Source organism: Copidosoma floridanum, unplaced genomic scaffold (assembly GCF_036245765.1).
Source record: "Copidosoma floridanum isolate Cflo_tuat_1 unplaced genomic scaffold, Cflo_Japanese_pri ptg000019l, whole genome shotgun sequence".
Classification (NCBI taxonomy): domain Eukaryota; kingdom Metazoa; phylum Arthropoda; class Insecta; order Hymenoptera; family Encyrtidae; genus Copidosoma; species Copidosoma floridanum.
Window position 1 is genome coordinate 8768134 of NW_028321896.1, and position 72089 is coordinate 8840222.

Below are 72089 nucleotides of genomic sequence, written 5' to 3' on the forward strand. Positions count from 1 at the left end.
CATGTATAGTTATTTTTTCATTTTATAGCTTCATCATGAGTTGCGGCTGGTTTATAATTGACTAAATGGCTCTAAACGCTAAAGCTCTGGTTGAAAAGTTTAGGGGCACTTTTTAGTTCAGAAATCCGCAACGCTAGATGGCGCTGATCCAAATAATTAATACTATTTACAGTAGAGCCATGTTATCACATATAAACTAGCCGCAACTAATTCAATTTATATCAAATAAAAAGTTGACGTTTTCTGTGCTATCTGCGGCAAGTTTACAATTTATCTTTTACCTATAAAGCTACCTCTAAAAGTATAAATATTCGACTTATCTTATATGGCTTATAAAATCGACCACATATTTACAAAATGACAACACTTTAGACCTTTTACCATTAACTCATGGAAGCACAGCCCTTTAACTTTATGGTTCCAATAAACAGTTAACTTATATAATATGCATATAGCAAAATTTGTGTTACGGAAATCTCGAGTAACGATCAAATATAGACGTAAATTAATCAGTCTAAAAAAGACAACCGAAGAAAAAAGGCTTAAAAAAGAAGCATGCAGTCACCCGAAGAGTCTCCTAAGCACATGGAGAGCGTACCGCGTAACTATTTGAGCCCATGAGAGTGAGAGAGAGGTAAAGTACGCGAACCTCTCTCTCACTCTCATCGGCTCAAATGGTTACGCGGTATATAGGTACGCGTTACGCTCTCCATGTGCCCGCGGCCTAAGATAAAGAATGGAGCATCGAATATCGAATCTCACTCAATCAGAAAAGGTTGGGTTCTTAGAACCGTAGTATTTGAAATATGTTCTTGTGCGTGCTTATGCGTTTTTATGCAGATGTCGTCACCGGGCTTCCGTACGTTTACGTTCGGTACGTAGGTACTTACTTAAAATTGTTGTTGTTAACTTTAGCTGCAAGTACATACTTAAGGTAACGTGCATTAGAATCGGCGTTATTCTCATTGAAAAGTAAAACATTGTTCGTAAGTATTTTGTTTGTCCGCGAGTGGTTAGGTATATGTTGTACAAGTAGGCTCGTAACCTCCATTCGTCCGTTGGCTGTTTTTTTATCAACGTTTAGGAAATTAGGAGTAAAAAAGCGTAAGTATAGATAAGAATCTTGTATGATGGCGTATCTAAAGTGTGTTAATCGTAACAGCATGCTCGTTTTTTTATGTATCCAGCCAGCATTTGATGAGGTATACTTTGTGTTCAGAAGTGAGCTGTCGATTTTAACCAACTTTGTTGCTGCTGAAATCACAATCTTTGGCTGCAAACAAAAGGTCAGTTAAATCGCATACGTTTTTTACGAATATCTTTGCTATTTTTGATTACCATCTATAAATCTGTACGAAAGTTAACAAGGTGACAATAAGAAAGGTTATATATGTTTATATTTAACGTAAATGGTTTTATTTTACAAAAACTTATATACATTCTCAAAAGTTACTAAACAAAAATATAAAGCCACCTCATGTCGCTTACATCTCGAACCTACGAAATAAGAAAATCATAGAAAGGAAATAAACAACGCACACTACGAAAAACTGGCTTGTTTGTAAAAATAATTGTCGTAGTCAAGTTCTGAATATTCATACATAAAAAGTAATGTAATTTTTATCATCAATCTGCTTTTTGGTCATTGGTTTTTCTTTACATTACATGTTTCTATGGGTAAACATCTTAGATTATATGCATATTGCAATAACTATACACTTGGTACATAAGGAATTTGAGCTCAAGATATCTCATGTGTACAATAACAATATATTTATTCATCTTGCTTTTTTATGACTTAACAGTTTACTGTACTTCAACATGTATCTCAGAAAAATATATTATTTTCTTTGTGCTGCATTTACAATCACTTTTTGGTACATATACACTTGTACCTTCTTTAATTTTAATAAAGATTTCTTAGAATAACTGAACTTGGTCCTGTTTAGTAATAGATAATCATTAATATTGCTACTTTTAATTCTGGCTTAAACTACACTTTGAGATTTTTATGCTGTACAGAAAATTGCTTAAATGATTAAGGTTTTTATTAATGCAAATTATCAATTTTTCAACATTCAATATTAACATATTTTAATTGGGTACACACTACAGTCCTCATATTGAAAAAAAAAAAAAAAAAAAAAAATCCTATCTTCAAATCAGAGCTGTATCTACAATAACTCTTAAGACTACTACGTACAGTTAGTGGCACATTTAAATACATCAAATGCCCCCAACATTTAAATCTGTCACACATTCCATCACTACTGTATTACGTGTTGTATATTGTTGATGTCCCTTGTAATTATTCTCATTGTAACATAGCATTAGCATGTCTCTAGGCAATATTAACATTCTACAGATAATAACAATTGAAAACTCGTTTTCTACGTATACTTTTCTGTGATACTATTGTTTCGCCTGCAAATTTCGCAAATAACATCAAACGCTCAAACACACTTGTTTGGTAAGTAAGTAAGGCTCATAACTAAAGCCAAACGAAATGCAATGTTTATTTTTTTTCAAAGCTCGTACATTTGGTGCTTTCTACTCACATTTTCCCGCCAGTTTACAAGAATTGCGCCAACCCACGCATCGTTCCACCATTTCTTTTACAATAATTTCCGGTTCGGTTTCATTTCAACGCTCATCATCATCGCTCATTACCCTGCACTTGGGAATTAACAGTATTATCGCCAAAAGATATCTCGTCGTTCTGGAATTCACATAACTCTTAGATAATTTTGTATCTGCAGGAATATGACGCAACGGACTCGACGACGACGATGAACTTTGCCAGCGTTCCTGCTCAGGTTGTCAAACAATTGGTACTCAAGCATGAGCTTCGCTGCTGGGACTGGTTCTGGCGGAGGTAGTCCTGCACGTTGAAGCGCGCATCGTCCTGGTCATCGTCCTCCTTTTTCGCTCTAGCCTTGAGCTCCCTGGAAATGTTTTTTTTTTTGTCACAGCATTGTGACCTTTTGAGAAAATCTCATTGATCTTCAAGATCTTGAGCATATAATCAGTGAATATTTAAAGTATCAAAGTTTCTGAGATAGTTTTCATAAAAATCAACACTTGGTAGTTAAGAGAATGCACAGATAGAAAGGTTGACTCGGTGGTTAATGAATCATTCATCAACAACTAACCAATAAAAGTTAACAAATGCAGTATTTTCATACGTAGTTGTATGTTGCTGTTTATGATTGGGTATTTGCTCAAATTTAAATTTAAACTCAGTAACAGTTACTTAAAAAGCTGGACTTGAATAATTAAGAAAAGTAAGGATTCTTCCTATCAGTGTGTAGTTAGAGACTTTTAGAAAGCTGAAATCAACCGGTATGTTTCCAACTTGTTTCTCTGGTCATATGTGAATGAAAAGTAAAAATGAATTATTGAAAATCGTTGATTTTCTCAGTCTTTGTCAATCCCCTGTACTGTACTGTGCGATAAGCCAAGTTAACAAGCTCTCATAATCTAATCTCGAGCCGAGGCACGCTCACTCACCTGGCAACCGCGTGAAAAGCCAAATCGACGTTGAGTCCCGTCTTGGCGGAGGTTTCCATAAAGGGCACCTTGTACTCGTTCGCCAATCGCTGTCCGTCCTCTTTTTTCACGATCCTATCCGAGCTGCAGTCGCACTTGTTTCCTGCAATTAACATCGCCTTTCAGCCCAACTATACTTACTCTCTCTGTATAACGATTGCGTTTTTTCTGATAAACGCTTTTTGTGTCCACTGTCGCGCATCGAGTCCTGCAGCTCGATGGCCTCTAATGTATAATTCATTGGGGTTTCCGTGAAAACTCATTCTTCGCGACTCGTCTGATTGCCCTCGATGTTTTTTTTTTTTTTTTTTCAACTATAGCTCAGCGTTGGACTTTTTTTTATTGCGTCGGTGATCCCCCCCTAATTAGTCATCGCGAATACACCTTACCAGCAGGTCTTTGTTCTTATCGATTCACTTGGAAAAAATACACAACGATTCAGAGAGCTGACCCGAAGTTTTGCCGTCTTTCAAAAGGGTGCCTTTTCGTACGGCCAACCGAAATTTTCTACAAGTTTTCAAACAAAAGCACCAGACACATAGATAAATGTTTTGCATTCCCCCCCCCCCTTTTTTCACTCAACATGGCTTTTCGTAAATTTCATTACCACCCAGTCTCTTTCCGATGACTCCCAAAACGAAAAAAGTATGTTTGAAACACAGACTCCACGAGTTCGCCCAGTAAACAATCGGTGTCCCCTGTACTATTGGTATGACCCTCCCCCATAAGTGCACCAAACGTCAAGCACTACCAAAATGTGTCCTCTCTCCACCACCTAATTCCCGTATATAAATATGTTCTGCTGTACAACGGGTAATGTACTCGCGCCGATGATCCAGGTGTGTGTGTGTGTATTTTTAACGCCTCGGCTCTCCGATGGCTTACCCAGCAGCATGATGACTACGTCGTCTTGAGCGTATTCTCGGATCTCCCCGAGCCAGGCCCTGATGTTATCGAAGCTCTGCTTGTTCGTCACGTCGTACAACAGCAGCAGCGCTGCAAAGAAGAGAAAAAAAAACAAACAAACACACGCACAATTGAAACATCATTTTCTCTTTCATTCCTTCTTCTTCGTACCTCGCGTACTTACTCTCGACAAACTCATTGATTATGCGAGGGATTTTTTTTTTTCTTCTTCTCGCTGTGGTACATACGTTCATAAGTAGTGCCACGCGCGTGTGCGTGTACCTATATACTCGCATTTGCATGAAAAAAGAGCGTGAGCGAGGCGTCAATGCGACGGTGTCGTGTGTATACTTATTATTATGATTTAGAGATGTTTTCACGCTCGGTTTTCTCTCCGTCCCTCTTTCTTCGCGGTCGATCGGTATACATATACGCACATCATGTGGAACGAAGCCAAGGATATTTTACACGTCGGTGTGCCTGTGTGTATCCGTGTGGATTCAATCAGTATAGTGGCGCGGATAGCTGTGCATCTTTGGTTCTCGAATTGGACCGATGGGTGCGTAATGCTGCCTGGGATGAGTCAGGCCGAGTTACGATTTGAGCTAGGCTGACTATCGTACGAGGCACGATCACGAGTTATTTTGTTTGGTTTACGAAAATAATACATATATATATATATTCATCGATGATCTTTGACGTGCTTACGGAGGAAAAATTGTGCCCACAGTATGTTTAATTTTATTTTATTTATTTATTTTTTTTTTTTTTTTTTGTTAAAACTGATATCCACTGAAAAAAGTTACCCACCCATTTTTGGCGACGGCAAATATGTCATTGTCATTGCTCACGAGAAGAGTAAAGAAACGCTGCATGTGAGGGTTAGTTGTCGATTCATCCATTATTATTCGAAAGGTTTTTTTTTTTTTTTCAACCAAGTCAAAGTGACCCAAATATTTTGTAACGATTGTACGGTATAAAGTGGGTATTTCCAAATTGAGAATTTATTGAGGAGATACTTGCTATGTATATGCTAGTCGATGCAGAGAGAGAGAGAGAGAGAGAGAAAATAGAAAATAATATCTGCGCTATTGCCATAAGTTTGCAGTTTCCCCTTTTTTTGTTGTAATCTACCTCGTGAATGGTTTTTTGATCCATAGCAAAAGTCCTCCCACGCGTTACAAAGAGTATGAATTTACGAAAACAAATCAGAAAAATAATTTTCTCTCGTAAAACAGCGACAAAATGTGATCAGCCCAGAGCCGCGTGTCGGGAAAGAACCGCTCGTCCCTCGAAGCTGTTGGCAGAAAAACCGGGCAAATTGTTTTACCACCAAAGCAGCGACGCGTGCTCAACTCCGAGTTCGCAATCTCGTCGAGTCATCTCTCGCTCGAGGTCAATCACGAGGCGCCGGAGTAACGTCTAACGGAGTAAAAGCATCAACGGCAGCAGTGCCTCGTTAGAGTTTTTCCTCGGAAACATTGTCGTTGTTCGAGCTTCGCTGAACTTTGGATAGTAAAATAGGATCGCGAGACGGATGGATCGTTTGGCGCGTCGGCTATGACATTCTTGCCTCCTACAAGGATTCCAAGAGATGCTCTGCAAAGTGGGTGTGTGTATATGTGTGTGTACAAGTACAACTGCGAAATGAGCGACGCTCCGCTTTGCAAAGTTATAATCTGCCGAGTGTTGCTGGGAAAATTGAGAGTTTCTACCATCGCTTATATCTCATCTTCAGCTCTTCTTTTTTTGTGCGAATTTATTAAGCTTTGCTATTTCCTCGCCAGTGATAAATAAAATCTCCCACTCGATACAATGTTTCTAAATGGATTTTTTAATACTACAAAGTTAATTTTTTATTCCTACAATTTAATGTATTATTTTGAAAAAGTATTATCTCAAGTCCGCAATCACTGTTTTTTTTTATTTTTAATGAACGATTAGTGGTGAAATAGCGATTGAGGATCCCTTACCGTTTGCATCGCGGTAGTAGGCGTGCGTTACGCTCCGGAATCTTTCCTGGCCGGCGGTGTCCCATATTTGGAGCTTGACCTGAGAGTCGTCGACAGTGATTATTTTGTTCTGAAAAAAAAATTAATTCGTACATTAAGTAATCGTGCTAGCATTCATCTATATATTTTTTTGTGATCTTGTTTTCTGTTTCGTGTAGTTGCTGAGTCTGATGAATGTTTGTGTACCTCAATTGTCAATAAAATCATTTTAACACTAGTGTAAACGTGTATAACAACAATTAATTCGGAAAAATCACCCTAAAATCGATGCCAACAGTCGTAATATGATTCCCTGAGAGAAACTGACCATCGCGAAACTTTGTGAGGATGCAGGTTTTTCCTACTCCACTGTCTCCTAACAGCATCACCTGGATATTTCAAAAAATGTTGTTTTAGCTCCAATGATGTATTTCATTATAGTTTATTTCATGTGCATCGATCATCTTTGTGGTGGATGGGACATTTGTTTTAGCTTGTAGAATTTTTCCCGTATGAGGAAATAAGTTTAAATATTTTGGTCATGATTCACCCTCAATATACAACTAACAAGTGAAAACTATAAGTACTCGCCAAAGCTAAAGTAGAAAAATTAATAAATTTTTTGTTTTGTTTGTGTTAATGAAATTGTTTCCCTGTGAAAATGTGCTAAAAGGATTGATAAAACCTCGACTGCTACTGAACGCAAAATGTATTGAGAAAAGCGAAGATAAAAATTTTAAATTTAAAATTTCACATAAACTTTGAGAAAATTTTTGTTTAAATTATTAAAATTTAATTTAATTAATTTTTGTTTTACTTTTTGATAATAATATTAATTAGAAAATATTTCACGGAAACAAAAATCAATCAACTATATTTAAAATCTTCAATGAATATTCTGCATTTCCTACCATAAATATGTAAAGACCGATTCATATCCGCGCATCCATTCAAAATTTTTCAATATTCATGCTGCAAATATACGCGCACGTATCCAATATCCGACCTCTACTGCGTTTCTACTATTTATCAAAGAGCTAAGTAAATACTGGAATGAGCGTACGCTCGTAAAACAAATCTTTGTGATTTTTTGTCCTGACTAATAAAATTGCGAAAATTTATTTGCAAAATAGAAAAATCGTATCTTTTTTTTTAAAACTTGTTAACAATTATTGACTTTGAAAGAGCGCTGGACACAGTACAAAGGCAGGCTATACAAACGAGCATTACTCCACTTACTGCACCCACTGTACAGTATACAGTGCTGTACTTACACCAAAGTGAGCCACGCTACCACCTGGTAATTTTGCAACAAAAAACCAAAGAAAAAACAGTAATTTGTTAAACAAATAAATAAACCGCACTGGTCATTTTAATGTTCAGCGCTCTGTCTCCAATATAGCTTCTTTTGGTCGGAAAAAAAAAATAATAATAAAATAAATCAATGAAATATAAAATAAAAAAATAAACACAAATATCCTTAAACGTATCCCCGCTTGCAATAAGCGCCAACCATGTATAGGTGCGCGCACACGTATCCACACTCACCGATGGCGAGCCGCAAAAAATGCCGATCTAGGCGCTCGACAACAAAAGTCTAGCCGCCACAAAGAGGATCGTTGAAAGGCAGTCTTAGTAAAAGGTATCCGGCCGGCAGCATAAGGCGCAGCTGCCACAGGTAAGCGCTCCGTGGTTCTCGACAAAAGGAACACAGCAAGAGACGGTATATACACTCGAAGGGGAAAGGGAGGATCGTGAGGAGGTAGACCAAACGAGCCACGGTATACAGGTATACATACGCAACGCCAACGAGGAGGTGGAGGAGGAGGAGGCCGACAGGTAGAACAGAGGGGGAGGGGGGCATGGGTATAATTCGAGCACACCTTGCAGCTGAGGTCGTAGTGCTCGGGTGTGGCCTGCGAGGAGCAGGCGCTGTCGTTCGAGGACTGTCGACGCGCCGGCTGGTGTTGCTGGTGGGGAGTGCTCGTTGGGCCCCGGCTGCTCGAGGTGGGGGCCCAATCGCCGGTGCTGCTCTTGCGCTGGCTGTTACTGGGCCCCGGCTGGGCTCTCGAGTGCCGAGACTCCTGCGAACTCATGCTTCCCTGCTCCCGAGAGCACCAATTTGCTCTTCTTCTTCTCGGCCACTCCTCGCGGATTTCTCTTTCTCTCTCTCTCTTCCTCTTTCTCTCTTCAGGCGCGCGCCTCTATGTGTGTTTCGGTGATGCTGCGAGCGCAGGTCGTGGTCTTTGGCTGTATACGTTGTTGGCGAACAAAGTTCAGTCAACCTCGCGTTGCGCGATCGAGGCAGGGAAAGGCCGCGAAGCGCTCACTCGCGAGTAGACCTCCTTGCTCGGGCGATATACCCCAGGGCCGTAATGACGATGCAGCCGGTGCCCCACAGTCGCGCGATAAATGTACCAGTTGTTTCCTCGTTGTCACCTCTTTTGTTGTTACATTTCTATTATCTGCTTTCCTTTACAATTGTCATTATGGATACTGTTTATTTCTACAGTTTGTGCTGTTGGTGTCTACGAAATTAAACATTGTTCAGGCTCAGACGAAGATAAATGCAACTTAAAGATACTTGAGCTTCAATGAGTGGCTGGCTGCGAAATGCAATGGAAAAAAAATTTGCTCATACGACTCTTTGAGAGCATTCCAAATGACGCGACAGTGTCATGCAGTCCTATTTAAAAACCAATACTAATGTGTCGCGTCATTTGGAATACGTCCTTTGAGTCTAACTTGAATTAATACGATTCACTGTAATCTGATTGAAGCTCGTGGGGGTCGTGAAATTTTGGAATAATCGGTTTAATTATTTATAGTTACGTCGAGATTTTCACAAAAAAATCTGACATACTTGGGGCTGATAGGAATCATTAGGAGAAAAAGCTGTTTAAAAATAAATATTTTAACATAGCCTCTAGTAACAATATTTCAATAATTATAAAAAAAAAAAAAATCATGAAAAAATGTAAGGCACATCATTTATCAAAAAATGTGATGGTCAATATACACAAACTATTGCTTAATGTCGATAAAGATCTGTCTGATGTAGATTTATCATTTCTCACATAGCAACGCATTTCCACGGCCATCACACTAGAATTTTTTTACCAAGTAAAGTTTGGAAATCAAATATTATGTGCACTCTCGACGTACGAAACAAAAAGTACCAAAATTTTCAGTTCTATATTAAACTTTCTCACATTTTTGCAACAGCGCCACGAGGCGTCTTATTTTTCTTTAGACTTTAAGAGCCGTACGTTAGTTTTCATTGAAGCGCATTAAACTGCACTTGCCTTTGCCAGAACACGAGAACTTAATATATTTTTCGTAAAAGCTTATGGAACTATGACTATCTTCGTAGGTAGTGAAATGGTTGTATTGGTTCAACTTTCTTTTGATCGTATTTAGAAATTGGTTGATTTTAATTTGAGTTTTTGCAACTTTTTGCTACATTAAAGCACCATTTTTTTATACATCTCAAATAACAGATATTTTTTAGGGTATTGCTATCATTTATTTTGTGTATTGTATCATTCTGTATGAGATGTCAAAGACAAAAATTGAATTTTATTGCAAAAATTTTACTTTTTTTTTAATCAAGAGAAAGTTTAGGAATATTTTTTATCTACCAACTAAAATTTGTTATGCATTTATTCATTTACGAATTTGTTATTTTTGTATTCATTTATTATCATACACGCATGTTCAGTTCCTTATATTTACATTAATTATTGAGAGCTAAAAATATAATTATGTTAGCGAGGATTTATAGTTGATTGAATTCCAAAAAAGTAAAATAATAGATCTGTAATATTAAACTTATACAGTTATGGATTTGGAATTAAATTTATCTATTCATCATTTAATGATTGTGAACTATTGTTTTTTGTTTCATGTATTTATTTTTTTATTAAAAAAATTTTTCACTATTTATTTTATTAAAATCAAGCTATCTGTATTTCAATTTCAGTTAGCTAATATCAGACGATGTAAGATCATAATTCCATTCTCGGCCAATTAACCACATATAAAATTAATACTATCTTGGAAGCGAAGGGAATCAGTTTAAAATTTTGATTTTACAATTTTCTGATTAAATAAGTTTTATTATTTGGCTCAACAAGTTGTAAAAAACGGTAGAAATAAACTAAATTTAGTTAGTCAACATGACATTTTTTACCGTTAAAACTCTTTTCTTATACACTAATAAAATTTACAAATAAATACAAAAAAATGTTAATAGCATGGAAATACTTTTTTTATTGTAGTAAATATTTTTGAATTGGTTTGTTGAGAAAAGGCAAGCCAAATAAAACTTATCATGTTAAGTATAAAAAAATTACATTACTTTTATCAAGGATAGCTAAGTCATCCCAATAATGTACCTCTGAAACAACGATTATGCTATTTGACAAACGTCTCACAAATAATAATATTTGTTTTTAAGTGAGTTTTTTATTCACGAAACGATCGGTCATTAATGTCATGCTTCAAATGCAATGAATTTCTGGCATCGATAATAATTGACTTTTGATGCATTTCAAAGCTTATTACGGCCAAATATTGAAAATTGAATGAATAATGTTTATTAAATTTTATACATTTATTTGAGAACACATTTACAACCGATGCAGCGTTGCATAAGCATCTTTTTTCATCGGCGATAATTATGCGCGAAAATTATTAGTTCGTCATACTCATCTTGTTTGTAGGAAAAAAAAACCAGCCTATGATGTAAATTTTTTGTTATAATTTATTAAATGATTTTACAGTAACTAGTTATTTATTCTCAAACCTGTTTGGAATATTGAAATGAGCATAAAAATAAAGTACTCGCTCTAGTTGTATCGACTAGAAATTAATTCCAAAAAACTACGGTTAGAATGAAATTTTAGGTGGATGGACGATTTTAATTTTAAAACTGGAGTATTAATAAATTCGATCTTGCACCCGTAATAAAATAAAGTAGGGGTTCAGTACGTATCCTCCGTAATAAATGCAACGTTTATGCATGAGTTTTGCTCGTTCCATCAGGATGTGCAGTGGAACTTTGAAATTAAGTGCAAATATTATTTCCTCCCGAGGTCGTAAATAAAATTTACATTTGAATACTAATTAAGCGCTGCAGTCCCGTTTGGTTAACCGAAATGAACCCATTACTCAGTAGCGTTTTAACTGGAGATAAGTTGACCTATCTTACTTTTATTTTACGCGATTCTCGTGAATTTATTGTACTTTTGAAATATTTGTCTATTGTGGATCTAGAAAAATGATCAAATTCAGTATAACAATAGTACTTTGGATCAAGAAACGATTGATTAACGAATACTGTATTATTAATGCTTTATTTCGATAAATATACTTTGGATCTAAAGTTTCTCGTACGAATAATGGAAGATTGGGACAAAATATGATGTTTTTAATAATAGAAATAATCTATTTATAAATAATACCTGCTATCAAAAATGTAATAATTAAAGTTCAAAACAATGCAGTTATGTACTTTTTGAACAATACTGAATAATTGTACCTCAGTTTCATAAGATACCGCGAAATTCATCTAGAACTATTGCGGCTATGGATAACTTGTAACCCCTGATACTTTCAAACAAGTAAATTGTATAATTATCTAGATAATCCCAGTTCATGAATTATAAATCAACATAACTTTTTTTTTTTTTTTAGTTAAAGACCTATATACCCTTGAGTATGCATAAACAGAAATGGAAACCAACTATAGAAGACAAAAAATGTTTATTGTGACCATCGGACGCCATTTCGTACAGTGTTGAGTTTCAAGTTGAACCCTCGTCTAGTTGAGAAACCAAAAAATAACAAAGGCCAAGCGATTTGAAAGGATAATCGGCCAAGCTTCGCGGAACCAATGTGACTCGCTTCCTCTGCCTCGTGCGTACCTGTTAGCCGAACTCCCGATTTTTTTGGTCTCTCATCGCCCCGGGCGAGTAAGTTAAATGGTCCCTCCGACTCGCGGAGGCTGGAGTCGAAAAGAGAGAAAGAGGACGCAGCTTGCCCTCTCTCTCTCTCTTCTGCCTCGAGCCCACCCACGTTTCGGCCGAGATGAAAAGACGCGTGTGGATCTTCCTCTTTTCTCGCTTCCAGAAAAAAAAAGAAAACAAATAATAAACGAAAAAGATCTCCGAAAAAAGACCGAAGAGGGCGTAGAGGGGGGTCGAGACAGCACCCGACTAGTGGCGCCCCCGCTCGATAATCCGCCACAAGCCTGCACATGCTCCAGTTGCTCGGGTGTACCCACACATACATACTCGCGCTCCGTCTCTTTTTTTTCCTTCTTTCTCTCTCTTACTCGCTACACGTACTTATATATAAGCATTAAACTATACGTGCTTGCTGCCGGCTCGTTCTTTGTGCCGGGGCACTGACACCATCTTGTCACGTGACTCACGACCGACTCGCTTTGGACTGGCTGCCTACACGTATACTCTCTCCCTCGTTCGTTGTGTCCGTGGGTACATGCATTCGACTTTTATATATACCCACGTAAGAATAGTCCTATACCTGGGTACGATCATTCCCTATGCGAGTACCTATAACTTTTGTCTTTTTTTTTTTTTTAATGACAAAGGCGAGGACAAAGGTTACAATACACACGTACTATAAATGAAGGTATTGTGTAGGTTTTTTTTTTTTTCATTCGTGCATAAATAAATATGCTGTTGACATGAAATTATCAACCGTGTATAGCACGTCAACGACTCTTCGTATCCATATTATATTCCAGAAGACACACAAAAACGACGTACGAATGATCAAAGTAACCGCAGGCATTTCTTGATCTCCTCGTGCGTGTATTTTCACAAGCAAAGTAGAAAAAACGCTCCAATTGATGTATCTATTTCCCCGAAGGCATAAGTAATCAAACGATTCCGCGACTCCCTCCTTTTGGTGGTATTCATTTTTAACACTTCCCATAACAGAGCTCCTTCAGACCCGCGACCCGCATCTTTCCTTTAGGATTTTTCTGCAAAACAGAGAGCCAAGGAAAGATGCATCTCGCGCGCGGCTACGAACGTGAAAGGAAGAGAAACAACGCTTCGAAATATACTATACACCTATACCGTATGCGCTCTCGTGTCTACGTATATAATTATATTGTATGCACTTGCACTCACGCGCAACAGTAGCAGCAGCAGTCGTTAAAAAGCGTTATACAGCTCTCGAGCTTGACTTTACTACGTGTATGTATATATATATGCCTACCGCTCTAAGTGTGCACCGCGAGTCGGCGAAGCAAGTTGAACGTCCTGTCTAACGCGACTCGTCGTCGTCGCTGCTACTATATGGCTTTTTGTCCTCCTTACATAAAGGCACGATATACCCGGCTGTGCGTCGTTTCACGCGTTTGCAGTAGCGACAGTTGTAACTAAATCGCCTCTGGTTACCAGTACAGAAAAAAGAAAGTTTGTGTAACGAGAGAGAGAGAAAAAGAGTTGGACTGAAAATTCGCGTCCCGCGAGAGCGATCAGGAAAATCTTATACGGGCAACTTTCTAATCGGAAGCTGTTCTCGGGGCTGGGCTGTCTCGCGGTTTCATTGAAATCGAGATCAAGATGTGCTTCTCTGCCGGCGTTCTCCGGTAGGGCTTTTGTTTTATTTTTTGTCGCTTGAAAAAAGGTTCAATCATGTTCGACCGGGCGATGATTTTGTTGGGTGACTCGAAATCGGTAGAGAAAAATACAAAGTCAGTCGGTCGATAATTTTTTTTCCTCATTGTTCAATACATTCGCGGCTCAGAATAACAAGGAAAACTCGTACAACAGAATATTATGTCATAATTTATTTTCTCATTATAAGATAGCGAGCTAATTTGTTTTATTCACGTGTTTCGTTAATGTCTTCGTTACTAATTATTGGATAGAAATGTGCACTACACTAATAAAAAGGAATCATATTTTTCTAGTTAATACCTTAAAACTAAGTTAAATAGCGTATCTTTTGTTATTTTCATCTCTAATTTTGAAATCTAAGTTATCGCCTTGCAATTAATAAGGGGGGTACTCAACTTAGTGATGTGAGGGAAAACCACTTGGATAGGTAGTTATAAGAAGGGACAGTTCGTTAAGGCGAGAGAGGAAAGAGATGGTAAAAAAACTAATTCGATGTCTTTTGATAAAACAAAACGACTCAGCTCTACTATCTCCGATTAGACTAATGAATGGATTAAATTATCAGTTCTCGGAAATGTTGAGGAATTTCAAGATGATAAAAAAATTGATGATGTAATTTTTGTTGTGGAAGATTATTTTAATAGACGTATTGAGAACTCATTGATGAGAAATTTATTTGCCATGAATAACCAAAGTATTAAGAATTTCAATGAACCAACTGAATTTATTAATGAATTAAATTATTTTGAACATCTTAATCACTGAGAAGCCGACAAAATCGCTGTTGAATTTCGATTGAAAACTCATTAGTTAAAAAATTACTGAATAAAGTAATTAGATAGTTAGGAACCTTACGTGCTTTGATTTTCAAGTGAACGACACCTTGGTAACGTCTTAGTTGTTTAAATGCGCCTAGGGAACTCATCTTACTGCCAAAAGTTTGTTATATACACGTATACGATCGCAAGTTTGGTGAAGCTGTTTAGGCATCTTCAAGTAAACAATAATCATATCCTGTACGCGGCCACAGTTTTAGAAAGTGGAGGTTGAGGAACGACTGATGTATCATATACTCTCCCGCAACACGTACCATTCGATCCACTAATTAAGTTTTAATTACCGATTTCCCCGTCAACGCATCATCACCATTTTGTCGCTGCACGTATATGTTTCTCTGTCTTTCTTGATACTGGGCTCGTTGTAATTGTGCTTGAATTCGGGTGGTTTTTAATAACTGTGGTCAGGTTTAATTCAAGTAATATATTAACTACAAGTTGATCAATGGATTACACACTTTTGTCTCATCATTCGCCAGTGCGTATCATCGTTGCAAGCATCAAGAGACTCCTCAGTTGGAAACAAAAATTCACTATAAAATCTGATGAGTAAAAAAGTTGTCGCGCTCAGAGTAACTATGACAATCCTCATGGAAGGACATGCCAAACCGGAGGTTCGACAATCCGATACATCTCAGATCTGCGATTATGTTTTCATCATCGCGCGACCCTCGAGAAGAACCGAGCGATCAAAGAAACTATCCGACAAAGCCGATCCATCAATAATCATTTGTACGAAAATTTTTCGTCACCGAGACGTCTTGAACCCTCTCCCCACGGATCACCAGGCTGATACTCTAACCGCTCGACCGTCCCTGTCTCCGTACGGGGGTCTGTCCGCAACTGATGTATCTCAGTGCAGGAAAACTTAGTGCGACTGGCTCCATTTTTAAAGTAGGCCGAAGCCACTAAAATCTCATTGCATCGAGCATCGCACTTTTGTTCGCTCGGGTAAAACCGAGGGTAAAACGCCCCTAAAACAATTTACTACGGACTCGATGAAAATTCATCACTGCCCTCCGTGCCCCGCCCACCTTTTTTGTTTCGGAACGGTCGACCGCGAAGGGAAATAATTGCGTTTGTTATCAACAATTTAGCCGTCACCTCTCGACAAAGAGAAAAACCTTTGAAAGAGACACGTGCTCGCTCAACAGAGCGAAAGCAAAAAAAAAAAAAAAAAAAAAAAAAACTAACGCCGGCTACTCGCGCTGGTCAGCTTCGTTAATTCACTAGTTGTAAGTGACGTATACACACTGCAGTGCTGCTGTCCTCACGTCGGACAAAAACAGGTTGTTTTTATTAAATCGCGCAAAGGCAATTTAGCAGCTTGGGTAGGGGGAGAGAAAAAAAAAAGCTCTCATCACCAGCTGTGTGTTGGTGAAACATAGTTTGTGCACTTACGTATCGGGGAATGGACTTTGAAAGGTCGCAGAGAGCAGACCGTACAAAGGGCTGTCGCGTCCCGCTGCGAATTACTCACCCTGTGCCCTCAATGCGCGTCACTTTTTTTTTTCTTTTTCTTTTTTAATTAAAATCCCGTGAAGCTCAACAGAGACGACGAGCTTAGGAATTTCATCTCTCTTTTTGCCCCCGTGAAAGCAACATAACGGTGAAAATTTGTCAAATCCCATTAAGCGATTTTTACTCTTGCGAAATTAGTATCAAAGAGCTCCGATTCAAGGCTTTAAGGTGGTTCTTCACGATGGTGCCGTATCAAAGCGACACGGGACCCTGTGATTTTCTAATTTTCGATTAGCGTATTATTTGCAACATAAAATATGTTGTACTGGCACTTGACTATAATATCATTGCATTTACATACAAATAAACAAGCTAATAAAGTCAGAGTAAGAGTTGTAAAAAAATTTTTTTTTGACGCAAGGTTCTGAAAATGGCATGTACGCTCCTACTCAAGCAGACGTTGCCGCAGTTTACAAGGCAGACATTTCGTTTACGATTAATTATCGTATACTATTTCCCTGATTAGCCCAAATTTTTGTTATATTATTAGAAAGCTGAAAAGTTCTTCTTTCATTACAAACTTTTTCTATTACGATCTTAAGTCTACTTTACGAGATATTACATGATATCGTAGTATGGAAAAGTAACCTACATAAGAACACATGTTAAAAGTGCATTTTTTGACTGACTTGTTTTCAAAAATTTGCCTGATAAAGGGACTTGAAATTTTAAAGAAAGATGCCTTATAACTTTAATAACAATCCCTCCAAATTTCCCTGTAAGTTTAAGTAAATGGGTTAGGTGAAGAACCACCTTAATTAAAATTTGCGCTTGTATGTTTTTTATGCTGTTGAATTATCATATTCACGTGTACGTTCAACCGTACGGTCATTTTAAGAAGAAAATTTGTGTAATGTACCTACGTAGGAGGTATAAGTAATCCGGTAGTTACAAGTCAATCGCACACTAGCGACACGTCAATATAATCCACAGCTGGCGGCTTTGAACGTATATTATATGCCGTGCGGCTCATATCAAGGCATTGTCGATACGCATAATGTAAGGTACACGTGTTCCGGCTCGATTATGTATTTTGTACGTGCAAGCACCGCGTTCTCTTCTTTCGAGTGGATAATCGATCAATCCTTTGGTATAAGCTTTCTCCGTCTCCCCCTTTCCCTGTGTGTATACATGTTGCCTGCGACGAGCCTTGGGCTTCCTCTTATTATGTCAATAGGATGGGGAGTAAAAGCCGATATTTTTTCGCGAAAACGAGCGTGGTGACGCAGTGCGATAGCGATAAAACGCCTCGAGACGAAAAAAAAGACGGATATGCCACTGAGCGGGTTATTCTCGCTTTTGCTGTGTCCGCGCTTGTGTGTGTATATAGCAAAAATTGAGTTTTGCCATTCGAGAAATGATGTAGCATACGCCATACTTGACAATCTATAGGATTTTGGTCGCTGTGACTTTTTGCGTATACGTATAAAATTTTCCACTACACTGAAAGAAAAATACAATAAAAATTACTGTGCTGGAATAGTAATCTGGTATTATTTCGGCGTCTAGGGACGTTTTACTTTGGCCAATCTAATTTTTACCATTCCGAACAGTAATTTCTATTGTACAAACAGTAAAAATCACTATTCTTACAACAAAAATTACACTTCTAAGCACTAAAAATTCTAGACGACCGAACAGTACCAGATTACCATTCCAGCCCAGTAATTTTTATTATATTTTTCTCTCAGTGTAGCACATTCACGATTTGCGCATGGTTTGTTCTGATTACAGACATGAGCAATCGTCTGTTTTGTCCACATTTCAAGGAAGAAGATTTGCTTTTGACACGTACTATTTCTCTTTACCTCAACCTTATAATTCTAAAGACATTTTAATATAATTTTTCGTTTGTACCGCACCCGAGGAAAGACATTTCTTTCAAGACGTCTTTCACATCTCGTGACGTTTGTTAACTCATGTAGAATATTATCGTTATTGACTGTCATCTTACCTGATGTTACTCGATAGTTTACGTATAACATTCCGCGCTTTTTATGCATCTCTGTTTATATACACCTTTTTTTCAGTTTTTTCATACACTACTGCCCAATTTTCCAGATCACCGTTCCGTATTTGCTCCAGGGTTATACCCATGAAGCAAGAATAATACCCAGCGTGAAAAATTCTGATGGGTGGACCACAAAACGCTTTTATTATTTAATAAATCGCTGTATCGAAATGCTTTCGTTTACGTAGCGGCTCGACATTATTTTTAATGGATTAAAAATACCATCGGTGTGTACACGTGCACGTGGAGCTCCGACATACGCGAGTATTTTAAAATCGATTCGCCTCGCACGAGCGCGTTTATGTACACACGGTGTGCGTATATGTTGTATACAAGGACTGTCACTACTCCCCCGCTGCTGCTATTGTTTCCGTTCACGTCGAATCACGTTGAATAATACAGCATTAATAATCTTCACGTTCTGATTCCCTCTCTACTATGGAGTGCGTTGTATGCTTTTGGATTTAATTGTCGATCCTCCGAAAACAATTACTATCATATTCATGATGGGTCATTTTATTATGAAAACTGGCATTTTTCGAAGGCAATAATGGGGGTTTTTTATTTTGAAATTTTCGGGCTTGGTTGGATTGGCACCAATGAAAATTTTTACGGGTTCCGAGTTTTTATTTTGGAGAGATTGACTAGACAGTGCTTGTAACACCAAATTATGGGTACCACTTGAACACCTTAAATCGATGAAATTGATGACTTTGAGATATTATGGCGCAAAAAAAAAATTGAAAAATCGTATTTTACTTCCAAGGGCCGTAAAAGGAAAAATTTGCATTATTTATGAAAGGTTTTTTAAACCAAATCTCTATAATTGACTGGACATGGAAAACTCCGTTTCTCTGTAAAAATGGTAGCTGAGTTTGTTATTTTCCAACACCTTTTTTTTTCACAGTCCTCGTCGAAAAACTCAATTAAAACTCATCCCGTCGATTCGCGATAAATTCAATTTTCCAAACTTTCCCAATATACCGCTCCATCACCCTTGAGATCATATTTATACACAGTGTTGCCTGTGAATACCAAACTACAGGACAAACGAGTATTATCCTTGAGCAACTGTAAACGAGCTTCTCGCGATCCGTCTTCTTCCTTTGCTCCTCAATAAATATTAAATTCTCAGCTCCCGCTTCTTCACCGACTGTATATAATATACCCAGTTAGGTGTCGTCGAGGTGATGAAATTAAAGCTCGTAGTAGCGAAATTCTTCACCACAGCTCTCCGGGCCACGCGAATACCGACTACAATCATCGCGCCTGCGTTTCCGGAGAAGCGCCGAGAGAGAACAGCAGCTGTTATCTTTCGTCGCGTCGCATAACAAGTGGCCGCTAATTGCGTCGTAACGCTCGTGTACCGTTGGCGTTTCCTCTCTCTCTCTCTCTCTCTCTCTCTCTCTCTCTATGCGAGTGCGCGATAAAATTTTCTTTCGCTCGTTGGCTGGACGGATTAAATTTTGACAAACGGCGCTTCGTCTCTCACGCTTGAGAGACGCGTTATGATATATATTTGTGCTGGTAAACCTGCGCATACATTTAAACTACACACACGTACTTGGGGTTGTAATGTACATATTTGGTAATGTTTTACCATGATTGAAGCACGATCGGAATATTATATCGAGGTGTGTAATCGGTAATCGATACGTAAATCACACACGTAGCTGCGGTTGTTGTTGTTTCCTATAAAATTATGACGGAACGTATGAATCACGCCGTGTGCATTTCTACGCCCAATAGTGTACTTACGTGGGATTACATGTGGTCGTTTGATGTTACATCGAAAGTAACTAATGAAAAGCAAAACAGATATCGACAAATGTACCTATAAAAAAAATTCGTCGTTGAAATTCCCCAACGTGTCCAGTATCAACGGTACGTACAAGTACTAAATTACAATAGTGAAGGATTGTAAATTTTGTCTTTCATTGAAAAGTACAATAAAAAATAATGGAGCAACGATATTTATTGAAAATGTAATTTTTTGAAATCTTTGAGAATTTTAATCCTGGAACTGAGAGGTTTGCGAAAACCTTACAAGATATCGTTTTTACTTTGAGTTCGTGAACAAGATAGTTATTAAAAATCGGTTGGCACCAATAGTAGTATAGTGTAAAAACGAACATTGTTCACTGTGTCCGGGAAGTTGAATGATAATAAAAAAAAAAAAAAAAAATAATAAAAACCGCCAATTATTTATTCCTTCTGCCTTCTGCGTTTTCCGCTCCAAGTGCACCTCTTCTAATCCACCTGCCAAGCTCTTTTCGCAACAACGCAACGGTATTTTTAATGCAACCGATCGTTCGCGCGTCCGTAAGTCTCTTGCGCCCGGCTAATGTAATTGCCCAAGCCATGATGTTTCTTTGTTGGTGTTTCTACGTAGGTACACGTATATAGGCCACAGTTGGCGAGCTGAATCTTTGATCAATGCGCTCCAGCTGCCGTACTGCGGGGCTGCGAAGTGAGGCTCATTAATTTTTCTCGAGGACGCGGATGATGGGGTGGTGATGATACGCCCCCCCCCCCTCGGAAAGCGTAATGAATGCATTCGGGAGTGGTATTTTCTTTTCCTTTAATTTTTCTCAACCAAGTTTTCATTTTTACTCGTGTATACGAAAACTCCTTTTAATCACAATAAAATATTCACGTCAGAGCTCGGTTTTATTACATGACCGGTAAAGCGTTAGTCGACGATATTGTGCGCTGGTTTGTCAAAAAAAAAAAATATAGTCAAGAGTTTGAAAAATAATTACCCAAATTACAAAGTCAAATCATAAAACGTACGCAACTTCGTATGTAATCTCATGTGGTTACCCATAAATATTCATATTTCCGACGCTGATTTCGGAGCTTTTAAAAATTTCGCAAACTCTATATTGTGCTAGTAAATTTAACTTCTTTCCTCTGTTGCACCCCTTACTTTTGTAAACCCTTTTTTCTGATTTTTTTCTGTCATCGTTTCGAAACAACAAATCACGATTAAATCACAATCACATCACTTTTTAATCACTTTTTAATCACACTTGACTTATGATGGTAACTTTTCAAAAGACAAATGATATTTCTAATAAAACCCTTTATGCAGCTTCTTCTGCCTAATAACGTTACGCAATCTTTATTTAATGAGCACACGTTGTCATAAGATGCTGCTAAGTAATGAAGGGCCTATATGAAGAGGCATCTAGACAGTGATAAATACTACACACGAGAGGCATGGTTTCATTTGTAATTTTATTTAAATACTAAAGTGTTTTTTTTTCAACTGGTGCCCGACTCTACGTAAAAAAATGTATAAAGTAAGTTATAAATAAAGTGTTAATATAATATAAAAATTGGTAAAAAGTCGAAATACAGTTACAAATATTTAAAAAACGAACCTTGGTTAAAGCAATTGGTTAAATCACAGTGAAGAAAAAAAATTTCTTCTTCTCCCAAAATAAAAAAATAAAAATAAAAATAATTTTATTGAATGTGATTTAAACGATTGTAAGCTGTAGAAAAATAGGACTCTGCATTGTATTTATAATGAATTATCACATATCAATATCGGTTGCATTACATCACATTTGAATCACATTCAAACATATAAACCACATATTTTTTGATTGCGTGTTATAAAGCGTGATTTTACTTAGATAATATATGTATTACGCTGATATTGACATTTAGTTGTGACACATGTATAAGAGATTTGACTTCTATTATGTCAAATAAAATTTATGAGTGTCGTGGTAGTTCCATACAAAATATTTTGTGTCCCAGGAAATATATATATATATATATTACACTCTTGCATCGCTAATAAGCTCTTGCCATTAAGATTTTACGTTCGAGTGCCCTAAATAAATACGTATATACCTGTTGCGGGATTTGCTCCTATATGTACCATTCGAGTAGGTGTGCATGCGTCCAATTAAATAGGCATTACTGCCGCAGATCGATATATTAGCTGATGCTCCGATGATCCTCGCTTTAAATTCATGTCGATTCCCAATCGGATCGTCGTATTTTCGTGGGGATCGGAGATGTTTCATTTGGATTTGGAGGAGCTTTGAGTATTTAGTGGTTTGACCCACCATAATATAGAGGTGCATTTTTACCAAACCGGACTATTATTGACTAAAGGCCTCCTAAGTGACATCGACAATTATAGCAGTTAAAAAGAAGTGGGTGTTTAATCAAATGTGCCCACTGTGCGTTGTACTCGCGATTGCCTCTGGCAATGATATATTTACTAACGTCAGGACTGTCCTGGTATGCGAGCTGGTATGGGATGCTTATCGCAACCTTGAGCTCCCTGGCTCTGGCTCCTTATCTGCAAGAGGCAAACTTGCGACGGCCAAGTAATTAACAAGTTACCGCTCTCTTACTTCCTCTCATTTTCGACTTTATGTCTCTTCAGATTAGAATGTACCTTTTTTTATGTTCGCTACAATTTTTTATGCCTCGTTTCCATCATCCTCGCTGATTTGGTTTTGTGTCACGGTAATTTATGTCTCTTACATGTATATATTACACTTACACACAATTTATCGTTTTTTTTGCTCAAGTGCGGTTGATTGGGTTTTTCCCTCCGTTTGTCATCGAAGATATATTGAGTGGATGATAACACAAGGGTTATTTTTGTTGTAAATTAGTAACACAGGTTGAAGGGGTTATAAAAAAATTTTTTTTTTCTCTTCTCGAAATCCTTAAAAACAATCCCAAGTACTAAGTATACATATTAAGGTTTTGTTCCACATTTTTCGATAAATTAGATTTCAAAGTTTTCCTGGCGTATATAGAGGCTTTTATGGAATGGTGGTCACAAAGCTGTTGTTGCTACCACGTTTTTACTTCAACTCTGTACATTTCCTACAGAATCGATCGCTAAAAGGACATTCGAGAGATAACTGTAATTAAACTTTGGCCAGTGTAATTTTATTGTTCTGAAGATGGTAAACTACATGAAAATGATTGCTCCTTGTTACTCGTATGGACATCTATATGTATAAAAATACAGGGACAGCGCAATGTTTTTTTTTTTTTTTTTTTTTTTTTTTTAGCGAAGAATAGTCAGAAACAAGTATTTTACAAATCGAAACAAAATAACCCATTAAAAAAATTACATTTAACCCAATAGTTTTGAGAATGGAACAATATACTGTAATAATCCTGATCGAGCATCGAAATAGAATATCGATTGCGTGGATGTGAAAAGCAAGGGGGAGGTAAAAAAGGAGTGAGTTCTTAATCAAAGTCCACGGAAAGGTGGTGGTACGGAGAAGACAAAGGAAACGAGGAACGAGCCGACCGCGACATGAGCACCGATGCATAATGTATCCTCGCCGTGGTGAGCCATCGGAGCTGGAGCGAGAGAGAAAAAAGTAGGGGCTCGTAAGGGAGACACAATACAGATGGGGTCGTCCGAGTGTTGCGGGTAGGGAGGAAGAAAAAGTAGGAGGTGTCGGAGGTGATTTACACGCACACGAGTGGACGGCGGCGTGTCGGAAAAAGCGTCGATCGCTCTCCTGGACCATCGAAGCCCGGATACTGACCCTATACGAGGCATACACGGGTGGTGGGTATTTTCCCTTTTCACGATCGCCCTCTCGCTGTTGTTGAGCACCACACGTCAGCTGTGACCGCAAAGCAGGGCTGCCCACAACTATATACGTATGTGCTGTACCTAATTCCGATTTTCATCGGTACAAGGGCGGGGATATACTACACGGACGAGGTGAATCTTTTCTGGTCACGCGATTTTTCGAAAACTCCACGAGGATGGGCGCCTTCGTTGGATGATTTAATCAACTTTTTGTTTCCCTCAAATTTGTTTGGCTGGTAAATTTTAAAAATTATCATTATCACTTTGACAATACATGTATATCAAAAAATAATAGCTAATTCACGCTTATCGTATATTTCCATCGAGTTTCGCGCGAGCGATGGGGCATCGTTGTATTCGGCAATTATCGACAAAAATAGAAATAATCAAGCGATGCCCATTACTTATTACGTTCAGGTGGTACTTGTCGCGCAACACAATACATTCTCAAGTGAGTCAAGGCGAGCCTGCGCCAATAGATAAGCGCTTCAATAAGACAGTATTCAGCGTTGGCAATTCTTTTTTAAGCGGATTCACGTGCTACATGGGAATAAATTTCCTTCCGTAGCCCATTTTCATATCGTTACGTTGCATAGATTCTTGCGAATTTTTCAAGTTCTGATAATTTTATAATCATCAGTGATTCAATTCGAGGAATATCTGAATAAAAAGATAACGAGATGAAATGAAATTACGTAAGGTTTTTCACGTACAACGCGTAATTTATATATCATTCAAAGTAACTAGTGAACCAGTTACAACCATCCAAAGTGATGAAATATTTTTTTGTTCCTAAGCGTAAAACATTGTTGAAAATCTCACTGTTTGCATGATCTCGTAGCTGCGCATTTTATGACGAAATTCCCGTAAAACTGCATTAGCACATTCCATACATTAGTACACCCCACGCACTTTGCTCCCCACCCGCACAATCGACAACTCCACTGTTTCCCCCAACAATTAGAAAAAAAAAAAAAAAAAAACCACTCGCAACGAAAAAATCTCACGCCCGTGAAAAGGCACCCGTGGAGACGCGAGCAATAAACGTCGCGTTAAAAAGCCGAGAAAAGCACTAAAAGAGGCCGAGGAGCGCGCGTACAAAGAGCCACCGTGTCGTCCCGAACGACGAGCCGATAAGCTCGCTCACGCGCGCGAGAACCGGAAGTGGGAGAACCGCTGCGTGTACGCACACTCTCTCTCTGGGAGCTTATAAAAAAAGCAGCCACGGTATATATAGGGGGCGGAGGAAGAGTGGAAGCGGTGGGTAGATGTGGTGGTGGTTCGATGCGGCGAAATTAGCTCTTATCGCCTTTATTGCCTATTGTTCCGTGGAGGGCGATTTCACGGGCTGCCACCACCTCGGCTGGTGTTGTAGTGTGTACCAGCAACCAAAGAGAGATTTCGAGCTGTCCTCTCTTTCTTTAGTGTTTGCGCACGTGTGGTGGGTACAAACTCTTACGGTCGAGGATTTATTGGGATACGGTCGATGGTTCGTGATTTGTTCGATTGTCCCTGCTGATGAGGAAGTGACGAATTATGACTTGGAGACATCGATACAATAAAAACATGATTTTATGCGTGCTTATATACTAAAAATGCTTTTTTTTAGATTTGTCAATCTATATGTCTTATCAGTATTGTTTTTTTTCTATTAAAAAGGAATAAATTTGTTATAGTTACTTAGGTTGATTTTCAAAGATACTCGACGTGTTAACAGTAAGGTGCCATTGTTTATGAAAAACGTTGAAAATTTTAGCTTTAAGAAAAGGCTACTAACATTTTTATACGTCACAACCTTTAAAAGATTTTTTATATTCTCAACCAAAGTTGTTTAAGAAATAAATCAAGGATTGCAGAACCAAAACTCAATCTAAATAAAACTGGTTCAAAAAAAAGTTTCAGTTTGTTTCTAAAATTGACAATAATTATTATTAAATTAATATTATCTTTAAAAATTAAATAAAAATATTAGATGTTTTATTGTTTATCAAATTATCAACGATCAAGCGAATTTTATTGTGAATCAAATAAATATTAATCATGAGTTAAACTTTCAATCATACAAACATAGTTTGATTAAGTATTAAGTTTATCGCTAATTAAAACTTTTAATAAACTTTTATCTGGAAGTTTGTGAGAAGAGGCAGTATCTCTGCAGGAAGCAGAAAAAGTCCAAAAATGTATGAATCACAGATAATAACACGAAATAAATGTGCTTCTACTGCTCTTGTGAGAGGTATATTTTTCCACCTGAAATCGAAACACTACCTTATCTCATACAACGTCCAATTGTAAAAATCTCTCGCATTGAACTACTCATGAAATATTATTATGCTTCAATACACAGTAAGTAAAATTTATAAACCGTTAATTAATCGCAAAGCTTTTTCATTAGCGGAGTATCGTTTTTCCTGTAAATTTCAACAAAATTCGCAAGTTGGAACAAAAGATCCGCGTGCTTTTTAATCAAGGGCAATTAATTTGCTAACTGCTGCTGCTGCTTCTTTCACTCCCAAAGGAGCGCAATTTATTTTGTCTTTTCCAACCCACTGATTTTCTTCTCGCTCTTCCCGTGAAATAAACAATGCCACTCGCGAATATTCTTTGTCTTTCTTTTGGCCCGTGCCAAGATTTACTATAGGATCTCGTCGAGCAATATAATATGCCTCACCTCTTTACTCTCTTTAATTTAGCTCGTTAAAGGTTTTGAGCAAAAATATGTAGGTGCATTAAATTTGATGCATCCCGGCAATTTGAAAGGGTATTCCATCCCTAAACTGGAGTGCAAAAAATATCAAAATGCTTGTGCTCTATGTATTTTTTTATTTTTTAATTAAAGCTCAGCACTCGCTCGAAAAATTGCACATCCCCGGTTTGAATCTCGAATAAACATCAGCAGCTATAGAAGCTCGCCCAGGAAACAAAAAAAAAAAATTAAAATAAACAATTGTAAGCTGGTCTGTAATCCCGTTCCAAAATTGCATCATCCGTAACACAATCGATAGAAGAAAGATATAGCCACAACTGTTATTTATTTACCTTGGCCGGCATTTAAAATTGGCCCAACTCCCGCACGCGCCTGAGCAAAGAGGCTTTAATAATCGCGTATTGCTGTAGCACGGTGCATTCGATATATTTTGAATCATCACTTATACATTTTGCATGTAACTTGCGTACACATACACCACGCGTCTGTGCGTACATATACAGTTGACTGCTCTCTGCTGCCATCCCCCTCCCCCATTGTCGAATGACGGATGAGAGTTTGGGGGTGGGGGCTTGCTTGGGTGTATCTCGTCGTTGGTGGAATCCCCTGACACAAAGGCATGAACTATACTGGCGCCTGCTGCTTCTTCTCTTCCCCTCCGTGTAGTGTAGGCACCTACTTTGGATGGGGATTGACAGGGAGTTTATTCAATTAGGCCGCCTACTTTTTCGTTCGCCCGTCGCAAAATGAAATTTTCAGCCGGCGTACGCTTCGGTACGGGAGTACCTTGTGGTTGTTTTATTTATATGAGGGGTGCAACGGTTTGATAGGTTGCCCGGGGTTGCTCGGTTACGTGTGGTATTACGAGGAGAAAATGTTCACATTTTTTTTTTTTTTTTTTTTTTCAACAATTGCGTTTTAGTTGTGATCTCGAGATGTTTGGAGGTCGTGGAGCCTTTTTTTTTTTTTAAGGATACTTATTGATAATTGTACCGTCCTGAAGCGCACTTTGATAATCTAATTCAGTAAAGAGAGTTGATTAATAAATTAGAAAAAAATTAAAAAGCCATTAGAATTGAATATTACGTTTGTTTCCAAAAAACTTTTTATTCTGCCCTGACGACTAAAAACGATGCTTCTCAGTACACTTGTTGTTAAAAATATTTTAACGACGTATGGTAATTTTTGGAAAATATAAAATTAAAATTTTTTTGTCTACAATTTTATAGGAAGATATTTTCGGATCCAACTGTGGTTGTATTATTGCGGAACAACTGGTAAATTCTAAATACATTGCAAAATTTTTTTTTTTAAATACAATAAAATCCCTTTTTTTACGTTTTTCAATGCAGGCTGGTAAAAAATACCCTTTAAAAAACTCACAGCCCCCGCCTGTGCTTATAAAATATTCTTATTTATCCTGATTTCACGGATTGCCAATCTCATATTTCAATTTCGAGGCGCAGAATGTAGCGCGCGCTTTGCAGGCTTTATTTAAGGCACCCCTCCTGAGATCCCTGAGGCATCTAGGCCTGTTTTTGGAGGGGATGGGCGTATGCGTGTGCGTTTTATTTGCGCATGTATACACGAAGAGAAGGTAAAGTATGCGTATATCGAAAGAAGAGAAAGCTTTTTTGAACATTTTATTGTAGTATAAATCTTTCTTGTGCTAAAATTTTCTTAACTTTCAAGTATTTTTTTACTATAGAACTTGTTTGTTACTTGTTTTACGTCTTAAACGATATCACGTAGAGAAGCTGTGGACAGTTTTTTAAATCTGTCAAACGTTTGGTACAAAATTTTATTGAAATTTTCTTGTAATTGACAAAAAAAAAATAAATAAATAAATAAATAAACTTACAACTACAATCGGTAGTTAATTTAACTTGCTATTTTTAAATAAGACTTTCCCTTGCGTTATCTTCCTAATAGATAATCAGTGAAGAATATTTGTAAATTTTGCTCTGCAAGTCTGTTTCCAAAATTGCATGACATTAAAATTGCCAATATCCAAGTAAAAATTATAAATCCCATTAAACTCCGTGTATGGTCTGAATATCAAGAGTCAAAAGTAATCTTGAAAGTATACTCGAGAAATGTAGACACAATTTCTTGAAGTAGCAAATGAAATTTGAAAATCTTTTTGACGTTATACGAAATTGCTAACGTTCTTTCCACTACGCCAACCTTTAGGAGATTCGACAGATTTGACACATTTTGAGATGTAAAAATAAAGAGTAAATATGATTTTGATGCTGATAAAAAACGAAGCGTCAAATATTATTGTTGTTATTCGAGCTCACAAATATTTAAATAAAAAAAGCTTGAAACTACTGTCGAAAAAATGGATGCATACTAAAATTTTCAATCCCTACAGCACAGAAAATTTTGTTCGACAAAAAAATGAAAATGAAAATACATTCTCAGAACTCGCCTTACGTTATTATAGAGCAGGAGAGATCAAAAGAGTTGTAGAAAATGCCGTTTGGGATATGGAAACTCTTGGGCTTATCAAGGGTTAACTCTATATCTCAAAGACCCGAGAGCGGATTATGTTCTCAAGCAAGCGCGCATATACCACACGTCCTTTGGCTTCGGTATCACGCAATGTACACACCTCTCTCACTCTTGCTCGCAAGCGGGAAAGCCGACAAGAGATTGGAAGTTGCCAACTTCCTTACCCGCGATGGGAGAACACGCGCATCGACTTACATATGCTCTTTTTCTTTTGTGTCTTTTTTCTCGTTGTATGTACCCGTACGTAGTTGAATAAAATGTACCCTTTGCAGTGCATTGAGTTTATGAGGCAGCCTTGAATGATATTTAATATTAATGTGCTTAATAACACTGTCCATTTCTGTTTAATTTTACACTACAAATTTTTTCAAATAAAAACTTGATATGCCATTATTTGAGTTTACGTGCTAAGTATCACGTGCTCGATAAATATTCTGTATCAAGTATGATATTTGTGTTGTTTTTTTTGTGATAATGTATGTAAAATTTCTCTTCTGGCTTGTAAATTCAGATTTTCGTGTTGAATTAACTAATGTGCTCGTACTCCGTTGATTTAAAAACTGCTTCGTACATAAAATTTACACATAGAAGTAATTAAAACAATATTAAAATAAAAGAACAAGTGAAAAATTTAACATTTTGACCTTAGCTGCCGCTCCAAACGAATTTCCCAATCATTCGTATAGCGTGTACGTCCCATACGATCCGTAAATTATATCGGTAACTGGAGTCTTTCCGATGTGCACTTCCAAGTTCAGCACGTAATTATATACGAGGCTCCCACGTGTATCCGATTAGAATCCAATTACTCGCGGCGAATTTTACCTTTTGCCAGTGACGGCTGAGTCGCTTTCGCGTACTCTAATCCGATGGAGTTGCCGTCCTTGCGAGTCGAGGGGAAGAGGTAAAAAAAAAGATCGGTTGTTTCGTGGGCGTGTGAAACTTCGCGAATTGGAATATCCCATTTTTGGTTATGACGAGGAAAATCGATCCCTGCTTGTTCCTCGATAAAGTTAATTAGCAATTTAATTTATTTCACCGCCATTTATGTCAGTATTTTATTGCAACTGTTAATGGAGAAAAAATTTCATCTAACAAATATGCATCCTATGACATAACGTACAGTTAATCTGCATCACATTTATTTTTTTTTATCAATGTTATAAGCTATTAAAAAATTTAGTTTGCACCAAATACACCATGAGGCTTTTTTTCTTTTGTTAATTGTAGTATATTTTTATATCAAAGATAATTCATTTGTTGTAGTAATATTTGTTTGAACTGAAAAAGTTTGTTTAAAAATATATTTAATCTGACTTACGTATTAAATTTTATGAAAATTTTAATAAAGTTCTTCACGTACATAAATTAAAAAAATTTTCAACAAAATAGTAGAAGAAATAAATAGAGGTCCAGCTATTATTAATTCATAATAATCAATTCAATAATTTTAAATTTGCAATAATTTTATATGTGGCCCAATCATCTTAATAAGACAGTTCAATTAATTCATCATCATTCTTGTACACAGATATCATGTTCTGACAAACAAATTTTGTCACGATCATAGCATTGATCCAATTTCCTTGAATATTGATATTGTATAAAATTATTTTGTACTTTTTAATATTATTTGTGCAATATGTTACCTTACAACAATTTATGTATCAAAATGACACTTTTGTTGATATTCTATTTAAATATTATACGTTTTTCATTAAAAAAAACGATGTATTTAAAGAAAAAGTATGACGTTTAATTATATAAAAAGCTTGAGAAACCTCCAAGACTAATGAAATGTTCTATCAAGCCAAAGACGTGTAAATGCGTGATGCGTCCTCTCTGTTTTCTCGAGAAGATGCATCACTTAAGCCGTTACTTACATTAGCCAAATGTTTTAAGGGCTGTTTACTAAGACCAAAGCCGAGGTCATGGCTAATAGCTGCATCAGCTCATTGTCAAGAAGCTCTGTTCATTTTAAACAAATGTTGTTACATCTAAAGTTATGTAGATGCAATTCCATCAAGATAACTTTCTCGCGGTTAACATCGCGGAGGCTTCTTGAATTTCCATATCTTAATAATTTTAGTACATCCTACCCGACAATTATAAATTTTAGGGTTTAGTTACTTAAATTTTTTTGAATAGGTTTTTTTAGATTTATGCTCTAGCTTAGTTCCATTTAACGAGAAACTGCCTTTGTACAGGAGACAGATTAGAGAACTTTCAGTCCAATCAGTAAAAAGGCAGGAAGGTTCAACGGGGTTTTTCATTTCACCGGTAATCCCAGCCGTGCGTGGCTGATCCGAAAATTTTTACGATTTCACAAGGAAAGAAGTGATTACGTGCATTACGAGAGAGAAAACTTTTTCGAGGGAGAAAAGTGCGACGCCCAACTTGCGGAAAAGTCGGCTACTTTTTCTTTTGGTCGTGGCACCGTAACTCTTTGATCATTTGGGTAATAGTTTTGAAGATTGTGCGGCTACCATCGTAAGCTAATAACTTGGCAATGTCCGCATCTCTTGCACAACATCGCGGTTTTGGTGTGACTTGGATAGTTTTACTGGATATTTATACTGCGCCTGGAAATGGCACTCCAAAAATCACTGTGATTAAAATTTAATTTCATCAAATAACACAAAATTGCATAAAACTTTGATTATTTTCCAAAATGTTGACCCAATACAACAAATCACTCAATATCTTACGCTTCAACCGAGCTTAACGCAACAAATAGACGTAATTACCCAAAAATAAACATGAAAAAACAATTCTAGTCTCGTTGAAAACTCACTCGCGGAAAAACGCACCGAAGCGTGCTCGTGGCAGGCGACACTCGAGATTCAAAAAGCCGCGCTCGGCAGGCCAGTTGAAGCGCGCGTATCAGCAGACTAACTCGGACTAATGGTTGAGCCACGCACGGTACACGACAGGGTGATATTTGCACCGAAGAGCCCGGGGTTGGTGTACAGAGTGCATACCCCACCTGAGCGAGTTGCAATATCCGTCCTCCGTACTCCATGAGCGAGACGGAGAGCGCGGAGCCAGTAGCAGCGTCGTCATGGTGACACGCGCGCGTTTTCACGATGGTGTTGGTTATACGATCCTGCGCGTTGACCAAGGGTGCTTTGAAAAAAAAACAACCTTTTTTCAAAATCATTGTGTTCAATAACCAATGAGTATAGGATTGGTCGCTGTAGCACCGAATGCTTCTCTTTTTGCAGGAGACAATTTAATTAGAGGGGATAATTGGAAGTGATTGAGTGTGTTATTTCTTATTTGGAACAAAGGAAACTTTGTGGTAAAGTACGTTTAGATTGTATTGCAAGGACTTTTAGGATTTTCTGTGTTTTATTTTGGCCTTTTTTTCAAACATTAAATTCATCAAAAATACGAAAAGTAAATATGATCCTTCATAAAACTACTCGTCAGTAAAAAGAGCTCTGCCGAACAAATGAGGTCGATGAAATGAAATCCCTCTTTTGAGTTTTCACGATTTATATTTTACGTTTGTACCTCGTTAAATAAAAAAAAAAAAGTAGTATTTGTAAGTGTAAAAAGTAGTAAGTGAATAAAAAATTGCAAATAAAAAAATAATTTCAATTATTTAAAAGTTTTAATAACTGTTTAAACTAAATAACAATTTTTGTTTCATTATGTTAGACTTGTTTTACAGAGTTAAAAGCAACCAATTAATTTTTGTAAAATAATTTGATCACTAATAAAGAAGGGAAAATGTCCATTGTGTGAATTTCTACCATAATTTTTAGTATTTTTTATTATCCCTTAATCAACTTTACTAGTAGTTATATGAATTATCACCACAGTTTAAACTTTTTATCAGCTAGTTAATCAACGTAAAGTTCCACTTGGTACACTAAAGCAGAACAATTTTTTTTTTTTTTAATTCAGCCTTGCACGATAACAAATTGAAATGGAAACTTTTGTAAAGTACACTTGAAACAATTTTTCTGTCTCGTTTGTATTCTGTACAAAGCCAGATATTTTACTCTTCACCCAGTAAATGCAAGCTGTACTCTAAATTTAATTGGTACACTTTAGAATTTATCTTTGAAAATCAAATTGCATCGGGTATTCTCTTTTTTTATTAGAACCAAAAAAAACTGACTTGATTTTTTATACCATCTTTATCCATTACTCTTTTTCCAAAATTTTTTCCTTTGATATTCGACCCAAAACTTTTTTCTAGAGCACTAAAATCTTCTTGTACTACCGAGGAGACACAAAACCGAAGGTGAAAAATGACGATACAATGTTTTATGGTATACAAGTGTAACAAATCTAAAAAGGAGCCGCTCAAATAAAATTTCCACCAAGTCCCTACGTGTAGTTTGTACTATACTACCCTCCGCTTGATGTTTTACGTTGCTGTTAGGCAGATTAAGAACATTTTTTGGCATTTAAACACACCTCAGAAAAAAAAATTATTTAACAATAATACATTTTAAATTATTTTATTTTCATCAAACTTAAATTTTTTTCATCCAACTGAGACAGTCTAATACGAGTTCTCGCGATAAATTGCACACGATACCTACCTACTTGTTATAGAATGATACGGAACGAAATTCCAGTCATTCTTTCTCATTAATATCTTTCTAAGGTCGTTAATGAATTAATTGTTAACTGATTCCGATGAATTGACTCTGATTATCCGCGAGCAGATGTACCGCGAATCTCGCTCAAAACCATAACAACGAAACGCACACGCAAACGAAAACTAGCCACCGCAAAAGCCCGCGTATAGCGAAGATGCCATCAATAATTACATCGACAAGCAAAAGCCGGGAGAGAGAATGTAATGTATATATTATGTTCGCGTTCTCGTTCACGTGGACCACAGTGTATAGGAGATTTGCACACTGGCATAACAAAACTAATTAGCAGCCGCTGAATTATACACCCTGTGATCTGGAGTCGCGGGTATGATGATCGTTAACATCGCTATCCTCACAAACCAACGACTCTTCCCTGATTTACAAGTATACCCCGCATACGTGCATTATGGAGCGAACGGGAGACTACTTTATAGATTTCGGAGGGATGGTATGTGCGGTCGACGCGGTCGATCGTCCCGGAGTACTCTGGTTTAGTCGTCCGTGTAATACTGCGTGGTGTATCGAGTTCAAACCATTGGATGTGCACCAAGTGAGGCACGAGAAATTCCTCGTTCGCGTGGAAGAGCGGGATGGGCGCTGCTACACGAGCTGCTACATGTATAGCTCCCGGTGGTTTGTCACTATCGCACGGACCCTTCCGTTTTCCCTTTGATGATCGGGTGACGCGCTGCTATGCCCTTGCCGATTGTTACTTCGTTACCTTGTGCAGGCTCCTTTGTGTGGGCCATTTTTTCCATTGTTGTTGCATGTTGTAAGAACAAAGGGTACAGAGGACTTTTTTTTTGCTCCGTTTGAAAAAAAAGCAGGTGGAAATAGTAAAGTTAACAGGATCATTTCTAGTCCATACTTTGCTAAGTACCATCAACTGCTAAGTTACTTTGAATTCTTCTGAAAAATATCGAGACTCAAGATCGTACGTAAATTAGCTCAACATCCATGTTTGCTTTGCCTTATACGTGCGCCTAAACACACAGTATCGAAGTAGTTGTAGCAAAAATACATATTTTACGTACTCGAAACACCATCTGAGTTATCAGAGAGAGAAAGACTAAGCTGTCACCGCGATGGCGCTGGTACTAAAAAATAAAGACTGCCGTGTGCGGTAGCCAACGACCTAATCGTCGTTAATCGTTTGAAAAGTAGGTATGTGTAATATATGGTTGAAATCAGTCCCACGTGCACTATATAATATATGATGACATACCGTAATAGAAGCTAGCCAATGTGGACATACTCCAGGAATTGCGTACTTGTATACATACTTATACCTGTACGTGAGTAACAACAACGCACCGTTGACTTCTAAAAGGCCGGCAGGCGTGCAAATATATTTACCACCGAAGGAGAGAGAGAGAGAGAGAGAGGAAGGAGTGAGTCCACAAATAGCACCTCTATATAATGTTCGCAATAACAATCAACCGCGGTATACGACCTTGCCGCGAGTATACGGTGCAGCCTCGTGCACCTACACGTGCGTTCCTTTACATATCTCTCTCTCTTTCTATCTTATTTACGTTGCGTATGCACATGGGCTCGTGCATCGGTATGTGTGAGTGTACAAATACATGATAATATGCACGTCGCGACGACGTGGATTCTGCAGCGAGCAAGGCGGTAAGCACGAAAATTAATAGCCACACCGAGCGAGTTGTCGAGCTTGTGTGTGCCTCAATCGCTGAGCTTGATGGGATTTACGTTTTGAAGCGCTTCGCTAAGTGCTGCTAAAGTTTTATATTGGATAGATTTTTTCCTCGCTTTTTGTGGTTTTCAGCAGCAAAAAAAAAAAGAAAATTTTCGTGCAACTCTTTCTACGTGTGAGGTACTATTTTCGTTTTCGACGTGGAGGGTTTTCGAAAGATCTTGAAGCTCAACTGTTTCACTCGGAAGAGATTTCCAAGAGAATATAGGGAGAACTGGATATTTTGTTTTGCTCAATAAATTCCCAACAATGACAATGTAAAGAATTTTAATATTAAAAAAGGGCGTTCATCTTGATGTGAGAAGTCTCAAAGGTTTTTTTTTTTTTTTTTTTTTCACCCTGATAATAATTATACTCCTGTGAACTAAAACATTTTAAATTGAAATTATAGCCTCTGAATCTTTTGAGTGTCGCAAAGTTCAATAATTGACACCTCCGCCGTTTAAAATGCAACCAAAATAGGATTTTCTTCTTTCAAGTATGCATAACAACATTGAGATACAGTGATTTAATGTAAAGAATGCTTTTATGAATTTTGGCGGTTCTTTATTTACATTAATACCCGCAAGTTGTCCATCCCACTTTTAATTTAGTTGAACTAATTTGTGCCTAGATCAGCTGTTTTTTCTATCATATTTTATCCAATCGTATACGTAACATACGTTTATTTAAAAAAAATCACTGTTTGTGTGTTAATTTAAGCCATTCTTTATTGAAACTCGAAATACATATCTTGTTACGATAAATGTTGTGGTTACAAAAGAAAACTGTAAATTCATTTTTAAAGTACATATAGTTATTGTAATAGCACAAATCCTTTTTCTTCTTCTTTTTATTAAACGTAACAACGCACTAGTAACACAACTGTCGTATCAAGTCTGTCGTAGCATTAAAATATACACATTTTTTTTTCTCGTATGGAAGTAAATCGAGACCACACGCAATCAGTGAAAAAGGGCAGGTAACAAGTGATCGGAACGTTTGTGTTGCGCGAGGCTGGTGGAATCATAGAAATACCTCAAGCATATACAGCAGAGACAATGCTGGGTTCGCATGTGCATTCTGAGATGCCGGCTGCGACTGAAAGACTGCAAGCAGAGAACGCACTCGTAAAAATGGCGCATGGTTTTGTGATGCTCCAGTTTGATGGAATCGGTGAATATTCTCGGGCACTTGTTGCATTGGAAAGGCTTCGAGGGATTCTTGTGTCCTGTACTGGCAATTTCATTCAACGTTTTTGAACACACGTGCGTTTGCAGGGTATGGTTGTCTGTAAAAATCTTTTCGCACTCTAAACAATGATAGAAACTTTCCAAAGAAGGATAGCTGTAGTTTTTCTCAGCCATAGCTGCAGTTGCGATCCAAGAGTGACTCTATATTATATTCTTATCGTTGCTTTTTGTATAAATTGATCACAAGGGCGTTTTTTTTCTCTGAATAAAAAAAGAAAACGATAATCATTTTTTTTAAGATTTCAGTACATGAACAAATTTTAATTTTATTTCTAATGATTCTTGGTAAACGAAATATTAACTATGTTTTTTATTTAGTAAAATTGTTATTTTAATCATGGAAAACAACGAATAAACGGTTTTAATTTCCATTAACGTATTAGTTACAAATTTAAATAGTTTTAGAACAAACGTGGAAGTACGCGATTATTAATCCGTTGGTACTAAAAAGAAGATATTTCAAATAATGCTATGGGTTGAAAATCGGTAAAAAAAAAAATTAAATGAATATTAATCACAACCATGTTTTACAATACAGTATGTAGTTGTGTTATTTCGATTTCCAGGGCACGAATTGCATTTGAAAGACTCTGAACATCAATATGACAGATTTTAAATACTAAAAAATCGAAAAAAATGTTTTTCAAGTTCAAAGAGTTTTAAGGCTTGGTAACAGATGTAATGGCCAGTATAAACAACGGTGATCGAAACAGTTAAAATTGAAGAAAATATCTTTTCTGGACATCAAGTCACCAGAATCGTTACATGAATTCCATAAACCAAAAAACTGTATTTGTTAACTGTCATATTGAATGAACAATGTAAAACAAGATAAAATACAAAAAGTAATGTTGTCTTTAACATAAAATATAACGACTCAATGAAGAGTATAGCTAATAAATATTTAGTTTTTGAAAAAATACATCTCACGAACCTGACTATTAAAAAAGAAAAACATTATAAGAATCACATTGTTTATGAGAGCCTTAAAATACATTTTTCTTTTAAATTTAGAATTTTAAAATAATTAACCAAAAAATGTTTTCTTTCCAGTGTTAATCGTTTAAGTAAAAAAATACCTTTTAAAAAATTTAAATTAAATACAAACCTCAACTAACAATCTTAAAAAGTCTATATCTTTTCTTGAACATTGTCGAGAACATTGTACTACGTGACACTTGAATGAAAAAAAAAAAGAACAGAAATATATTTACACCAGCGTAGTTGTAAACGTTTACTATGAAATAACGTACAAATGACTAACTTCGATTTTCACAACTTCCAAAATCAAATGCCTTCAATTTTTGTACATATAGTCTGTTACTAGAGATATCGTTAATAGTATTTTAATAGATATTTGCTGTGCATACGAAGTGCAGTAGCTTTTAAACTATACTTTCTTGCAACGCTTATCTGAAAATTCAGTTATAGTATGACGGAATGAGGAAACAACATTAATTTAATAACTTATTTAACAAATTTTACCGCAATTTCACTTTCACTATAATGTGGCCAACAAGGCTCTTAATTCATGTTAATTATTCTAAAAGAAAGAAAAAAAAAAGTTACAAAATGAATATTTATTGAATTACTACAAAGCCATAAAACTTTAGAAAAATCTCATTCTGAATTTAATAATTATAATTTAAATGATTCTAAATTAAATACTTGAGGTTTTCTTAGTTGTAACCCCAGAAAGAGATAAGTTGGCAAAAATGACATCGTCTAATACTTAAATAGAGCATAACAAATATGATAATAAACTTGATGCTGCAGAAATTGAGAAAAATATGAAAAACGGAAACCAAGCTGTATTGTCCAAAACTTTGCTCATAGTCAGAAAATGTACCACTAGTTAAAAAAATGTTGACGTTACTTCGATGTACAATACGCTCTGTAAAACAGGTTAACTAAACGATGCCATGATGAAAAATATCTAATACATATGCACGGCAGCTAATGTTCATGTGACTGAACTGATCGTTATTTAATATTTCGATTGTGCATAGAGATATATTAATGTTTTACGTTGTGAGCTCACAAAATATCACTGTTGTCTAAAATACATTTTTGTTAAATTTTCAAGTCACAGCCGGAAATCAATTAGATTTTGCAAGCAACTCAACTCCACACAGGTAGCGTATTTTAAAAGTGGTAGAATACGTAGACGCATTCAATAAAAATTGTGAAACGTCCTATCAAAGTTGGATAAAGTAACACTCAAAAGATATTAGTTTAATAATGATTTTTTGATAATATATTACAACATAATTAAAATACGACAAAAAATTTCTGAGCTAAACTATTTATTACTTACATGGCAGACTAGTATATATTATATTGTATAAATGTTCTAGAATTTTATATTGACTTTATCGGCCAAAGCACTGTAAAATTAATTGAAAAGTAGTCGTGTTTAGAAGTTGTAAAATATAGCAACTAATTATTCAGAGTTTGAACAAGCAAACATCTTTGTTGGGGTTGTGCAAAACTGGTGAATTCTATTTGTAAAATTTTTACTAAATTTACACTTAAGTCTTATTTTACTTTAGGTTTTACAATTTACGTCTGTAATATCGTATTTTTATGATTTTGTGACCACATAGTACATACGCATACTTCAAACGAAGCTTGAACATATTATTAATTATAATTTTATTTTAAATGATATTTCATGCCGTAACGATGTATTTGATTTGATAAAGTTCAATTTTATATGCTCAAGAAAATGCCAATACGTTACTGTTCACGAGGGAAGGGGTTTTATGCTGCTCCCAATCCAGTTCAGTCGTGTGGAGGTGGAAGTGGTTTACGGCAAAATAAATGTAACGCAAATGTGCAATAAAAATTTATACAATATATTTATAGTGCTTAAATTAGGAAAATGTGCTCAAGTGAAGGCAAGCGGAGAGAAGCTTTCTCTGCCACCGCGGCGCGCTAACTAACATACTATGCTCGCAGAGCAATATTTATAGAGACAAAAGTTAAAGTAGAAATTCTAGTACATTGATAAATAAAGGTACAAGAGTAAAGGTAAAACGGTCTCTTGGGCATTGCAAATGTACGCGATGATAAAAGTGTATGATCGGAAAATTACTTCAACTTTAATATAAGAATAACGAACGTGACGCAATTTGAATTTAGAAAAGGTTTGTCGGCAAATATTCAGGTACAAAACTGAACAGTTACTCTTTTACACGCATTACGGAGACAAAGATATCTTGTATGGGAAAAGTCGTCTTTCGTTATTTCTTATGCTCGTAGACTTGGTTTTTCTTTGGTTCAAAAGTGCTGTAGTCGCGACAGAAAATGAGCTCAAGAGGCCAACCTACCAGTTTTTCTACTAAAACTCGGAAGCCGAAACTTCCGCGCAGTCGGGCTTGCAGTAATAATTCAAACTAATGGAAATCCTACCATGTTTGACGGTAAATGCAATTTTCACTGCAAATCCATTAAGAAGTTGGACTTTGAAAAACATATGTAGAGCGTCAGAGCCTAACGTAGACAACAAGTAGAGAGAGAGAGAGAAAAAAAGAGCAGAGCAAAGATAAAAGTGGCTCAAAGCCCCGGCTATCGGGCGTCCCACGGAGAGCAACGAGCGGACCTCGGAGGCTGGAGTTTATTAGCTCAACCCCTCGCCTCGGTGAATTCCGAAGGCAATACGTGTATGTACGCGCATAACTGCATGCATAGCCATATCCTCTTGACGCTTCCTTTTTTTTTCTTTTGCTCTCGTAGAGCCTCGTTATTGAAAACTCGAGCGGATCGAGAAAATCATGTTTTCTTCACTTCTTTTAGTTTCCTCTTTATTTTCTTGCTTCAACTTCAATAGAGATAAAGCCGTCAATACAATGAGCTCGTATCGGCTAACATTCTCCTGGCCAGTCGTTGGACACGTAAAATGTTCTTATCGCAAAAATTAATGACTCAGCTACTTCGCTGCATACATTTTTGTTTTCCTACTCAACTTCGGTAGGAAAACACGTGCGAAGTTTATCGAGTGTCATTGTTCTACTATTGCTAACCCCGTTTCTTTTCAGATATGCACGGCTGTAGACCTATACACGTGCGGGCGACTTTATGACTTTCACAGAATGAACCAGCCGTACGAATGACTGACTACAGAAAATCCAATGGCTTGGAGGTAAAAGCGCATAGTATACGTTATGTGTACTGTCTGACAAAAAAAATGTAAGATAAGTAGCTTCCTTCTTCAATTGTAGGAAAGAAAAAGTACAAGGACTTATTTATAATGCAATTACAGTGAAAAAGTACATTTTTTGAGAAACAATTGTTGATAAATTTTCAAAAAAACTCTAAATTAAAAAAAAGAAAAACAGAAGTTGTAGGTGTTTCTTCTCAACGCTACGTAGTAGTAAACGCCATTTTTACGCTGTAATCTTACATGAAACAGGATTTACGTTTTATTCAGCTTTCAAGGGCTATTAAAACCTTTTCCTGGACTTTTACGTGCAATGTTAGCTTTTATACTTACGGATTGGCCGAATTCGTAGGAAAAACTTTGAAATTACTCAGTTGACATAGATTGATTGTTCACAGTTTCTATAGATTTATGATCCTCTTTTACGCATATGCCAACGCCAATATTTTTAGTTATATGTTGATGACTTTTGAATAGAGCACAGTAACGATAGTTAATTACTGTGATAAACTTACATACTTTGATACCGTTCACTTGCATAGTTTAGTCCATAGGTTCCAAGAAACAATACACTCCAACGAAATTGTTTTGCGCAAGCTTATTAATTCTTTTTCGTATTTTGCAATCCATTGATCGTTTTTGATTCAACGATTTTTTCAGAGGTTGATAACACTTTTTTCTGTAAAGCGTAAAAGTGAGAATTTTACGAAATCCACTCACACACTCCACTTTTGCCATGGAATCATCATGTGATTTGTTTACACTGTATTAACTAAGTAAGGGATCATTAAAAAGAAATTCAGGAAAAAACCCACATTTTTGTAGCCAAATGTGGATGCAGACGATGCAGCTTGAATGGTACATCGTGTGTATTTTTACTGATGGTATAGGTGAATCGTGACTTGATAGAAAAGTCAAAAGACAGGAATTTTATTGCGGCAACAAAAGCGAAGAGGGACCCATACATACACATATGTGCACACACGCAGTGCGTAGCCGTCGTTAATTAAAGTTCCGCGAACGAGTTGGAGGTTATCATTTCCCGACATTCCCGGATACGCAATAAAACAGCGGTGGCGGGCAACGAGAAGGAGACAGATAAAGACGGTGCACGTGGGACGGGGTGGCGAAAAAACAACGCCGCGAGAGCTGGTAAAGGAAAGAATCGGCCGAAGGACGTACCCCCCATCCCTCCTTCTCGGACTCAATGAAGGATTGCAAAATGCATCCTCCGCGCATGTGCCTTTCCTTCCCTGCGAGGAGATAAATAAGAGCGGCGAGCAAAAAACCGAACGCTCGAAGGAGAGTGCAACGAGTACATATCTGATTTAAGCGACATGGGGCTTTTGGCTTTGTTTTCCTTTTTTTTCTTCTTCTTCCTGCCCCGCTCCGGCCTTTATTTAACATTTTTCAACAACATGATAACTCAAAGCTTGTTATTGATTATTAATTACCTCAGTCCGGATGATCGATCGGGTTTTCGAATCTCCGTAACGCGCGTGAATTTCGATGACTAATTAATTGCTCCGCGGCGCTACTCGTGACATTAGTCGTGTCCGATTTGGTGTCAGCGGTGGGCAATGATTTCAGATCGGCTCTCGTTGTCCTTTTCCTACTGGGACACATATTTTCTGCGAAAAAAAGAGCATAGCCGCCAAGGTCTGGAATACCAGAAGCCCTGTGTCCTCTCTTTCTCTCCCTAGAGTTCGTGACCGGAATGCAACAGTCCCCCACATAGACTCGATGATCTTGGCGAGGAGAACGAAAGAGAGAGATGGGCGATCTGTACATGACCGCGCGCTCGGTAGCGTGTACAAAACGACCCGCGAGCGAAACAGGAGTTGTTTGTTTGTATCGTTTTTTTCCCCGTTCCAAGTGACGGTCCGCTCCATTCCGGCCTCGCGCGAATCGTCAAGTGCATCGCCACGCTTTTGGATTTTGTACAAAACGATAAAAATGTTCCTAATCGATTACTCTCGCATTCAGCGGAGCTACTTGTTAATTAACTCGATAGTATACAAAATAATTTAATTTGCGAATGCCAGACGCGCGCATGATCGGGCCCGATTGAATTTATCCCCTCCTGGTACACATACACGTGTAAGGTACAAGTTTGCACGCGATCTTGAAACTACTTCCCCCTACTCTGCTCAACTGTTCGCCAACATGCATAGCACGTTCGATCGAAGGAGCATTTGTAATACCGAGAGACGTGGGCATAAGATATATTAATATTCGACGATTTAGTGACTTATCTTGAGCCGCGCAGCGGAACGCAGGAACTGCATGTAGACGCGCGACGTATACAAGCACCTTCGTATAATTTTGTAGCGAAGGTGAAGGCGTTATATTGCACACTCGGGCTGCTCATCGAATCTCGAGTGCATAAAGAGCTACCCGACCGGATGTGCTCGCCCGAGGGTGAGCGACGTGCATTACACGCGTCGTTGTCCACGCGGTGCGACACAACAGCGGGGAAAAACACGACGGAAGCTGTAAAATTTGAGCGCTTGACGAGCCGCGAGGGAATATGTACCTATATTATAGCTACGGCCCCGTCTTCTTCTCGAGTGTGCCCGTGAGAAATTCATTACCAGCCACACCATTGCTCTCGTGCTCCGGCGAATGAGTTAACGCCTTTGTGTTTCATTGTACCTTACTATACGATGGCTGCCAAGTTTTCGACTGCGTGACGTTGTCCCTATTTTTCTCTCTTGTTTTCCAGACAAACAACATCCCATAAGCCCGACTCCTCTGTTCGACCACCGCAGGTGCTTCGCTGTTTCGTCGCTGCTGAAACTACTGCACGTGCTCTCATCCGCTCTATTCAATTCGTCGTGTATAATTATATCCTTCGCGCGTAAGAGATATCCCTTGATCCTCTTCTCAATTTCCTGGGAGAACTGCCCTTCCGCCTGGTGGCAAAAACCTTGCTGACGACATCAAATGCTTAAACCTACCCCCCAGGAAAAAGTCGGGAGAATGTCGCGTTGAAATTAGATTTTGGCCAACGTGTACATATACTGCACCACGTTCGGGAAGTAAATCTGCGGTAATATCGAGTTTGAGTTTCTGCATGGACGTGGAATCGGGTTTGTTATACCACAAGTTCAGTTTACTCAAATCGACTGCACGGATGGGCCTATATATTTGTTTTTCAAGTAATCAACCTAAATCTATCTATAAAGATGCCATCGTTAGGGACATATAAAAATATTGTATCTCAATCGACCTTTCCCATCTTCACAGTTGCACATCCTGCGTCGTTTCATCCCACGTACATCGCGTTGTTTTATCGTTTCACTTGCGTCGTATGAAAACATTGCTGAGCTGCTGCATTTATTTTCGTTGGCCAGACGTGCAGGTGTCTCGAATAAAGGTCAACTGAACCCTGGAAGTCTAATTATCTTTGAAAAAACTGCGATTCCCAGGCAGCTCACGTCGAAATCCTCACTCGAGCTGTGTCTTACCATCAACGGCGAGCAGCCTCACATAAATTCATCAGCGCGCGAGCCGCGAAATTAATCGGAGACTCGCGCAAGCCCGGTAGCTGCACGCGAGCCCCCCCTCCCTTTGTTACAATCCTCAGCAGGTATGGTTGCTAAGAGCCGGGGCGCTCCTTCGCGAGGACGAAGGAGAAAAATGAAGAGGAGAGGAATACATGGAAAAAAGTAAGGGCTCAACGAGACGCGGCGAAAGAGCTTTGCCGCCAGCGCGAAGAGAAGAGACAGATATATACATACTGCAGGGAACAACAAGCGCCCTGTCATGCGGACCGGCCCCACTTGCCACTGTCAGCTCCGGGTGATTTATTGCTTCTCCGCATGAGTATATATGTATATAAGCTGCCATTGCTTCACCCCCACGCTCAGCTGATGCTCCTATATATATACACTCCTCGCACTCACCTCATGTACGTATAGCTTATTCGTTTTACGCTGTACTCGCTCGTCTATGCGCTGCAGCAGTCCACGTGCGTGTGTACATTTTTCTTGTGCTTCCCTTTTTTTCGCTCCCACCTTCGCTTCGTATACACACTTAAGGCTCGATATCGCCCATTTGCAAGTAGCTCCCTTTCTTCGTTCCTCGTCCTTGCGTGCATGCACCACCAGCAGCGTCTACGTGTATTTTTTTTTTTCATGTACCATCATCACTCGGCTGTTTGTCAAAGGGAAAACTCTAGCGTGCGCTCGTAGCTCCGAATTCCAGCTATATTTTTTGCAGATGTCTCGAAAAGATTGTACGCATAATATATGCTACAGCTACCGATACAATAAGTACACATCTCACGCTAATTTCGTACACTTATTCCTTTCTAATTTTCGCCACAGCTCTCTCGTCTTAATGGCCACTTTGGCTATTTTCCTCTTTCTCGCACTCGAGCTTCTCAAATCCGAGAGGGATGAGTGCGTGTATATATACGTTAAGCGGCGCCTTTGCCATTCGCGCAAAGCCTGTAATTTGCGGCGATGTACCCTCTGCTTGTGCTGATTCCGCGCTCGGAGCCGGTGAGGCGACCTTGCGTTTTGCCAGCCGTGCACGTGCACACGTTAGGTGGGGGGGATGGGAAGATGATCTCAACTACGCGAAGGAAAGTCAAGAAAGAAATGTTAATTGAAAATTTAATGATCTTTCGCGGTGGCGTTTATTTCACATTTTCTGTGCCCTCGTGCAAACCGTATGTGTGATAATATTATCCTCTGGTAGGGTATGTGGGCTTTTTCTCTCGCAGAGGTTTTTCATTAAAAAGAGGATAAAAATGGGAGCGACAGATGTGCTGTTGTTGTTGAGTTATACGTGTGTCAACGAATCGCATTAGATATCACGAGAAAATATTAGTCCGCGTCGATTATCAACTGAAAGCTATAGTTTCACAATAATCCCAGGACAATGGTTGCATATATGGGTATGCACGTGAATTGGCTTGTAGGTGATTTTCCATCGAAAACTGACTGACTTACTTCCTGAGGATCTAAGGGTCGTTTTGACCGATCATGTTTTTACCACCTCTCTTAACTTATGTGATAAAGTAAAACGAGAACTAAAGTTTCAAAGAAACGCCCATCGATCTGGTGTAAAATTTCAAGCTCCTGACTTATAAAATTAAAATTCTTCATCTCGCGATCCGCAAGATCGATGCGAGCTCACATGTTTTCATCCCCAGTCTCAATAGATAAGCAAAATGAATCCTCGTGACTACAAAAGCATGCCAAAGGCACCATCGTTCTCGGCTCATTGCTATGCTTAGCTCCGTGACATTGACGGCAATCAGTCGTGTTTTGCCATTGCTGAGGTCAAACTTTTTGATGAGCAAGTTCGAATGGCAGACAAACGTGCCTCTACATGACTACGATCACAGAGCTTTGATGATTCGTACAGCGCTTCCTTGGCCTCTTTGTTTCAGTTTGTATGCATTTGTTGTTCAACCGATGCTCGTGTTTATCATCATCTACTCGTCAAAATTGGCTCTTTGTAGGCGAGCTTGCACGCCGACTTCTACGTATATTTGGCATCAGATCACTGAGAAATGCCAAGATGGTGTATGGTCGTGGCGCCTCGCTCACTTTTATTTGTCGAGATGCTGGATGATCGTGCTCTCAAGGGCATCACATGTAATAACAGCGACGTAAGTAGGTAGGCGGTAATGGATATCGGGGACAACGTCACACACATGCAGTATGGTGCGATGAAACGCGTCGTCTTACTCGCTACTGATGCAACTACGGAAATTTGGTCGATGCGTGACTCAGTTTAAATGATTTTTACGTATTCGTATGTGTGACACTTTACCGCGATGAAAATGAAAATACCCTGAAGTTACGGTAAAAATTCTTGAGTCTGAGCTTTACCTTTGCTCTTACAGTAAACACGCGTACTCGCACCTATAAAACGAATCCTCCATTCAGCCAATCCATTTGACATTCCAAGCTCGAATTCTAAAATCAAATAGATATCCCAAGCATCTCCCGCACCTCCCGACCCAAGAGAGAAAAATATCGAATGCAAATGCCTTTCCGCTACAGCTCGCGCGTTTCGAGCCTCCTCATATTCGGTGCGCGACGGTGTAACGCACACACACACACACACACACACGTGCAAATCGGAGATGAAGCCATAAATCCAATTTCCCTCCTGCAGGGCTCTTTGTCCGCCGCGGCGGCGAAGAAACGTCCATAAATATTCATCCAACCAAGAGAGAGAGAGAGAGAGAGAGACTCCGAGGAAGGGAGGAAAGGACACGGCCGTACCGCCGACAGCCCTTCCCCTTTGGAAAGGGATGAAGAAGTCGGTGCGTACGAGTGCACGCGCGACAGGTCTCGTGTGACGGGTTTTCCTCCTCTTGCCTCATTGTCAGCGTTTTTAGCAGCATCGTGTACACGTATATGTATGCACGTGGGGGTACATCACAAACGAATGTGCGCGCGTGTAATGGGGTTTACAAAACCACCGCGCGTGCACTCCGTACAAGCATGTTATGTGCACGGTCATGAGTGACTTTGCTATCGGCAGGCTCTCCTCTGTTGCATCTTCTTCTTCTTCCAGTTCTCATCTGTTTATCCTCGGATTCCTGATTTATACCGCGTTTTCAGCGAACAATCGCGGATTGTATATACTTACGAGCTTGGCTTTCGACTCGTCTGCTGCTCCGAGAACTCGGAGAAACGCAGGGGAAGCAATGCGTTTGTTATTATATTTTTATTTTGCGTGATCAGTGCTCGGATCGATTGGCAGCGCAAGGGACCCCGATTCCAAAGAAAATCCAATGGGAATCAAAGGTGCTCCGTGGTGATTTCGATTAAAACAACTAATACCCGCTGAATGGAGGCACCGCTCATGCGTGTGGGATCTATAATCATATGAACTGCAGTTACTGGCTGACCACTCGTGTCCAATAAAATTCCATGTTTTATTCCTCATTTCGAGGAGGGACACGGAAATCGACTCTTGATCGCTTTCTCGAATCGCGCTTCTTTCAACTGCGGATCGATTTACGCGTTCAGGAGAATAAAGCGATTTTTAATGATGTGAAATAAAAAAATATTTAGACGAAGTGCGAAAAATTGTCTTTACTTTGATATTTACAAAATATAGTTCGCCAGGCGGGAAGCTGAGGAAAAAAGGTTACGATGGTATGGTATCCTGTAGGAGTTGGCTCTAAATGTGCGCTTAACTTTTTTTTTCTAACTAGCTTCCAAAAAATAGAATCGAAAACATGTGCATTATGAGTTGAAAAACAATATGCGTTTCACCAGAATAATTAAAAAATAAACAATATGCAAGTAAAGAGAGAAGTAAAGTTGTGTAACCACAAAAAGACGTGATTTATTCAATGATGGCAAAACTTTTTTTGTAAAAATACAATAGCCCTTCGCATTAGACGGCTCTACACGTACCATATCATCCTTGATTACCCTGTCCCTGCGTATCTCGGACTGATTTTGAAAAATCTCTCGATTCTTGACTCGTCGTCGTCGTACATTATGAATTGTTGTAACTCCCAGTTCGTGGCAATTAGCGTAAATCGATGAACACAGCTCTGTAGCCCTGGGGCTCGTTAATGATTAATATCGGCGAAAAACTCGCGGTAAAGTGCCATTCATTGGCGGAATGAAGAATGCAGTTTTCAAGGTGCTCTCGTGCTTCCTCGCTCCGCGCGTAGCATATTCATGGTACGACGCAGGGATACGCTTCGACGTCTTCCGAGATTGGGTGATACACTCGAGTGTATACATATATAGGCATACCTCGTACGCCTTCCACTCATGAATAAATGCAAACAGCCTGCCCCCCGTCTGTTCTCCCGCGCAATTTCGAGTGGCACTGATTCATGGACCCGTCGCTCTTTGACGTAGTATTTGATACGCGCTTTTGTTCTCCTCCTCTTTGAGTCGCAGGGAATGTTATGTACATATATATATATATATATACACACATTCTCGCTGATTGTACGTGATGTTTCGGATCGTCTTGAAACGCATAAAGTGTACATTCCTGCCTAGCTCAGTTCTAAGGTATATTTGTGTGCGAGTGGTTGTATTGAAATGGAAGATTGAGCTGTCGGTGAAAAACTTACCGTGAAGCCGATTCCCACGGTTGCGGCGAAACTCCCAGCCTGGAATCTTTTGGTGTCGAACTGCATCAGGAGAGACGTCTTGCCGACCCCGCTGTCGCCCAGGAGTATCGTCTGCAAAGTCAAACCATGGCCATTAGTCAACTCGATTGTTTGCAGGATATCATCTCAAAACGAAGCATTGCTATGCAATACAACATTATATTTTCAATGTCATTTAGAAATTGGAACTTTATGGATTCGCGTTGTTGGTACAACCCCCAAAACATTACCTAAAAGCTGTTGTGTCATGGTTTATCAACCCGATGCTTCTTGTCATTGAAAACACCAAGTTGTAGTTGTGACAAGAGGGAAAATCGCGGTAAAATGAAATACAAAACAGTAAAACCTAAAACTTGGGCCCCCGATGCGGGTTGTTGCAATTAAAACGAACGGAAATTATCAACTTTAACCCCAATTGTTAAAGACATATCCTATACAAAAGTGATGTACCAAATAGACAAGCGATCCCCCCCTCGAAGTTCCAATTTCGCCAAAAACGCACGTAACGAGATTAAACGTGCCAGGGGCGCTTGTACCTACGACTGCACGAAAGGGGGGGAGCGTCCTGGAAGCGCCATGAGCGAGACCAAGCCAAAGGGGACTCCCAATCGGGACCGAGCCACGTATCGACGACGAGTCTTTGGGCTCTCCCGTACCAGCGGGGGTTTTCGGTGCCCTACCCTACTTTTTCCCACCGTGTAGATGTTATTGCTCGCATTGGGATTGATCATTTTTCCAAGTCTGCGCATTTGTTTAAGCACGGAAAAAAAAAATTTTGGCTAGACTAGCTATAAAAAATAGTTGATGATAGATAAATGGTTGCGACCAATGAATTTAGTTGTACAATGCTCAACCAAATTTTGGTTTGGTTAACCCATTTTTTTTCTCCTATGCGGTCCGGTAGTTGTAAACGCGAGCGTCAAATATACATTTTCCAGGTGGTTTGCAGCTCATAAAAATTATCGCCAAAGCATTAGAATACGCTTCGACGCCGTAGATTTCGCGCAAAGATATCTCAAAGGGGAACAATCAGTCTTATCGTTGTTACTTTCGCAATTGCGCGTGCCCGCGCGCAGTTTCCAGCCCCGTGGTTGCAGGGATAAACTGCTAATTGCTCGGACGACCAAAACGCCGTAGGATCCAATGATTATGGTATACGTATGTACATACTGGCAGCCAAGACAGCTGAATGGGTCGTATTTTTAATTAAAAATATCATCGTAACTCCTTGGGAGCGGTCCCGCAACGAGTAGCCATTATCCCTCATCTCGAATGTATACTTATGTACACGAGAAGGAAGAAAAAAAAGAAAATTTAAAATTCATTGTGTAGCCCCTTTGACGGTGTATACTATGTACGTACAGATACCTCGAATCCTCGTAAAACTTGCAAGATAGGCAGGTAGGTATACATGTATGGGTCTACTGAATCTTTCCCAACACCCGGAAGCAAAACGAGTGGCGCGAAAAGGCAGGTTGGTATAAGGAACAACAACAATAGCTATACTCCCATGGGCTCTCGCGTCGAGTCCAATTAGCAGAGGCGCGAAAACACGCCGGTTCCTCTCCTGTATAACAGTAAGTCTATACTCTTTATATATTAGACCCGTTGCCTGCCGGTCTTGATGGAGAAAGTCCATGCGCGCGCGCGCGAACTACTTTCGGTGCCGATCGCAATCGGTCCAAAAGAGAGAAAAAGAGATGGATGGATCGAGGGTGATCGCTATACTCTCCTGGGAACCGACTGGTCCCGCCGTACACGGAGTGTGTGCAACCGTACCTATGCCACATTATTATACCTTGCACGCGTGGATTTTCAATTTTAAAGAGCGCCGATTTGCCGGGTAGGTATACTTGTTCGTACAACAGCGCAGCCGACAGTCAGAGGTGTTTTTTTTTTTTTTTTAAGATGGTCCATGTGTTGTAGCAGCAGATCTCGAGGTCGATGGTTTATCTCCCGCGACGAGCACGTTTTATGTTTCTGTGTGTGTGTACTGCTGATGGGTGTTTTTTTTTCCTTCGTCTTCTCCGATCTCTCTTTAGTTCTTTTTTTCTCTCTCTGCGCTGGAGCCACTCGCACGGGGAGCTATAGAGAGGGAACTCGATTTCGGGCCGTAAAAATGGAGCTTTCGAAACTACCTGTACGTATATATACCTATACCTACACGTCTCGTGAGTCCAAAAAGGCTCTTTGGAAATCTCCAATCGATGAAAAAGCAGTGCCAAACGTCGAGGTACTTTTTTTTTTTTTTTTCTCGCACGCCACGATAAATAGATCCAAAGTGCGAAATAACAACAGAGTTGCGCGCTCGCACGCCAAGAGAGAAAAAAAAAAAAAAAAAAATCTCGCGAATTGTTCTCACGCTCGCGAGCGTTGTTCTCGTTTTGTTTCTTTGTGTTGGCTTCTGCGCCTCTCTACAGTGTATACCTACCTACAATACAACATGGCACATAATATATTGGATCTAAAACGAGCGTTCGTGTAATGAAATTAGGCTCGTTTTTAATACTAGTACCGACACTTTGATTTTCATACTTTTCGATACGTTTGCGTCATACTCGTTTACCTTAAACTTTGACTGTTTGTCATACTGTGGCCTTTTGGAAATCTGTAGATTTCAACGACACCTGGAGAAAGTAAAAGAAGGAGCAAGTAATCTGAGAGAAAAAAATAATAAAAATTGTAGAGAAATTCCAGAAAAAGTTACCATTCTGCACATTTAATCGGATGCCAGCTGGCAAAAAAAAAAAAAAGGTTTCATTTTTAACAGTAAAAATTATTGTTTTAGCAGTTAAAATTATGGATAGGACAGTAAAAATTTCCATGTGGGAAGGTAAAATTTATAAACTGGTTCTTTTAAGGTTTACTGTTCCAGCATAGTAATTTTTACTGTCCTATCCATAATTCTAACTATTCAAACTATAATTTTTATGGGTAAAAATACAAATTTGTTCCTTTTTTGACAACTTGCATCTGATTTCGTGTGCGGAATGGTAATTTTTGCTTGAATTTTCATATAATTATTACTTTTTTTTCTCTCAGTGTAGTTTTTGTAAAACTGGTGCACTGTGACAGATAGTGGATATTTATTTATCGACTGGTGTTGCTGATTAGTGAGTTTTATGTCCCCTGACCGTTGTAGGGGGATAAAAATGGATCCTCGACAGAAGAGACGCGTGTTTCCTTTGAATGTGTCCTCGTGACGATGATTGATGGGATTTTTAAGTTTTCCGATGCTGCATCGGATGGTTCAGGGAATTTCATTTTGGCTTGCATAAATACGGTGTGATGGATGACTATTATGCGACCCTATATTTATATCATTATTACATCGATGAATCGTAGAGCATGTTGGTGTTGTTGAATGTCATTGAAAATCTATCATTTTTGCATCTCGTATAGACAATGATGATGTATTCATTTAATATGGTTTCTGGATGTAGCGAGTTTGCGATGTACCGCAGCACTCGAGACTCATTGGAACATTGCGCGATTTTTTTTGCAATTTTCGGGGACGAATTTGAGACTCGAATCAACTTATAAATTTACACACAAAGCATTGGGTGATATCCATTTGTGAGGTCCAATAAAATGGTATTCAATCCTCACTTGGACGTCTACGGATTGATTACAGTACAGTTACACCATCGGTAATTTTTCCACTTATTTCTCCATTCGGTCGAAATCCAAAAATGCTATTACATAGCGGTCGCTGCCTTAAAATGTTTTATCAAGCTGCGCGTGCACAACCGTGTCCACGATATCAATCAAGTGGACCATTCGGGAATGGCAACAGCAGCAGCTGCAATTCGAAAGCTCCGTGACCGCGTGATTTATATTTTCCAACGGCGAAATCTTAACGATTTATTGCCCATACACCCAGGGAGCAGCACGCGTTGTTGCTATTACTACTGATTTTCTTTTTTTTTTTTTTTTTTTTTTTTTTCTGTCTATCTGTCTTTAGGTGCATTTCTGCAAATAGACACGTACTCGTATGTATCGAGTCACGAGCACAAACAGTGCATTCACGTTATCAAATGCAGAAAAAATAAAAAGATACTGTCGAGCCCGCGAAACGTTACAATGGTCCGTTTGTCTTTACGAGAGAGCAATTCAAATCCATACGTGTGAATAAACTAAAATTTTTTCACAGCAGCTCCCCGACTCTATAATATTGTTATATGCAGTTGTGACGTACATAACACAGTTATCAATGAATTCATCTGCCATTGGAAGCGTAAAAATAGTCGGGCACGTGGGAGATCCTTATCTGTTTTCAATTTCAGCTTATTCGCGGCTTTTTAAATCATTCATGTATAGTATATATGCGCGCGTCGCTTTTACGGAATGAATACGTATAATACATATTGTATATACCTATAAACTCGTCGTTTTGCAAGGGAACTCTGAACTTTCTATCGATGACGAAGAGCCAATTGCGAGGGACGCTTGAGCGAGTGTTTTCAATCGCAAACTTGGACAGCTTAGTTTACTATGAGAACTACTAAAGATAGAATTTTGAGAGAAGATTTACTGGTGTTTATTGCACGGTATGCAAAACTACGATTTTTGAACAATATTTTTCAAGCAAAGATAAAACATTATAGGTGATACCTCGGGTGATACCTACGAGTGGGTTACTGAACTAAATGCCTAAGTTATAGTTTAATTGAATTCTAATGAGAATTTGAGACGATATCATTGAGTACTAATGGAATTTCTAGTGCACTTTTTAAAATTCTTTTTATTCCCTTGTGCTTCGTATTAGCTTCCACTCGAGTTCGGATGTCTTGAGTGTTTTTTTTTAATTTTAAGATCTCAGAAGTAGCCATTCATTCATCTAGTTTTACATGCATATGTTTCATTTCTAGATTGTTTATCAAAATTTCAGTAAAAAAAAGTTAAAAAAATTGCGGCAGTTATAAGGACCTTGTTAACCATACCTCATATGTTTTGGTCAATATTCTCTTTTTTTTATTCCCTAGCAAGGGCCGAAGAATCTCGAACTCGTGAGCATGTGTTACCAAAACCGCCGCCTAAACCTCTGTGCTACCGTGGCCGCTGGAGCCAATATCCTTGTTGGCTTTACTATACCCATATGAAAGTAAAATATAACACGACGTCATGCTTCAAGAACTTAAATGGGGTCCTAATCGAGGTTTCGGTATTCACTCGCAATGTATTGAGCCATCTTTGCGATCGCACTCGGCGTAGAGTGGCTAATAAAAAGATTAGGCCCAAGCAGGGTAAAAAGAAACTTAAGAACCTGTTTACACATTTAAATCAATTAAGGGGGTTCCGGAAAAAAATTAAAAATATTTGATAACGCTGAAAAAATATTACGTTCTTTTTAATAATGCCATATGTGCGTATGAATTTTTAAATATTTTTTCCACACGTATTTTCGACAAAAAAATCATTTAATCTCACAATTTAACGTAGACTCTTACAGGGGTCACTGATTAAATTGTACTAAATGTAACTTTTTTAAAGATTTTTCGTGTGGTATTTTTTTTATTCGCTTATTCTTTTTTGAAAGACAGATTATTATTAATTAACTTATTATCAATTAGGAGAAATGTTTTATAAAAAGTTTTTATTCATTTAAATAGCAGTTAGAATACAAAAACCGACTCCCATATAAGAGTCCTTAAATAGTGAAATTAATGGTAGTTTTCTTACGAGTTTGAAAAGTCTTTGTTTGCGAACCGAGAGGTTTGTGGCCCGAGCCGAAGGCGAGGTCCGTAACGAGGTTCGTAAAGGAGACTTTTCGAACGAGTATCGGAAAACTGCTTTTTTGCCCGAGGAAGTACCAGCCTTCCAAAACCACCCGAGGGCGGAAAATGATTTATTTTTTTTTCGAAAATAGGTCTTGAAATAATATTGAAAAAATTCATACTCTCATAATTATAATGTTCTTTAAAACTTTTTCCGGGACTTCTTTCAAAAAAATCCCCACATCCCCGGTAATCCAGCCGATTATCCGCCTCATGAGTCGATGAATTTCCCATGCTTATAATACGCTATTATAGCGCTTGCTCAGCTCGTTTCCCGACTCTCGAGTACCGCAGATCCGCAATCGAACGTTATATGTAGGTATATTGTATATAGAAGGTACAGAGAGACCTTGCCGGCTCCCCCCCCCCTCCGTCTGTGCCCCGGTAATCACGACGACCGCGAGTGCCGATGCTTGCCAAGGACTCTCGGAATAACGTCTGGACTTACGCTTCCACCCCGCGTCTCCCTGTGCCTTTCGAAACGAACTCGATGATAATACGAGCCCGGAGCTTCGATTTTCCAGACGGAGAATAGGACTTGTGTCTTTAACGGCTGGTGGAGAAAAGGAGAAGCTCTTCCGAGAGTAGGGCATGGACCGGGGCCACCTTATTCCCTGTTTGCGCTGATGGTAACGTTTTGTTTCCGTAGTACATGGGATATTGGCTCGGAGAAAATTGTTTTCGTACGATTTGGGTGCTTCTACATTATCTTTTGAATTGCTTGTGCCCGGCAGACAATTGGAATGCTTTCGAGTTTAGAAATAGAATCATTGAGTAGCAATGGTGGTAATTTTTTTTTTTTTTCAACAGATTTCGATTATCCATCGTGTCACGAATATTAGTACACGTGTGAGACCTGCCAGCAACAACGTAATGTACAACTGCAACACTATAAACCCGAGTGTGTTGAAGTATACTTTTAAATCGTGTAGTTGAGATTTCTCTTTTTTTTTTGCAAAATATATCGTAGCGGGGTGAATAGGAATTTGAAGAGCAACCAAATCTATACTGCACCAAGTGGCTAACCAAGTCGACTGAACTAAACACTTCTAAATAAAAAAAAAACTAAAATAGGAAGACTATAGTGGATGATATACTTGGCTGTCACAGATTCAACATGCATAAAAATTAGCAAAAAGTGGGTAAAATTTGTGACAGAAATTGTACTCTCTACAAACCTTCTAATGTCAATCGTTCAAGAAAAAAATTGTTTAATTTGATAGAATGGGTTAAATAGTTTATGACGTACTGATTTGGTTCTTCTTAAGACATTTATCAACACTACGGCAATTCTGCATTTATGAAAAAAAAAAAAAAAAAAAAAAAACAGAAATTTCTATTAGACGCTTTATAACATACTGCATAGGTCAACAGTGAAGTAAAAAACAATTAATTACATGCATTTTCATCGTGCAAATTAATACACCCGAGTTATGTTCACAAGTGCACTCAAGATTCCTTCTCTCAGGCAGAGTATGGCGGCTCTCTCATCTTCGTCAAAGCCCTTGGTAAAGGTGACAAAATACGTCTTTTTTTGTTCCTTCCCAACACCCCGAACCACGTGAAACAAAAGGTTAAGGGGCATAAACTTTCTACCATCAAGAAAATAACCCAAAAAGAGCTTTCCCAATCCAATCACCCGCGGCAGACCTCGGAGCAAAACCCGACGTAGCAGCTTCAGTGGCGACAAACACTACACACACACACACACACCATTGCAGCATATAGTATAAGCGGCAACAACAACGCACTACCTGCTCGTCTCTCTTTTTTTCCCTCTTCCTCCGCCCATTACCACGAGGACGCTAACTCAATTTGTATGCGGGAACGCGACTCCTCAGCTCGTGATGCAGCCCGCGTCGCGCTTAAGGTCAGAACCAACCCGTCCGCACACACACATACACATATATATATTTAAACACAAGTGCGTATAGTATATATCTTTAGGCTCGCTGCTTAATCGCATTCCACAAGACTGCGCACACCGGACGCATCGGGTGCGCGTCCCTCAATCACATGGTAAAACGTTGTCGTTCACCGCGCTCCCTCGTTTTTCAAATCTTTTGCGTTATAGTATATACATTACACATATCTGTCTCACTCTCTCGCTCTGAGGGTTTCGAGATCGTTTGGTGCAAGCTACCGAGGATGGCCTGCGCCAACGCAACTCTTTTAGCAATTATCGGCCGTACGATCGGTCTTTCAGTGTATCAGGCAAGAAAAGGAAAACAAAGTTGCGCTGGAGGGAAAAATAAAAAAAAGGGGGTGTGGGGAAAAGGAATGCTATGGGCAACAATAAGAAGAAAAAAAGGGGGGGGGAGAAAACACGGAGCGGTGTGCTCCCGATAAACTCGTAAAATACCCGAGGGAATTACGAGATCGAGTTACAAATGAAGACGGCGGTGACTACGGGTTTTCGCGCGAGTGAGCTAACTAGGATCGAGATAGCGGGCCGAGGAGGCGTCTCTCTCTTTCTTTTCTGTTTTTCTCCTTCGTTCCTCCCAGCAAAGGGAGAGCCCGATGCAAAAACCGGCTGCCGGATGATGGACCCCCTACCGGTTTACTCCACTTGATGGTTCGCCCGAGAACCGACTCGGTCGGATCGAGCTCTGTATCTGCTCGCCCGATCTTTTTATCTCTTTCGTTCGTTTGTTCGGTCTCCTCGGCTCCGATGTGGGTCCGTGTATGATGCACTGCGTAAACCATATCTGCCCCCCCGCCCCTCGGCTCTCGTTAGGCTTATAGAAGCCGCCTCGATTCGCCGAATAGGAGGACAGGGGGACTTATTTATTGATGAGGTATGACATCGGCCTCACCGGCAAACGTGTGTGTTTGGAGAATCCGATTTCTTTTCTTTTTACCCATACACGATCCTCTTGTTAGGTTTTTGGATAAAGAGTCGTCGGTCATCTCGGGTTAGTTTGGTCGTCCCGATGTGTTCAGGATCTCGGAAAGGGTCGTTCCACAATTTGCTTATCTCGAGTTTCGACTGATGAATGATAAAGAGGGTTCATCTCGTAATATGATGTCATGAACATTTTGAGTACCGTAAAATGAAGTGTTAACCGATCGAGTGATGGGGGATTACCGGATGGTTTTACCTCCCGGTATATGATTCAATTTCCATATTTTCACAATGTCGCGTGTATCGAGCTGTGAGGGAATACTTTTGGTATATACATTTCCATACACTCGAGCGGTTGTACTTGGTTGGAAAAGTTTCGAAGAAAATCTACTTATATCGGACGAAAAGGCAGAGAAAAGAGGAATAAAAATCGTGATCGTAGCTCCATTCGAGTATAGGTTATATACCTGAACTTTGTGAGAGAGAGAGAGAAAAAAAAAATGTGTAGCTATATATAGGAAACAATAGCAGATAATCGAAGAAAAAAATACAAGGGAAGAACGCCTCCGTCTCGTGGATCTCCGTACCGACTTCTCGCTTATTGTTCCAATTACTTTTTATTTTCGTGCAGCTGGTTATACCCCTCCGCCCTTCCCGGCATGAGTTTATCATCCGCCGAAAATTACACGACGACGAGAGACACCCCGTACAAAGTTTTATCTTCTACCCTCTCGAATGACCCGCAGGGTTCCAAGAACGTGATTTACGTGGTGCCTATAATCTGCCGAGCGCTATTTTTTTCACTCTATAAAACAGTGAGGAAATGAAAACTTAGCGGATGAGGATGGGACCTTACCTTGTGCGCGTAGCTTTCCACGTAATCCTGTTCCCTCTTGTAGCTCCAGACTTGATCGACGAGCCTCTTCCCGAGCTCGGACTGGTAATCCCGTAGCACCTCGGGAGGTGGCATGTAGCCTGGGTAGCCCGTCAAGGACGAGGAGGTCGCCAGCAGGACCGCAGGACTCGACCCCGACAGCGGGTCGACGTACGGCCCTGGTTGCCGGTGCTGCATCAGGTGGTACGCGCTCGAGATGGACTCGTCCTCGTCGTCGTCCGGCTCCTCGAAAACGTCGTCGCTCATACTATCTTCTCCCGCGCTCGTCGCCATTACCTAAGCGCGGTGAGGAGACAAATCAGTGCATGGGAATATTTTTAGTTTTCAGTCCAAGAATCAATGAGGTGGTGTATGGAAATTGTTGTTCTCGTGCTCGATGGAGTTTTGCAGGACGAGGATCGGTAGTGGCTCGAAACTTGGATATACCTGGTTGTGTATCTTAACTCGCTCTCAGATCATCAAAAACGCAGATATGATTCAGCCTCTTGACCAACTAATGCAGCCACTTCCAGAGTAAAAGAATAGTTTCTACTCTTCATCACAACGCACTGTGCCGTTTATTTTACGATAAACTTCCACGCAAGTGGAGAACCAGCCTTAACTCGAAGTGTATAATATAATTTATGTAACGGGGGGAGGGGAACCATACCGCCAACTTTACGATTTGGAGCATTTTACGCGCACTCCCGTCTTCCCTTCGGACTAGACGTTGTTAAGTGTTTCGCTGGTGCGCGTGTACCCAAGGAAGTTTTATTTTTCACGGCGTTAATAATCGTTGGCTTGTAAATCCCTCAGTTCCATCGGATTATGAATTCGCATCTCGCTAAACTTTTGCCCCGATGGATCAACACCCTCCGAGCACCACGACCACCAGAGAAAAAAAATCCATTGGCTCGCGTCATAGAGAGCTACGCGAGCATAATATTCAGAAGAAGTGTGTAAAGTAAAGCGCGAGACTCCACCGAAGCGCGTACGGTAGACTCGTCTCTCGCCCCGAGCCGCCCTCCATTACAATTTCGACCGACAGACCGCCCCGCCACTACCGAGGCGCGTACACATTGTTGCAAGGGTCGGTTTAACTGCCTGCCTGTTTGGCGGGGCCCCACCTCTCTCTCTCTCTCCTTCTCTCTCGCGTTTAGGCTCTCGCCGAGCAGTACGCCCCGAGGGCACACTCTCTCTTTCTCGACCCTTGCGACCTTCGTTGTTGGACTAACCAATTACGAGGGAGCCTCCCGGCAAACTAAAAAAAAAAAGACAATAATGCACTGGGCTGTACATTTTGGTCTGCGCGAATAATTGATCGGAGAAAAGTATAGTGGCGTGGGCTCGAGTTTGCATCCAAGATCAACCGAAATCCGGGTCAGGTGCACCTGTAATTGGCCCGATGGGTTGTTCAAAGATGCCAGCGTGAAACCATGGATGGGACGTTGGGTTTGGTTAATGGGAGTTTGCAGAGGACGCAACAGCTCGTGATGCGTGTGTATACACTTACGCCGAAGGAGTTCGTAGCCGTGGTCGGGCTGTCGGCGCTGCCGCCCCTCATGTTTTCCTTTCGGCGGCCCGGGCGCTTCGTTTGCTCGTCGTTTGCGTCCTCGTCATTCGTCCCTTGGGGGGGTGTACACGTCCGGCAGCTCGTTTTTATGCGGCGAGGCACGTATGTGCGGCTCTACTGGTCTCTAGAAACAAAAAGAAAAAAAGACGTGTTCGAATATGGATGTACGAAAGAGAGCGTTCGGCAAATATTGGCTCTGTCATTCGCGAGCGTCCTCCGTCACGTTGCTGTGTTTTTTCGCGTGGATGATGGTCGTGGGTCGATCGGGTGGGAACGTGTTGGTTTTATTGTGACAAGGTGGACAATCGGGAATTGGAGGGCTTGTTTTTGGATTTTGCTGGTGTTATTATTTTGTTTCGTGTAAATACATTTTTCAAGAGATTTCATTGCCAATTCAAGTGTCTTAATTTACACTTGTGCATATAGCGAGTGGTTGAAGATGGTTAACTCGAAGGAATGGCTATGACTCCAAATTGTAGTGACAAGTTGATCTCGATGCCAATTTTTGTTCGTGTTGTAAAATGACTATATATATGACAAACAATTTGAACAACCGACAATTGATCCCCGTTGCAGTTTATTTGAACGAATTTGAAACCACAACGTTTTGCACGAGAAATTTAATTGCGACTTTTCGAGAAATCTGTAAGGTCGTTGAACAAGCGAAAGTGTTGATAAATTATTTGATCCTTTTTCAAGTTTTAAGCTAATTCGAGGCAATGAAGTGGCTGTGGTTAATAATTAAATTGAAGTAAAAGCTTGCACAAAGTCTTAAAAGCCCTGGAATAGATATTAAGTATTGTGCTGCTCTGTATAGCTTGCCACAAGCAGTGAAAATTGTCATGGAGCCCAAATCATATTTGACTGTGTAAATCACAAGAACTTGTTTTAAAATAAGATGAATATAAATTCTTATTCGACCTATTCTTACTTTAGAAAAGTTAAATTATCCAAAGTCCACAATTAAATGACGCCTCATTTAGGAGTCGAAAGCCGAGCTGCTGATTAAGCAAAGTAGCAAAACGCAAGTAAAGTCGTCTTTGCATAATATTCTGCTCCCCAAAATATACGTGAGTCCGGTGTGTAGCTCTAGAGCGTCACTTCAATCTGTGCGCGTCCATTCATAATTAAAATGAAGCCCCATGACACGGAGATAGAAAGAGAGAGCCTAGAAACTCATTCCCCCGAGGGGGAAGCTGAGCGGCTAGATGCAAGAAAGCCAAAGGCTACGAAGAGCCGACCCCCCTCGTTTTTGACTTTAGCCTTATATCTCTCTCTTTCGACCGAATGCGTCATTCTTCTCATTGCTCTCGTTTTGTGCCGATGGATCACTCGAGCCAATGATCTCTCTCTCTCTCTCGTTCTCGTACAATTTGATAGAACTATGAAAAAAATATCTATAATTTCTGAGCTGCAAAATAAAAAAAAGTTCAAATACAAAATTAGCTCTTTTTGAAACTAATATTTAATTTTCTTTGAGCGACAATGTATAGGTAGCAAAAATAACGAGTATATCAATGCAAAAAAGCTAACTTTACCACATTTAAATAATACAATTTATTGCAAGATGTATAGTTACAAATTGCTACATGTAGGGTACCTTGCAAATTAAAGTGTATTGACGTACACACATTTTAGGTGAAAATTGGTATTTTTTTAATAAAAAGTGTTACTGAGCTTTTCAGAACCAAATGTATACTGTTCCATGTGGTATACTATTTCATTGGTTTGTCTTCAATTACTATCCATTTGTAGATATTTTAGTAACAACGTGTAAGGTTTCTTGATCATCTAGGCTTTCCCCTGTCGTACCAACTGCACGTGTGTACGTATTTTCAATTAACATAGTACGTTTTTTGAATATCAAATAGCAGATGTAATTCAAAATCACTTACTCAATGAATTCTTGAAAACTATAATTCTATAGAGATCTCAACGTATACTGATAATTTAATCCTTCGTCATGCATTTGCTTTAGCCTCAATTCTAGTGTTTTTGCACGCGTGACACGTTATTATGACGCACCAGAAAGCGATCCGGTTGCTTGCGAGATCTTTTTCTTTTGTTTTGGGTACATTTTATGTGTATAATTAAGACCCTTTCTTTATGATCATTGCTGTTACAAGTACGTGATTAATGCGAGTTTTATACCACAATCGGAAATTGCAGTTTAAGGGTACCGAGCAACCGTATATCGCTCCACTCAGGAGTCCCCATCCCTCTTTTTGCTCTGTTTCGTATTTCCTATTTGATATCAATATTTTTTTTTCATACACTTATCCGAAGTCTTTAGAACTTGATTTTAGTATCTTCCTTTTTACTTTGATTTACATTTATCTTTGCCTTTTTTAAATTTATATACATGTCTTTTATTGTATGTCTATAAATGTCTTGTATTATTTTTTTTCAGGTAAGTGGTCATTTCAATGTTATATGTCACACAAATCCATTTAATTGACTGGTAAGTTTTCTTGTTTGATAATTTTGTATTTTTCAATATTAGCCATCAATTCCAACGGTTTAATAGTAGTTTTCGTACCCTACGGCACATCATGTCGCCAAAACAAGCTTGCCCTGGTTGGATGCACACCAGTTGTAACCTCTACTTTTCCCTCGACTTTTCTTACTGAGGGCGCAGTAAACGTTCAAATATTAAATAAACGCCTAAAGTAGAGTAAATCCCACCTCCTTTTTTTTTCTTTTGTTTGGGTTACTTTGGTTACGCACCGTGGTTACAGCCGCGCCGCAAAACACCTCTTGATTTTTAATTGTCTGTCTGGACATTTTGTCGATGATGTAAGAGACAGAACGTATTGTCTCCCTGATGTAATAAGTAAGAATACGAAAATACGATACATACGAAATGAAATGCCTTTTTTTAGTTTTATTAATGCATCGTTTTATATTTTTGGGAAATTTTTTTTGTATCATAAACACAATTATCAGCTTAGAGTGAAATTTGAAAAAACCGTATATTTTTGGTAGAAGTGCCTAACCAGTTACTAATCCGATAAATGTGTCAATAAAAACTTGTAGAGTAGTACTACATAAAACAAATAAACAAAACGACGCGCTCAATAATTCCATTTGGTAGGTTTGTTTGACAAAATAGGTATATTGGAAAAAAGGTTGTGCAAAGTAATTTTTTTTAGTACCTTTTTTTTGTTTGTTAAAAAAATATTGTGGAAGGAAATTTAAAAATTATAGATTTAGAAATTCTAATTGCTTTTAAAATTTCTTTGTCTTTGTCGATTGATTTTCATTTAAACCAATAAAACATTTATCTATTTTTTTTGTTATCAATCATTTATCAAAATTAATACATGAAAAAGAAAGATTTTTTCAAAAACATTGCTAGTTTGACGCTTTCCTCATGTCTAACGCCAAGTGTGTCATGAAGATTCGTTACATCACTGGCCTCGGTAGCGCAGATGGCAGCGCGTAAGTCTCATAATCTTAAGGTCGTGAGTTCGATCCTCACCCGGGGCATTTTTTTTCCCCTTGCTTCAATCATTTTAATACCACTGCACCTGGATTACACAACTGTTACACCAATTTTTCCCATGTAAGTATAACAATAATTTAATTTAACCTAATTGTTTTGTTATAGTGTGTTGGTCATTATTTAATTACGAATGAACGATTTAAAGCACCCATTCACTGCAAAATTAACAAAAATTCAATGCAATGAATGGAAAAATATATAGGTGTATGCGTGAAATATGAGAGAGAGAGAGAGAGGGGGGGAGAACGAAGGAACTACTATTTCAATACATCATGCAAGCGCTGCTCTGCGTGTGGTAGAGTAGATTGCACATATTACGCGACTTTGACGGCCTCTGTTCTCTCAAACTTGTACACGCAATTTCCCTCTCCATGCGCACGTGTAGCGTAATTAAATGGCATTGTTCGATGAGAGCGCCAATGACAAGGCTATGATATATACATGTACGAAAACCCTACGAGACTCGATCGATGTTATACTTGGAAATATGTTTTGAAACTGCCATTTGGAAAAGCGTGTAACTGTGCAACTTTACCCCTTAGTAAATCACAATTCACGGTTGTAAGTTGTATGTAATTACGCGGTGAGAAAAACAAAAGTTGAAAAAAAAGACCTATTGTCATATTAATTATTAATTTATTTTTTCTCGGTTCTCAACTGCAGTTGCAAACAATTTTATGTTCAAAAAGAAAAAAACCGAATCCCACGGACTTGAACGTTAAATTCAGGACAATGCATTTATTTGAGGCAGACGAACCGAGGTGAGGTTAAGGTACTCTTTCGGAAGTCCACCCACCCCCGCAACCACATCGCCCGAGAGCGCAGAATCCGTGCGATGCTCTCTCTCTCTCTCCCTTCGATCAATCCCGCGCATCACGTGGCTTCGAGTGAACAACAATGAGTTAAAGCTCCCGCTGGACATTGACGATCACGTTAATCGTGCACCAGTTAACCACCAAGATGAAAATAGACCATCGAAATAAGGGAGCCGGAAAGACGCTCGATGCACTACATATTGCACACGTGTACTTAACAACCCTATCGAGAGGACTGACCCAGATTGTCCTCTTCCGTGGGAATTTGTAATTTCGACGCATTAGCGCTCCCACCGCAACGTACACTCATTGTTTCCCCGATCGGTCGATTATCCCTCCGATGTATATTTACTCTGAGATAACATTGCTTCAAACCACATTCGCAACAAAAATGTCTTCTACAGTAATGTCAAAAAAAAAAAAAAGGTGGTCCAAGGTGGCTGTAGGAAAAATAAGCAAGAGCAACGAAAAAGCACCGTCTACCTACCCTTGAAACACACGCTCACCCTCGGAGAGTAAACAAACGCTCGATCCTCGACGCCCATGCACGCAGAGGTACAACCTCAACTGTGTTCGCGGGTAGCCAAATCATCCGGTTCACAAGTAAATCTCACACTATACGTACACGTCGATTTGGCGCGAATGAATGAAACGAGAGAAAAAGGCACGTTATCAGCGGGAGCAAGAGGTCGGAGAACAAGTATCACATGAACGGCGTTGTTGCGTTTGACTAAAACCCAAAGTGCCCACGACGGAGGGGGTAGAGTTACAGTCGCTCGAATAGCGATAGAGTCCGAAACGGGTGCTGGTGGTAGTGGGTGGGATGCGTATATATAATATATATGGTACACGAAACAATGACGACGAAGAGGACGCAAGCGCGCCCGAGCCTATATAGTGGGGTGTAGGCAAGTTTTTTTTCTCTCCTCGCGTGCCTATCGCCTTCGACCTAACCTCGATTCGCGCCCTTCACGCGCGAAAATTGCGCTGCTCGCGCTTGGTGCCTTGTACACACTGTCGCGCCAATTTGTCACCGCCACATGAGTTTGACGGACTATACACATCACGTGTATGTATTTTTTTTATGAATTTGCTATTGTGAATATGTATCTACGCGAACTCAATTGACTCGTGCATTTTAAGTGCTCGTTCAAAAAGCAATCGCTAAAAATTGGATTACCCGCGACAACAACGTTGTGACGATCACGTCGCTTCTCGATACACTCGACTATTCTCAATCGGGGCAGCGGCGCTCCGAGACGTTTCCACCAATTAAATTTAAATTTGCCGCTCCGAGGGTACACGCTATACTCCCCTGCAGTGCTTTTTACACGTGAATCCACCGACGCACACACCCCCGCACGAATAATCGATCCGCTCTGTTGTTGGTGCAGTGACGTCATTTCGGGGGACATCGGGCACGTGGATGTGTGCAGCGAGGGTGGGAGGGAAGGGCTGAAGCTGTAATGCGTGACAGGACTTGGGGCGTTGGGAACGCGTGCGAATACGCTGCCACGAGAAGCCCAAGTTACGCAAAATGTTTTTAAGCATATTTATTTATTGCTGCTACCACTGAATTTTAGTGATCGTTTCCAAAAATACGATGAAAATATATCTTCTTTGACTTCTTGGTTTCGGATGCAAATATATTATTACTACGTCCTCGGTATGGTTCATCGAAGTACAAAAATCGGTGCCTTGGTATGGATAAAGTTAATGTATATCAAACAGATTATTGCGAGTTATTGTGGCTTGATTGTGAGCACGGAAAAAGAGTCTATTGTCTTAATTTTTCGTCGTAAGGTTACGTAAAGTAAATTGTCTTGATTTACTTTATAAAATGTGTACCAACTCAGTTTCAACCTTTTGATAATTTTTCCTCATGGTGTTTAACACATCTCTGCAACAATAGAAAAAGTCTGATTCGTATACCACCTTAAACATCAACTCTTCTAACCCAAGACAATGCTTAATCTTAGATACACTATATTTTTGCCTCTTTACGTATCTTTTGTTACGAATGTACAAAATAATTTATTTTTTCATGAATAAGTGCAAGAAAAAAGAAAAAATTAATACAAATTTCCACAAAAGTGTATATCATCATCAATCGTGCACTTGATAAGTTTTCCATTTGGACATTCTTACTATTCTTGGCGCACGTGATGGTGTTATTCGTTTAATAAACGTATGAAGCTTCAACGACTACGTCGAATATACGCAGGTTTCGTTGCGAAAAACCCGTAGATGGAAATTTTTATCCACCAGCCAATTAATTTTAACGAATGCGAGTTCCTCTGCTGCACCACGGGTCAATACGCATAGTCGGCGTTATTCCGTCGCAGTCTCTAATAGAAAAAATAAAAGGGTAAACGTAAATTTTGGGATGGAAAAAAATTTCGAAATCCGAACATTATCATTACTTCGAAAATAACGTACACAAAAAACGTTGATACGTTTCCTCTCTCTCCTCCGTCAGTTCGCCATCACCTTTGATTGAGCCGCGTCCGCTCACGGAAGCGGAAGCGGGACTCATCGGTGCATATCTAACAACATCGGGCTTCCACTGGCGTATACGTATACGCCTGGAACTACACAATATATTTACCCGTCACTGCCTGCCTTGCGGGAGAAGGATCTGGACTCAAAATCACGCTCCTTTCGATTTTGCATGGAATATACAATATTTGCGCGTTGTTGCTTGTTATGGTTTTTAAACTTTCAGGCTCACGCGTAGGCAGGGGGTTTCTTGCACCCCGGGAAAGGAAGTACTAGACGAATTCTCCTGTCAAGTGTCTCTCGTATTACTTTCACCAATAAAGCCAGTTCACGTACACGAAAGTGGCAGTGTAGTCTTGACAACATAAGTTTTTTACAAACACGCCAACTTGTCCAAAAAAATTGTGCCACGATGAAACAATTTGACGTTTACATGATTTTTGTAACGCTCGTGAGGTATTTACTTTTTTCATTGTCGTACTTCTGTCTGATTATTTACGGAATTATTTCTATCAAAAGCGTTAAACTGACAAGGTCAGAAGACTAATCCGAGGGAAAATTTTCCCAAAACGAGAATGAAAGTCTCTTGATCACTCGCTGCACCGCAAGTTGATGGTTTTTCTTGATCTTGAGAAAAACGTCATGTGCATCAAAATTACGATTTACCGAAAACCAACAGACCTTTTTCCCTCGTTTCGGCCACACGTGAAAATTCCGTAGAGTTCAAAGTCAAGCAGAGCCGCCCTCTGTATCCTGTGAGATTTCTCGCAAGCACAGTGCGCTTGCTCGAGCTTTCGCCGATAAAATCACGTGCCGAAGGACGGCGTTTCTGGGGACGCAACGGGTCCTGCGTGCGCCATCCATTGATGGGAGCTTGCAAGCTCACGGGCGACATACCGAGCTTTTCACGCGCCCTGTGAGATGGCGGGACAACGGCTACTCGGCAGTGCGAGCTTTGGACGATGCGACTTTTCTGTTGGAAAGTGAGAGTGGTTTTTTTCCAGGACCTCTTGAATACGGAGCTAAAAATTTTCAAGTCACAAGATTTTCCTAGTAACGTGACTTGTCGCACGAATGAATCCTCGCTTGAAATTTCTTTGGCACATTTGATGCATCCCCGAGCAGGTCCCTAAAGATTCTTTTGAGGTAGTTCTCAATGCACGCGTGGTGTTAATTTCCGTGTCGATGCTGAAGGAAGAAAAAAGAAAGCGGTAATTTATAGACTGTGGAAGATAAACCGGAAACGATGATGAAAAGTTGTTTGTCCAAGCACTGGAAAAAAAGTGGCGGGATCAATGGTCGGGGATGGGAGGAGACATGGAATTTTCTCATTTAAAAGCTCCTTGCTTTGGCTTCTTTTCGTTCGATCTTCCTTTATTTACTCCGAGTTCCTTTCATGTGGTAAAGTGGTCGCGAGACTCGCCCTATTAAGTACACTGCTAGCGCATTTTAAGACTATACGTGATCATCTCTCTTTGACGACGGTGGGCAGGGTTGGCAATGTTTTTGCTCCTCATTTTGCTGTGTCGACAAGTACATTTTTGTATTCCACCCTGACTTGTAACTCGGTACTTTAGAAAATTTTCTCTTTCTCTTTGAGTTTTAAAAAACGAATAAAACAAATCAATGATCGTTATAGCCATCACCACCGATCCATCATTTGCAACAGCCACTACAAAGATCTTATGCGTGCAGCGTACATTTAATTTACAGTGGTACAAGGCTCGAAGTAATTGCCTCAGCACGCGTACATAGCCTCTTCCCCGGCAAGAATTTCTCTTGGCTGCAGATTCTCCGTGCAAAGCTATAGCTTTATACCTGTATACGAGCAGCAGCGGCCTCGTCCTATCTCTCCTCTTCCTAGTTTGGTCTAATATACGTCGCTGCTTGTACATATATAGAGAGAAGATCCGCGAGCACAATGTATAATACATAAGTACAGAGTGTCGAGGCCGCCCGCGGAAGAGCGCGCGCAGCATTGCCAGACGCGCGCCATCTTGCACGTCTGCGTTCGGCTGCTCATGAAAGCAGGAGAACATGAGCCACGAGGAGGGTACATTACAGCTCGATCGGGCTCTCCTGTGTGCTTGTGTCGTGCACGTAATGGGTATATGCTATAGGCTCGGGTTTTTCGCTCCCCTCCCACAGCTATAGCTTTTATTGTTGAGAGAGCGTCGACTGACATACCCTCCCCCCCCTCCATGGCCCGAATGCAAAGAGCAATGTTGCACATTGCAGGCACACTTGGAGTAATATTTTCCGGTTGTTTTTGCCGTGAAATCTCGGTTTTTCTGCCAACTGGAAACATTCGTGATGAACTACCCATTTTAGTAGACGGATCGTATAGGTTTGTGGAAATTTCTGTTTTTTCCGACTTGGTGTCGTCATACTTCACCACCAGGGTACAAGTTACTGTAACTTTTCACGTCGTTTACAATCTTGTCCCATCCTCCTCCTGAACTGAGGTAAAAATGGTTTAAAAAACCCTCTTGCAACTGCTACCTCGTGGCGATCGAATGAGTAAAAAAAATCTAACAATATAATATAGTATCTCTTGGACTCTTGGTGAGAGCAGGCAGATCGGTATTGTATTGAAAGGCATAAAGTGTGTCTGGCAACGGCGCAGTAGCCGGTGCATCAGCCTGGGACACCGCCCATGCAAGGCAGGCTCGACCAAACAAGTGCTGCCACTGGCCGGGGGCCTGCCTGACCCTCGCCTTACCATTTATGGAAGAATCAAGGAGAAGGCTCAGCTTCGATCAGGAGCACACGACCCGCGAGAGCTCTCTTTGCCACATAGCTCGCGAAGCTAGCTCGTGCAATCTACAACGTATATATGTGTAGATATATACCAGAGGTTGCGCAACCAGTAGCGCGGTCTTCCTGTTGGGGAGTAACCGATGATGTCTGCCGCCTGGGGGAGGAGGAGGAAAGAGTCGAACCGATCGAAACTCCAGTTGACGCTTTCACCTGCCTTTTATTTGTACACCTTTACTTTTTTACTTACTTACCCCCAGTTCACGCGCTTCGTTGTAACTAAGGAGAAAAATTGGTGTCTTTTTATTCGCAGATTTGAAGTCTGATACGTCTATTGTTTTTCAAGAAGAAAAGGAGGAGGATGTGTGTATATTGGTAAACTGCACCTAATATCCGATTTGTGGCCATCCTGTTGTCGGTCCCTTTTTTGCGTGAAAGCTTTATCGATTGCGTTGGATGAGAGAGGTACCATCGAGCAACCGGTGATTTTTCGTTGTTTGTAATGGTGATTGGTTTCCATGAAAAGTTGCATACCTTCGGGTCGTAAAAAGTAGCGGATAGTTCACTTATTTTTACGACTGGGATGGAGAAACATCAGATTAGATTGTTCCCCAAGCACTGGAAGGCTATTATTTCCCCCAATGGCCGACAATTACCCCAACTCGTCGCTTATTCTCATACTCGAATTCACAAAAGTGAAAATTATTAATGAAACCTTTTCACCTAGCTTTTTTGCCTTGGAGGTATCAAGAATAATGCAGTCTCGAGTGTTGCATAAATGGTAGTGAAATTATGAACAGTTCTATTATAACAAGCCGTACCCGTGAACGCGACCGTATACTTGTGGACCATTCGAGAAAACTGACTAATGGAGTTTAATGCAGACCAGTTGTGTGCACTTTTCCTCATCATAATAATGGTTGAGTTCATCAGTGGTTTCCATGCCCAATTATTCTAAATTTCTAATCGTAAAGGCTTAGGACTAGATATTGCAGGCCGTATCAGCACAAGCATATCCTTTTGTCCTGTACATTAAAAAGGTAGTATAATTTAGCAAACAAAAGGAAAGTCTACTCTGATTGACTGTCATCAAAAAGAAAATTAAAATTAGAGAAAAAGTATTACATCACAAAGTAAATTAGCACCAACAAAGAAAAGTTATCTCGATCTTTTGTGACCATGTACGACTATGTCAAGTTCAAAAACCTGAACGTCGCTATTACAAATAGCGGGAAAAAATGGTAAAATGGTCGCCGGATGACAACCATTTGACACTGCTGAGAGTAAAATAAATCTAACACTTAAAGAGATCACAAAAGAAAAGTATGATTTTTTGGTAACAAGGTGTAATAAAAATAAAATAAAATCTTTCTTGATTTGGTTGGTGACGTAACATCCTTTAGAGGAATTGTTAGAACAAGATAAGTCATTTGGATTTAATGGTCCCCACCAACGTCCTCACATTATCGTTCCACGATTGTGTTTATACAGTAAATTTTCAACTTTGTGAGTTTCAATACTTGAAAAATCAGAAGCTATACAAACCTCAACAACATACTTATTCGAAACGATTAACATATTTATGGAGCAAGTTGCGATCGCCAATGGCTGATATTTTACAGTCGTAAATATACTCGAACTCATAGAACAAATTCGCACGTTAGTCGCGCAAATTTTAAGTGCCAAATTGGCCATACACACGCACACCCAAAAATCCTGATGCGAATAAAAAAAGCAAAGCATAAATCTCAACTTCCTACTCTTTCTCTCTCTCTCGCGTAAAGTAGTACCTATAGCCAGTCATTCAACTTTCACAGTGCAACTTTGTAATAGCTAGTTATTAACAACGCTGGTTACCCAACGCACATACCGGCGATTCGGTACGCGTATTGGTATACACATAATGGCCACTGCCATCGACGCTTATAAAACGCTAAACTTGAAATCGTACCCACAGCACCACGGGCAGTTGCTACTATGTGTTACATATACATTGGCTGCCGGTACTACCGTTGTCGGCACTAGCGGTAAGATTAATCACTTTCGGATTAATCATTAGAAAGTCCAGTTCCTCGTCTTATTCTTTTCCTGGCCGCAGCGCTAACTGCCCGGGTGATGGCTTTGTCCCCGGGCCCCAACTAGTGAGGGGTAAAAAAAAAAGTGCTGTTGAAAAGGCATATTACGTGGGGTCGGACGCATCGAGCTATCCGCGGATCGTTAAGGCTGTCGCGATGTGGAACGGCAGCGAGTTTTTTTTTACATCTCGTACAAAACGTATATGTGCGAACCGAAACCAGGTTGCGTGT

The 72089-nt window shown here is 39.4% G+C and overlaps 1 protein-coding gene, 1 long non-coding RNA gene and 1 other non-coding gene across 6 annotated transcripts; 2 read left to right on the forward strand and 1 right to left on the reverse strand.

The window, feature by feature from the left end:
- Window positions 1–790: 790 nt before the first annotated feature.
- On the forward strand, window positions 791–3131 carry LOC149374531 (uncharacterized). The gene is made up of 3 exons (XR_016293071.1): window positions 791–1104; window positions 1188–1286; window positions 2760–3131. It is a non-coding gene; the product is annotated as an uncharacterized LOC149374531 (long non-coding RNA).
- Window positions 2207–58925, reverse strand: LOC106637737 (ras-related protein Rab-37). 4 transcript variants are annotated; one of them, XM_014350638.2, is made up of 7 exons: window positions 32087–32171; window positions 8330–8974; window positions 6725–6835; window positions 6429–6537; window positions 4435–4545; window positions 3511–3652; window positions 2207–2945 (listed from the first exon to the last, which is right to left on the reverse strand). In XM_014350638.2, the coding sequence occupies exons 2-7, from the start codon at window positions 8540–8542 to the stop codon at window positions 2813–2815; spliced, it is 819 nt and encodes a 272-aa protein (XP_014206124.2). In that variant the 5' UTR covers window positions 8543–8974; window positions 32087–32171; the 3' UTR covers window positions 2207–2812. The 4 variants fall into 4 exon arrangements, with proteins under 4 accessions (XP_014206124.2, XP_014206125.2, XP_014206123.2 ...); XM_014350639.2 differs by having other exon boundaries at window positions 8330–9052; window positions 32087–32109; XM_014350637.2 differs by lacking the exons at window positions 6725–6835; window positions 8330–8974; window positions 32087–32171 and adding exons at window positions 49100–49210; window positions 58617–58925.
- A 4698-nt stretch (window positions 58926–63623) lies between these two features.
- TRNAM-CAU (transfer RNA methionine (anticodon CAU)) lies at window positions 63624–63696 on the forward strand. Its single transcript has one exon. It is a non-coding gene; the product is annotated as a tRNA-Met (tRNA).
- The last annotated feature ends 8393 nt before the right edge of the window (window positions 63697–72089 follow it).

Bases quoted from the DNA above. Each gene is read 5' to 3' on its own strand.
- LOC106637737 (XM_014350637.2), bottom strand. From the start codon at position 58,901: ATGAGCGACGACGTTTTCGAGGAGCCGGACGACGACGAGGACGAGTCC. The intron at 6,538-49,099 runs GTAAGTTTTTCA...TTTTTTTTTCAG, and splicing joins CCGTGGGAATCGGCTTCACG to AACAAAATAATCACTGTCGA. The intron at 3,653-4,434 runs GTAAGCCATCGG...TGTTAATTGCAG, and splicing joins CGTAGTCATCATGCTGCTGG to GAAACAAGTGCGACTGCAGC.